General features: G+C 43.6%; 1 protein-coding gene, 1 long non-coding RNA gene and 1 pseudogene across 3 annotated transcripts in view; 1 reads left to right on the top strand and 2 right to left on the bottom strand.

Annotated features, from left to right (window-relative positions):
• LOC123445152 overlaps positions 1-3,843 on the bottom strand; it is a 14,431-nt pseudogene extending 10,588 nt beyond the window's left edge. The window contains exons 1-5 of the transcript XR_006631054.1: positions 3,640-3,843; positions 1,923-2,066; positions 1,637-1,799; positions 1,367-1,431; positions 1-316 (exon numbers count right to left, since the gene is read on the bottom strand). The exon at positions 1-316 is cut by the window's left edge and continues 647 nt beyond it. The product of XR_006631054.1 is annotated as an uncharacterized LOC123445152 (transcript). The remainder of the gene's footprint in view (positions 317-1,366; positions 1,432-1,636; positions 1,800-1,922; positions 2,067-3,639) is intronic.
• An 11,544-nt stretch (positions 3,844-15,387) lies between these two features.
• On the top strand, positions 15,388-38,771 carry LOC123442054 (magnesium transporter MRS2-F-like). Its single transcript, XM_045118170.1, is given in 14 exon segments — positions 15,388-15,913; positions 16,763-17,015; positions 17,276-17,313; positions 17,495-17,623; positions 17,973-18,127; positions 18,285-18,426; positions 18,934-19,233; positions 20,027-20,257; positions 20,259-20,365; positions 37,845-37,882; positions 37,885-38,234; positions 38,236-38,412; positions 38,414-38,607; positions 38,738-38,771. Coding segments are annotated over 14 exon segments (2,517 nt in total). The 5' UTR covers positions 15,388-15,544.
• Positions 24,004-24,453, bottom strand: LOC123445151. The gene is made up of 3 exons (XR_006631053.1): positions 24,395-24,453; positions 24,159-24,321; positions 24,004-24,083 (listed from the first exon to the last, which is right to left on the bottom strand). It is a non-coding gene; the product is annotated as an uncharacterized LOC123445151 (long non-coding RNA).
• Positions 38,772-72,089: the final 33,318 nt, after the last annotated feature.

Raw genomic sequence — 72,089 nt, 5'->3', positions numbered from 1 at the left:
CTCTAATTGTAAGATCATCCAAACAGACCTCTCCTCTTAAAATGGAGAAGTCGGGAACTGAACTAGTAACTCCAGAGACAGATGGTCCTGTAGATGAGTTATTTACAGATCTTGAACAGGCATCGGCCTTTTCTTTTTCAGCACTGCAAGAGTCATTTAATACTGTTGATTTTGGAGTCTCGGTGGAAGCATTATCCTGGTGAACAATGTTGTTAGCCTCTTGTTCTGTGTTCAGTTTATCTGGTTCGTGATCATGAACAACTGTACACTCTGAGGGAAGATCAAGCGAGTCATCAGACGGTTTTAACCTGTCTACCTGCGCAATTTATATGCATCAGTTAAATTCACTGATAAGTAGAACACAGACAATGTGTACAAGAAGGATTTGTAGATGGTTTATATGTTTAAAGCAAATGATCCAATAACAATAAACTGTCAAACCCTGAGCTCAAGCATTAATCGATACCATGCAGATAATATCATAATAGGCCCACAATTTGTTAATAAGTTTAGTCCACCGCTCATAAGCTGTTAGTCTAGAGAGATTTGGTTAAAACTAACAGCAGCATACTCACTTATTAGCCACATGAAGAGAGACTTATTTGCACCACAACAAAGAAACCATGGTAAAGTAGAAATGGCAATTATTGAAAGTTTAGGCATGGAAACTTGATTATATTTCATTTCTACTATGCACTAGCTCAGTTCTGATACATGGTTCCATTTCTCCGTGTTAATTATTAATCATGTTCTAAAATATCTTCCACACATATATGAGAATTCCATATATGAAAGAAAGCTTAAGCATGAATGACAATGGCTGTGCTTGAGTAGGAAAGGCAGAGCTGACTACTCCCTCCGTTCCTAAATATAAGTCTTTCCAGAGATTTCACTACGGAGTACATACAGAGCAAAATGAATGAATCTACACTCTAAAGTATGTCTATGTACATCCGTATGTAATACATAGTGGAACCTCTAAAAAGACATATTTAGGAACGGAGGGAGTAGATGACAATACTTGGTGCTAATTCCAGAGGTGGTTCAAACTAGATCTAATATGTACTCATATATGCATATAATGTAATATTACTGAAGTCACGGACAAGGCCTGTTTGCAACGCAGGAATCATATAGGAAACAGAATCATGCTTCGAAACATGGCAAACTCTAATTTGAGAATTTTATAGAAATTGGGCAGCTCATATGAAAACCATGTCAGATTTAGTTTCAAACATGAACCAAAAGAATCTTGTGTACACACCAAACCTATTTTCTAGTAGAATAAACCTGTAGTAAAATAGCAAATCTGACAGGCTTAAAATCATGGCAGATAATGATACCCTTACAAAAGCAATATGCATACCTCTAGGTCAGCATCAAACTGATGTGTATGTATTTCACCATTAGTCTCTAATTCGGAATACCCATCTGCACAAGTTTAATAAGCAGTAAGCATCTTAAGTAGTCAAAGGGGTTGATTAAATATGTGATGCATGAAACATGAACTTTGTATGGCTAAACTGCATTCCAACATCACAGCTTAAATACTGTACTGTCCAATGAAGTAGGATCACTCAAAAAGAAATGATATAGCACTGTAACAATTCGAACTGAATAAAGATATTGACACCACCTTCAAAGTCAGGCTCCTTCAGAAGCATGCAGTCATTAGTAAAAAAATCCTCCACATTTCCTACATCATCAATAGAAGGCAGATCAACCTTGTCATCAAGAAACTGTTCAATCTGCAGGACTTCGTCCTCTGTAGGAGGAACAAGCGTTCCATCACCTTCAACCTTTTTTATAAGAAAATAAAAGCGTTTACTGAAGGGCTATAAGTAAATGGAAACATCACAATGAGTTATGTACCTTCAAATATAGCCAAAGAGGTATAATATAACTAGAAAGTTAGAATATACCCGAACTAGCTGGTAAACCACGGGATCAGAACTGACATTCTCTTCAAAGTCATTCTCTCCATTCTTAGTCTCCTGAGCATCTTGCAGAGTATCCACTTCCATAGATCAGTACAAACTTCATCCAATGTTCGTACAAATCAAATCCTACCAGGATGGAATTACAAAATCAGAAGGAATCAAATTCAAATCAAACTTCAGTGTTAATCTATCCAGGAAACAATGAAGTAAGTACTTAATAATAACACAGCAGAAGGCATGGTTAATGCTGATCGAACAAAGTCACAAAGAGGAAAACAGATCATAGTGAATAGAACTGTGGCACACAAAAGGATTCAGGTGATAATTGTTCATCGTTTTCGTATACATAAAAAAAGCATGTCATAATTGCAATGCAATCTAGAGCAGAAGTTCCTTGATTGTATTCCTCTTTTGACATGACAAGATTTCATGAAGGAGAGTTTAGCTATCTCAGGTTCTCAACTGACTTAAACATATTTCAGGCTGCAATCTAGAACAGTATGTAAGGCACCATCAATCTAGAACAGTATATAACAGGGCAGTAAGGGCATGTACAACGGTGTCTACTCAGCTGTCTATAACACCTGCCACATCGGATTTTATATTACGTGGAGAAAAAAGAACAAGGAAAGAGAAAGAGGGTATCTGCAAGTTAACAGGTCGTCGATAGCCCCCGAAAATCGCTAGTTACCGACAGGCTTTTCCCGTTGTACGCTCCAGCGTCGTTAATTTACAGTTTTCCTGCTGGATCTGGGAAAGAAACGCACGAGCACGGACGCTCGCATGCAGCAGCCTTCCCACGATCCAACATGTTACAGATAGCAAAAAGACAAGCTGTTGTAGATGATGTTTTTACTGCTATCTATAGGTGACGTGGAAGATTATTATAGACTATAGGTGTCTAAACTAATGTACATGGCCTAACTGATTTCAGCTATACTTCCAAAATTAATATTAGTATCTAATTCTTCGTAAGGTTAACCCAGCCCCCATTAGCCAGCTCCTGAACAATAGAACTTCCTACATACACGAAATCGTCCCCAGAAAAACTAACAAAAGGGATAACCTCAAAAGGAGACATTCAAGAATCTACTAAATTCATCCGAGCGGTGAAGCACCCCGTGCCTGAAAATAGCTCTGCCTGCTGTTCAATCCACACTTCCACCGTCAATTCCACTGTCAATCAGCCTAAGGATACGGTGGCTGAGCATGGATTCCCCACTGTATTTACTACACTGAGAACATAGAGCTACAGTTAAGCAAACACACACACATCCAACTAAAAACGACAGAAATATGCGCTGATACAAAAACGATTGGAACAACCAACATAACCAGGATACATCTAGCAGCGCAAAATGGTGGATTCAAGCTACCAGAGCAGAAATCACAGCCGGTGATTAAGCGGAGCCGAGCTCTCCATCGCCTCGCGCATCACGAGCGAAGTCCCCCGAACCCAAACCAGACGCTAACCCGACACCACAGCGGGGCTCCTACACAATTAACCCCCCCGGCCCTCCCCGCGGCTCTGCTGACGTCACGCCGCGTCGAATCAGGAACCGGGCGCGAAATACGGCGCGATCAGGCGAAATCCCGCGCGCCCGATGACGCGGGGCTGAAATTGGCGCGCTTACCGCGGAATCCAGCGGAAAACAAGCGCGAAAGCGGCGTCGGAACGCGGCGATCGGGCGGATCGTACCTCACCGCGATCAGCAGCGGAGGCTGGATCCCCGCAGCATTGCCCCGATCGGCCGGGCGGGACCGCCGGCGGGCGGATCAGATCGCGCGAGGGCGGAGGCGGGCGGGGGGGGTCCCCTGGTGGTCCGTCCGCTCCTCGTTTGCTTCGTCCCTTCTCGGTTTGGAGGGGAGCTCCGTTTTGGTGCGATAGGGAAGGGTGGATGCGAAAGAGAGAGAGAGAGAGAGAGAGGAGGAGGAGGTGGTGGTGGTGGTTTCGAAAAGGGGGGAGGGGGACTCGAGGGGTGGGAGTGGGAGGGGACGGGCGGCCGGGATCGGCTCCGGATGGGGATCCGACGGCGGGCGGGCGAGTGGCCGGTGGGGGGAGGGGGAGTGGGGGAGTGGCGCGGCACGGGAGAGAGCCTTCTGGAGCACGCAAAGATTGGTGTGAGCGAGCGAGCGCTCACTTCCGCGAAAAAGCAGAGAGCCGAGTAAGCAAAGCGTGCTGAGCAAGATGTTTAGGCCGTGTGTGTGCGCGCGCGCGCGTAAGGTCTGATCTGCGCATGATCACGTCACACTCCATTTGCACATTAATTAGGGCATGTTCAAGACCGACCCTCAAACAGCACGTAACTGTTTGAATCGCATGGTTCAGACATGGTTTGTCATCTAGCACGAGCCTATATCGATCCGTCGAGTGGTTTAGGAGTATTTTTTTGGTCAAACCAAAGACAGACGTGGCGCCTTTGCCGGAGTCCGGACAGCACCGATGTAGGCCTTCGACATTTTCGATCCATACAAAACCCTTCCCGGTCCCCGCATCTTCATCCTCCTCATTTTCTCTCATTCCTTCTTTCTCTTTTGCCTTCGTCGCCGCTCCAACACCCTCGGCCGTCATGTCACACCCCTGACGAAACTCTACTTCTTCGTCACCTCAAGCGTTTCACTCGTACTGTACTCCACCCAGCTTATGCTCCGTCATAGTTCAACCCCTCTCCTCCGACCACTCCACCAGGTACCATACACTACTACTATACTCATCATGCCCAACAAGAGTTCGATGATTTGCCGGAGCTAAAAAACTTGTCCCTTCTTGTTTCAAGCAATGGATTCCAATTTGGAGTGCATATACGAGCAATATGTTGAGTCATTCGATGGCTCACCCGACGAGGAGGACTACATGGACGAGACAGCGATGATGAAGGCAGTCATTGAAGACGTGAAGCATACGGAGGAGCATGTTCTCAATTTCAAGAGATCGATAAAAGGATCAAGAGTGCTCAACCGTAACAGGGCACACAGCCATTTGACACTGATGGACGGCTACATTGCCCCCGATGCACTCTTCGCTGACCATTTTCACCGGCGTTTTCGGATGCGCAAGATTGTCTTCGATTGTTTGTACCATGGTGCCTGGTCCTATGATGACTACTCCGTTTTGAAGAAGGACGTGGTGGGAATGATTGGGTTCTCTGGTTACCAAAAGTGCACGGTCGCACTCCAGATGCTTGCATATGGCACGACCACTAATTCGTGGGACGAGTACCAACGGATGTCTGCCATGGTCAGGTTTGCAAATGTCGTGGTCAAGGTGTTTGGACCTCAGTACCTAAGAGAACCAATTGTGGTAGACACTGAGAGGCTATTGGCAATCTCAGAAGCACGAAGGTGGCCAGGTTTGCTTGAATCTCTTGACTGCATGCATTGGAAATGAAAGAACTAACATAAGGCTTTACAAGGGCAATATCAGGGTCATGTTAGGAAGCCCAACATCATCCTTAAAGCAATTGCATCACATAATCTTTGGATTTGGCATGCCCAAGGTCTCACAATGGTATCGATGTGTTGCAGCGATCATCGTCCTTGCCACTATACTGTCAATGAACATGAGTACAACATGGGTTACTATGTGGTTGACGTTATCTATCCTTCCTGAGCTACCTTTGTTTACTTTACATCTTGCCTGCGTTGGGTGCAAGTATTTGATTTTGTGCGCGGAGGTATTATCAACGGTTGATTGCGTGCTTCTTCTATTGGTTTGATAAACATTGGTTTTCATTGAGGGAAATACTTGTTGCCACTATACTACATCAATCCCTTCCTCTTCAGAGAAAAACCCAACGCATCTACAAAGTAGCACATCCCAAATGCTTTGATCATCGACATCAATGCATGAGCTAGACTTTTGTGGCCCCGGACCCTTCTCATGCATAACAAGCTTGTAGGCGCTTCAAACTATGAAAAGCCCAGACTTTTCATAATGACATGCTACACTATCGTCTACACGCTACTAGGGAAAACTTTACTAGTAGCGTTGGTTTTTGGCCTACCAGTAGCGTGGCTGTCAGTGCTACTGGTAAGGGGCTAGAGCTTATATTTAGCACTAGCGCGTTTTGTAGGCAGTGCTACTACTAATTCTGGTAGCAGTAGTGCTTGTTTCTATCCAGCACCACTAATATGTATTTGTATTACTATTGTTTTGTACATGTTATATAAGTTTTCCCAGCAATGAAGAGGTGAAACACCAATTATAATAAAATGGATGGATCCAATTAACTAAGTTGAATTAGTAGGACGATATGGTGTTGATATGGCACACAAGTGTCGAATGATAGACACACTTTTATGCCATCCCAACATCATATGGTCCTACTAATTCGCATTTGTGTGCCGAATCCCAACATCATATAGCCCGACCAATTCAACTTGACTAATTCGATACGTCAACTATATTCTAATCCATGTTTTTTACACCTGATATAACAACTCATCATTTTCATAACTCATCGTTATATTATCATAACTCATCATCTAGCATATCACAAGTTACCAACACTAATTAATTGTTATCATACTAGTTAAATAACTCATCATCATTCTAGCACATGATGAGTACAAGCTAGAACCTACTGCTCTCTCCTAGGTAAAATAGTATAAAAAAAAGTAAATTTCTGCATCTCCCCTATGAAGAATACAAATCAACCTTGTGTGATGTGCAAATCCTTATAGTCTCCGCCAAGTGTTTGCCTGCATGATTTTATTGTGTTGCTCCATCCTTTGATTTTCAGGGTCTCCTCCCTTCGAGATATTGTGTATCTACCTGGGTAACTCATCAGCGTTGGCCGTAAGCTAACCATATGCAAATCACCTTTGCTAAACATCACGATAGGCACAGTCTCTGACGGGAGTACATGTTGAAGCACATAATTAATAATAACATAGTTAGCAAACTTGCTTTGCTTAAGAAGAATGTATGCAAAAGATGGACTAGTGACACAATAGTAAAAAAATCTTACAAAGATGTCTGAAGTGATATTAAAATGGTTCAACTCGTGCACTAGTGGCACATATCTAGTATAATTGTTGTCAATCATGTAATTGTTCTTAAAATGCTCAAAATCATGAATAAATAAAATCAGATGATTTTTTCTCCAACCAAGTAAGCTCGGAGCCATAACTGTAGTAGGTCATGTTTACTATTTGTCGTGTATATTTTAGAGAAGAGAAATAAGCCGACAATTAAAAATGAACAAGTTTAGTCGGGATGAGTACCAAATATTTTTCAATAAACAATATAAATTATCTAATAAATTTATTGACAAACTCACATGGAGGTAAAACTGAAATCAAGTGATCCACATGCACCCAAATTTCGATAATATTTTCATGATCATTGTCATGACCAAGATCGAAGGTTATTTGCATGTCCTCTTGAAACCCATACACAATGCATAATTCTCTCCAAGTGGAAAAAAAGATGTACAATTAGATACATCCAAGCTGGAGGAGAAAACACCAAAAAATCATGCAATGGCCGCTGAGAGACACGATAGAGATTCTATTGCCAGTTTAAAAGTTTCACATGGTTCTGTAGTGTGTGACCACTCCCAGATGGAAGGAATTACTTGGAACTGTGTTAAAAATAGGATGGGTGTTTCTGGATGGATTACTATGAGTTTTGATCTAGTCTCTTTGTTATCCTCCATTGAGGGACTGGACTTCCTCATAGAACCTCATTGAAGGAATTACTTCGTCACGACGCGCCGCACCGCAGGTTGCGAAAATGAGTCGAACTAAATTTTTGTTACTTCTCTTGCGCCTATAAAAGGAAGGTCACACCTTTCCATAGAGACGCATCAGAACTTCATCTTCCTCTCGCCACCGGTTCCAATCTGTGTGCTTCTGCTAAGTTTTTTCCCATCCCGGCTTGCGGCGTGCACCGTAGGTCGGGACAGTAGGCCTCTGGAACCCTGTCTCTTTGAGTCATGTACGGGAGAAGTGCGGAAAGGTTTTTGAGAAGCGCTCAGTGCGACTACTGACTTTTCATCACGGACGCCATAGACACCGACGACCACTTTCCGGACGACGACTTCTTCCCCGACGTTGACCACCTCTTCGGCAACATGGCCAACGACAACACTAACACCAACCCCACTGTTGCTGCCGCGACTCAGTACGGGCTCGTGTTCTTCTTGTTTGAGTTCCTTCCGCAACTTCTTGGTGTAGTTTCTTTTCTACATAGGTTTCGTTCCTCCTCATCATCTCATATGCTACTTGTATACTCTCTCTATAATCGCATGGCTTATGTTATAATTGCTATGGTAGTCATGATTTTTGCTATGATAGTCGTGATTTATCTATTATTTATGCTAGTAAAATCACTTGGTAAATCGCTCATATATCCACGTTCAGTTTTAGTATTTGGATACATTTTCATGAATTTAATAACTCCAGGAGTGAGTAAAAATACCTAAAACTACGTGTCAATGTTTTGCAAATTTTTGTGTTTGCCGTGCATCCGAACTATTCCAGTTGAGCTAGCACGCTGGAATTTCTTTATTAAAAGGAATTTTAATCTTTTAAAATAGTACCACCTCAACTACTTGCATGTAATAACAGCAATTTAAATACCTTCAAAACCTGCACATATCCAGAAGTTGGCTCATGATTTCTAGGTATATGATAAAAGAATGGATGCAGCAGAGTCTCCATGAGAGATACGGTGTTACGCCGGGACAATGCAAGACTTGGCCGATTAAAAATACCCAGGCAAGAGCCGATTGTCCACACATGTGGAAGCATGTACACGAATGATCAAGGAACCGACCTCGATGTCTACAAGAACAACATGGGAAAATTGTCGGGAGGATCATGTACACGAATGATCAGGAGCCGACCTCGATATCGACAAAAACAACACGGAAAAAGTGGTGGGAGCGGCCAGCTATCGACGGGAACCAGCCAATTTGATCCGCCGGCTGTGGACGAATGTACACAAATGATCAAGGAGTCAACCTTGATGTTAATAGAGGAGGGCCGTGCAAGCCGACGAGCCTGTGGCATGGAGCATCCATAGGTGACGACGGAAAAAAGCGATGTTATCATGTGTGTCCGCGGCTGCGAGAAGACAGCTCAGGTGCGTATAACCGGTGCCTGCTATGTATGTACACATGTGTCACGTCCAAGATGAGACCCTATCCTCAATTTGGCATGAAGGCCTCGTCAGGGATAGAAGCGCATCTCGTCATGTCGCAAGAATGAATATCGTTACAAGTACATATACTGAAAAAAAGCTATATATACAGAGTTGGCTTACACTCGCCACAAGCTACATCAGAGTCACATCAGTACATTACATAATCATCAAGAGTAAGAGCAGGGTCCGAATACGGACGAAAACAAACGAGAAAAATAAGAATGACATCCATCCTTGTTATCCCAGGCTGCCGGCCTGGAACCCATCCTAGATCGATGATGAAGAAGAAGAAGAAGAAGCAACTCCAAATGAACAGTCAACGCGCTCGCGTCAAGTAACCTTTACCTGTACCTGCAACTGGTGTTGTAGTAATCTGTGAGCCACAAGGGACTCAGCAATCTCATTTCCAAAGGTATCAATACTAGCAAAGCTTACTGGGTGAGGTATGGTTAAGTGGTGAGGTTGCAGCAGCGGCTAAGCATATATTTGGTGGCTAAACTTACGAGTACAAGAAATAAGAGGGGGAAGATCTACGCATAACGGACGTGAACTACTATTGATCAAATGAATGATCCTGAACGCCTACCTACTTCAGACATAACCCCACCGTGTCCTCGATCGGAGAAAGAACTCACGAAAGAGACAGTCACGGTTACGCACACAGTTGGCATATTTTAATTAAGTTAACTTCGAGTTATCTAGAACCAGTGTTAAACAAAGTTTCCACGTTGCCACATAACCGCGGGCACGACTTTTCGAAAAATTTAACCCTGCAGGGGTGCTCTAACTAGTCCATCACAAATTACCACAAGCCGCATAGAAATCCTCGATCACGACACTCGCGATCTCGTCGGATTCCTTAGTGGAAAACCTCAACTCTGAGATTACCCAAAGCTTCACCGGAATCCCGATGCACAAGATATTTCGTCAAAGGTAAAACTAATCCAGCAAGGCCGCCCGGCGTGTCGACGATCCCGATAGGAGCCGCGTATCTCGTTCTCAGGACACGACGGATAAGCTACGCATACGAGTGCCAAACCTCGAGTTTCCTCGCGTTGGCCCCACACAGTGCTCTGTTTTGGACCAGCACTGGCCCTACCTGTATTATGTAGATTTACTCCTCAGGTAGCGCTAACTCCCTATGCATTTTAGTTTTATCAAATTATTATGTTGGACAAATAGTACCAATGTTGGGCCTTGCCAGACCAGCTTTAATCTAAAACGAATTATCAAGGGGGTCCCCATAACAACCCCGATCGTGTTAGGAGCGCTCAAATATGGAACATAACACCGGTAGCCGAAACTAAGGGGGCAAAGGTGAAACAAAACACCAGCCTGGAAAGGCCGAGCCTTCCACCTTTTACCAAGTATATAGGTGCATTAAATTAAATAGCATTTAATATGGTGATATGACAAAGAACCCATGTTTTCACATGGCAGCAACTGCACCTGCAACTAGCAACGCTGACACAGGGTTAAGCAGGCAGTAACATAGTCAATCAGTGGTTTGCTAGGTTGAACAGGTTGAAGGTTTCATGGCATTGTAGAGAGGTTGATATTTAACATGTGGTAGGCAACGAGACTTAGAAACGGTAATACTAGCATGGCAATGATAGTAATGGTATCTGGGGAAATGGTCATCTTGCCTGAGATCCCGCTTGGAAGAAGAATGCCTCCGTGAAGCAGACGAACCGACGTAGTCGAACGGGTCCTCACATCCGACACGCTTGCGGAACTCTATCAAGACGGGGGAAAACCGGAAACAAGCATCAACACACGAAATTCACCACACGATGCACAACACATATGATGCATGAGCAGCTGAATATATGCAAGTCACGGCATGACAATTCACACAATCAAACACTACACATTAAGTGAAGTTCAATATGCAACGAGTTGCATATTGACGAAACTCCACATATAAATTATTTAGTTCACTCCCGGTTATTTACACGGCAATATTAATGTTGTCAAACATGCAAGAGGTGAAGCGGAAATTAAACTACATATCTAGACATTTTAAATGAGGTCGAAAATGACATATAGCACCTTCGAGACGACCTCACATGTTAATTTGCAATTCTGTCCAGATCTGAACTAACATATTTAATTAGTTGTTAAACAGAAAAACAAATAGGATCACGTGATTCTACGCGTCATTTCAAGCAATCTACACATAGAGAACATCTCCAACGGAGCTACGGATCAAAAGTTACAAGCACCGCAAGATATGATGGCATGAATGCAATATGTGTGCAGCGGCGGTCACGAGCACTTCAAAACATACAACCAGCAAGAGAAAATGAAACTACACGAGATTCTAAGCAAGTTTCATGTAGGAGACGATCAAAACGGAGCTACGGATCAAAAACTACGAGCAAAACAAGAAATGACTACAATCTGCCAAAATCAGCCACATAGCATTTTCTACACCCCACAACTACGAACTATTCAACTCAAATATAATCAACCAAAGCATGACACGAAAGAGGGTAAGAAGCACTACAACATACAACCAACAACAACTAGCATGGCAGCAAGGAACACTAGGAAAAGAAGACACAACATGGCATCCCACACACTATTTCAGACTTAGTGAAAATTATACCTCATGAAAGTGCAGTTTTCGATCTGAAGCCACATTGACAGCAGCAAAAGCTATATCTACAGGACTCCAAATGGCATGAAAATTTGCAGCATGCTAGAGAAACACAAGGGGTACAACTAACTCCATTGGACCAACCTCAAAAGAGCTACAGATCAAAAGACACAAGCAAGACAAGACAGCAACAAAATATAACAGATTCCAGACTTAGAAATATTTCAGCACCTCCAAAACAGCACTATTTCTAGCAACTTGAGAGCAAGCAAACCACACCTAAACATCCATTTCTATTGCAACTAAAAATACCAGGGGCTAGACAAAACATCCAAGAACAACTCTCTAGTTGACAACTCCTTCAAACGAAGCAAGGAATAAATCCTACGAAAATGACAAGAGGGAAACATAGCAAAATATCGCACGAACAATCTTACTTGAAAGCTAAAACTAATTGCACAGAAAATCCCATGGATTTTTCTACCCCGAAAACATATAAAATATGTGGGATTGCAACACAAAAATAATGCCACACATAAATGTGAGATAATAACCTATTCACAAATAAATAAACTAGCGGCAATCCCTACACGCAAAAATACAAATGACTGCTCTAAAATACATGTAAAATAGGTTCCTAAAACATGGGCATTTCTAATACGGCATTCGGGCTATTCGGTCTTGCGCGAAAAATAAATACGGTGTTTATCCTACCTAGACAGCACGCTAATCTATGCATACGGCACGCTAAACGTCGTCAAACATTTGTGCAAGATTTTAAAACGGATTCTACGCGAGAAACTACACGAAAACCATATATTACTCGCTTCGATCCGACTTATGGATAATAACCTACGGGCGTTTTAATATACATATATCTCTGGAATTTAATTATATCGCAAAAATAAGAAAAAGTCTAACGGGCCGAATCTACACATGGGCCAGTGAGCAACACACTAAATATCGCCCGGGGCGAGGGATAGGTGCTGGAGCTCACCTTGGGGGGAGCCTCTTGGGCCGGTTGGGAGGCTGCAGCTAGATGGGCCGGCGGGGGAGCAGTGGGCCGAGGCGGCGGCGCGGGCGACTGGGCCGGGAGGAGCCGCGGCGCTAGCCAGGGAGGCCACTGGGCCTGGATGACTCGGGCCTAGCTCGCGAGACGGTCAATGAGGCTGTGCCCTCGTCGTGAACCTCCCGCGGGAGCGAGGCACAAGGCACAGCGGCGCGACCTCGTCGGCAGGCGAGGCGGCGGCATGGCGTAAGGCGGAGGCGAGGGAAGAGGCGACCGGATCTGGGCGTCGGCGGTCGGATCCGGCTGTGGGGCTGGCTGCGCAAGGCGGGATCGGCGGCGGGGCTCCGGGATCCGGCGGCGGGGCGGTAGGGAATGAGCACCGGCGGCGGCGCACGGGGAGGCCGGAGTTGCGGGACCCGGCTGCGGCGCACACCGAGGAGGAGCGGGGTGGCGGCCGGCGAGGGGCTCCGGCGAGGGAGGTGCGGCGGCACGGGTAGGTAGGCTCGGGCAGGGAGCTTGGGCAGATTGGGTGGCGGCCGGATGGGCTCGGCGGGCCTCGCGTGGGCTCGCAGGCCCGGCGGCGCTGAGGAGGCTGAGGGGAGGATAGGCTGGCGGCTAGGGTTTTGTGGGTTGCACAGATTTCGAGGGAAAGAGAGGGGGGCTGTCTAAAAATTAGAAGGGGTCTATTTATAGACACATGGGGGGGGTAGGTTAGCCGGAATTTCGTTCCGGATCCAACCGCGTGGTCGGATTCGGACGATTCCGAACGCGGGAACGGTTATGAGGCCGTGTAGAGTGGGTATCCGGAGGCGAGAGGGGGAACGGGCGGCGCGGCAACGAATTTTAAAACACCGACAGACGTCCGACGGTAGACCGAAACGGTGCCGCTACGGTCGACCGTTCGGGTACCAGACGGACTCCGATCGCGACGAAATTCGACAGGCGGCCTAGCTATATAAAATAAGACCGCACATCAAATCTCAACCCGATTAGAGAAAGTTTTGCGCACACTTTTAAAACAGGGTTTCGAACGATGCCGCGGGCGCGTGCGTGTGTGGTCGGGCTCAGAACGGACAACGACGAGAACCGGCAACTACCAACGGATGCAAGTTTTGAAAACGGGCGGCAAAGGAGATGCCGATGTAATGCAGATGATGCGCATGATGCAATCATGATGCAACAAATAAAAATACCCACACGACGGAAACGGAAAGGAAAGGGGAATCTTTTGAAACGCCGGCATCGGGCTGTCACAACATGGCAAGATAATGTTGACACAACGTCAATTCTACCGTGTTTGTATGTTTCTATTGAATAAATAGTTTAATCAAAACTTTGCATATTTCCGTGTGCAGTTACAATGCTGAAGATATGCATTGAAAATATGTATAAGTGTCAGGAGTTGTCTAGATGCTCACATGAATGTCTTTTGTAGGGTTTCCTACATTTAGAGGTACATTTATACTTTTTTATGTTTTCTTACCTTTAACATGATCATACTTGGATAATTTATTAGATAAAGTGCTCAGCATGTCAATCTTATCAGCAAGGAAACATGAAAAATAGGATGATGCCTAGACAGGGACCGCAAACACATCGAGCGAAATAGGAGAGGGAGATGACATTGTAAACCTTGAGGTCCGGTCCATAAGGTTTTCCAACATCGCCGCCATCATGAGCAGTTTCCTCAAACATTCATGATCGGCCTCGGAAAGCTTGACAGTATATCACAACTATTTCATTACCTCTTAGAACAGCTCATCATGTGTTTTAGCTAACGTGTAATTAAATCTACTTTTGATATGATAACGGCTAAGTTGCAATTTAACTGATGTCAACATATGGATTATTTCTAGACCAATATTCTCTTTAACAACCATAATCTCATGCAACCCACCTTAGCAAACTTGATGGATAATTGTAGTGTTATTTGTAAATATCCCTTATGTTGTGTGTACATCTATATATAAATAATAAATGGAATTATGAAAACAAGTGTTTTTTCTTTTTTTATGGTGCCGTAATGAAGGACTCCATGAGACATGAGCTAAGGATGTGAAAAGTTTTTTCTCCCGTTGCAACACACGGGCATGTGTCCTAGTATATCCAACACGTGGTACGTCCGGTAATTCTCGAGCTCCCCGCACTCTATGTGTTCGACACATTGTCCGCCCTTGATTATTTGTGATTTTTTTAGGGAAAACGATGAATTCCGATGATTCGTCAAATGAGGAGTATGAACCGTCGTAGCTTGATCAAATGATTCATGATGAGTTTTCTGATTCATTGGATTTAGACGAATAAGTTGACATGATCATGCTTATGAGCATGCAAGAGGAAATGGACCGGTAAGTGAAGCATATTCTTAACTTCAAGGGCTCAATCAAAGGGAGAAGAATGATCCATCGAGATAGGGTATTCGGAGCACGGCTACCGTAGAAGGACTACTTTGCTCCAAATCCAACTTTTTCGGATGATCCATGTTAGATTTTCTATTTTACTACTTCCTCTGTCCTAAAATAAGTGACTCGACTTTGTAATAACTTTAATACAAAATTGAATTTTGGAAGGGAGGGAGTGTTTTTTTTTTTTTTTTTTTTTTTTTTTTTTTAAGAAAAAACCCACCAAAGCAAGAAGCAATTTTGCCACGGAAGGAAAAAAGAGAGAAATTATCAGCCCGTGCGTGCGCTCCGCGAGACATCCGCCCATGGGTCGGCCGCCCCCCACAATTTTCAGCCGGAACCCGCATCTCCCCGCAGCCGACCACGCATCCCTCCAGCCCCAGCCCCAGCCCCAGCCCCAGCCGACGATCGCAGTCGAAACCCTAGCTCCGGGAAGAGAGGATGAGGCCCACAGCGTCGGGGCCGGGCGGCGGCGTGGTGAGGCGGAAGGCGGGAGCGGCCGCCGCCGCCGCGGCGGCGAGCCGGGAGTGGCTGGTGGTGCCGGCGTCGGGGCGGGCGCGGATCGAGGAGGCCGGGAAGCACGCGGTGATGGCGCGGACGGGGCTGCCGGCGCGCGACCTGAGGGTGCTCGACCCGCTGCTGTCCTACCCGTCCACGATCCTGGGCCGTGAGCGCGCCATCGTCGTCAACCTGGAGCGCGTCAAGGCCGTCATCACCGCCGCCGAGGTGCTGCTCCCCAACTCCAAGGACCCCGACTTCGCGCGCTTCGTCCGCGACCTCCAGGCCCGCGTGCTCACTTCCGCAGACCAGGTCTTGTTTCGATCGATTCATCACTTGCTTGCTTATAGGCTAGTAAAATAAACATTGCACGATATCTGAACTGTAGGTGGATATTACAGTTAAGTGGAAACAGTTGTAGTTGTAAGATTTCGAGTCATATGTAATGCCAATCCTTATATTGTGCTTAATAAGACGGTATAAAGTAAAAAAAAATCACATTATGGATTAGGACCTGAATGTTGCCAGTGGTACTAATCATTGGCAGAACTATATCTCTGTTGTGTCGTGTGGTATCAGATGCTTTTCATGGTTCCTTAATTGGCCAGTTGTGCTGGTGCTGCCCTTGATGCGGAGTAGTACATTTGTTAGAACATCCCAGATGATCCCACCCATGTCTTCAGGCTTGTCTAAACACCATATGGTGCCAAGAATACAAGTTAGTTAGTTTGTTTTCTTGTTTTGACAAATTGGCGGTGAACTGAACTGGACATCTGCCAAAAATAGCATCAGGCTTTCATACAATCGGCACAATATATGTTCTGCTGCCATGCGGAATTTTGCACTTCGGTGATTGGATGCATGTAAGAGGACATGTGTAGTCAAATAGTTTTTTATGAAAAGTAGGAGTACAAGCTAAGGCTGTTCAGAAACAGTTTCAAGTGAAAACCTTGAGTACCGGCAGCAAGCTGTGTAGTCCACATTCCATTGTTAACTCCAAAGGGAGTTGCCGAGCTAGTTACAAAAAGGAACTATGGGTTACACAGCTTGAACACAAAACGTTCTTGAATTCTGTTTTTGTAGGCTGTTCCACCCGAGTCCCCTGCTTTCTCGACTGTGATAAGGGGCTGTATGAATATGTGACATTTCTTATTTTAACAGGCTGCAGAGTTTACTGATATGGAGGGTGAATCATCTGCAATTGCTTCACCATTTCCTGCTCCTAGTTCATCTAAAGGACATGAACTGGAGATGGCTAAGAGGACTCCTAATGCGGTGGGTGGAATGACTCACAGCAGCAGTGTGCCCACATTAACTTCTATGAAAGATGGAAGCACCAAGATTTTACCTTTTGAATTCCGTGCGCTTGAAGTGTGTCTCGAGTCAGCTTGTAGATCTTTGGAAGAGGAGGTATGTGTTTCATCTTATATCTGAAAATTACTAAAGATATTTTAATACAACTAGATTAATCTATTTGCCATCTTAGAATAGTTGTTTCAACAAGCTATGGTTCAAATTACATTATGGCTTGTTTGATATTACGCCGTTGTTATTACATATGATGGGTGATTTCTTCACCTCTGCTTATTGGATAAACTTGGGGCCTGGTTGGAGCAATTTATAGAAGTTGATACTCCTGTCCTACAGTCCTGTTTTTATTTAATTTATAGACAGATGGAATCATGCCTATTGTAGAAGCTGTTCTTAAGCTGGTCTTTCTGGAGTAGTCTTTTGACCGTTCTCTGTTTTATTTTAATGTATACATTTTCATTTTAGTTAGTCAAGTTTGCAAACTAGTTTTGAGATAGCAGTACTTCTTAGTTCTCACAAATAGGCAGAACATGGTCTATACTTGTAGTTGTAGATAGTGACTGAACTTTTTTTTCTTTCCAGACTGTGACTCTGGAGAAAGAGGCATATCCAGCATTGGATGAGCTAACTTCAAAGATCAGTACCTTGAATCTTGAGCGAGTTAGGCAAATTAAGAGCAGGCTGGTGGCAATCTCTGGACGTGTCCAGAAGGTAGGCAATTTAACTTGTTTGTGGATTCAATATAGTATCAATGTCCATCTTCTCTTCAATTTCTGCTGCTGCTATAGCTTAGGTAGGTGTGAAACATAATTTGTTGTTTCATTCTGCTGGCTACTTTTGAATGATCAGGGTTTGTGCGACCTCTATAACTATGTGAACGAATTTTGCCAAACCATCCAAACCTTCACCATACAAGTATACAACACATGCGGCCACCACTTACCTCTATATCTATTATTCCCCACTATAATTTCCTCGCAAAAGTCTATTCATCTGCACTCCTTTTCCTTCTAGACTCCGCACGATAATTCCAACTTGATAAAAACTTACTTTCTGATAGGTGAGGGATGAGCTTGAGCATCTATTGGACGATGAAATGGATATGGCTGAAATGTACTTGACAGAAAAACTTGCTCGAGAAGATATCAGTGAGACTTCATCTAGAGCTGAGGTTGATGATCATGATCATGATCCATCTCAGTTGGAGGAGGATAGGTAAGTCATCAAAGCGAGACATCTCTACTTTCTTCTTATAGATGGATTCCTATCTGCTATTTCTATAGACCATAAAATAGTCCTTACTAGTTCATATGCATCTATATGCATGCATGAATATGTTAAATGTGTGTGGAGTCATTTCATTTGTGTGTAGGGATGAGGATTATAGAAGTGAGCCAGAAGGAACTGCAAGCAATGGTAGCTTTATTGGTTATAAGCCCAACATTGAAGAACTAGAGATGCTTTTAGAGGCTTACTTTGTGCAAATTGACGGTACACTAAATAAGCTTTCACATGTAAGGGATTTTCTCTGTTTTTCTCCTTCGCATGTTACTTGAACCATTCCAAATATTGCTGAGATCCTGCCCACTTATTGTCGTTAAGGAAGTATTTGCTTAGCACCTAAAACAACTTTCAGATCAGGATTATAAATTTTATAATGCTATTTGTGGTATATTGAGAAATAGAATACTGTTATCGTTGGTAAAGAAGCAAGGTTTTGGCAAAAAATATAAAATGTTATGCCTCACTCTCTATAACAGAAGAAATTATCTTGTCCAGTTCACTGAAACGACGCCTTTAAACAAGCTATATAATATCAGAAGGCAATGTTTTGTTTTAGTTGAGCCCATTTTTTCCTTCAGTTGATTTTACTGGAGGTTCTCTAGAATGTTCTTTTCTGATGTGTCATTTGCTGTCAGCAGTATTCTTTCTAACCACGAAACATTAGTGTATAGAATTTTATGTAGAAGGATTGTAAATCAAACTCTTAAGCTTATATTCGTTTTAATCTTTACTTGAAGCTGAGGGAGTATGTTGATGACACCGAGGATTATATCAACATAATGTTGGACGACAAGCAGAATCAGCTCCTACAAATGGGGGTCATGCTCTCGACTGCGACAGTTGTCATTACTGCCGGAGTGGCTGTTGTTGGTCTTTTCGGGATGAACATCGGCATATCGCTTTACAACCCAGTAGGCCCGGAGCAGACGCACGAAGCACATGTGAAGTTTTGGGAAACCACTTTCGGAACCATTGCTGGGTGCACGATTCTCTATGTAGTCGCCATGGGTTGGGGAAAGAGAAGCGGGCTGCTGCAATGAGGGCGCACCCATGCCATGTGTCACAACTGCTCCCGCAGAAGCCTTGCTGGCCAACCAGCCCCTAAAAGAGAGCCGCATGCTTGTTGATTGTACGTGAAGATGCACATCTGTTGTCTATCCCTTGAAAGCATAAGAAGGGAGGGAAGAAAGTTTTCTTGATTTAAAGAGATTGGGTAATTCGCGGCGAAGAAGAAATCGTTGCATAAAGTGTTGGTACAATGCTGTTATACCAACTCAGAGCTTGCTATTACACATGGGGGTTAAGCAGTTGCTTAAACCCTCTTTGCGTGAATTGCTGTTGTAAAAGTTTGTCTTGCCTGTATATGGGAACCTGCTGCAAGTGAAGTAAATCACTGTAGAAATGATGGCACTGGCCTGTCTTGGCCAAGGGAGAATTGTTGTCATGTGTGATATTGCTGACAGTGTGAGTGCATTTTTATGGTTTGTACTCTGATGTTGTCATCGTTGTAGCACAGTTGGTTGCAGTTCGTATAAACGAGTGTTGTTCCATATAAATTTCAGGCTGCAAAGGAGCTTTGCGTAATATTGTACCCCCTCTATAGAGAAATATAAAAGTGTTTAGATCACTACAGTATTACCAAAGGCAGAGAGAGAAGTACCAAAACTTGTGTGAAGCTAAAACAGGGAAGGCAAGGAAACTACCAAAATTTATCAAGCCAAATTTGAGCTTTGAGCTTTGTGCCGATCCAAGCTTCTTGTAGCAAACCAGCAAACAGGCTAAGAATTCTGTAGGCACCTGTCGTGTTTATCTTGTCGTTTCCAAAATCAGAACCCCACAGAACCCATTCCCCCTTCCACGCCGTGCCCAAACCGCACTCCGCCGCGCGCGGGGGTGCCTACAAAAGCTGCCCCCTCGAAACGCACCGGAGAGAGAGGACCTGCTCATGCTCGCCCACCCGCTCCACCTCCGGCTGCTCTCCAAGGACAGCCTCGTCCGGGTGCTCGAGGACTTCAGGTCAGGTACCGGAGCATCGATGGCGACCTGGTCGACGTCGTCGGCAAATGCCTGGGCTCTGAGGACCGACCCGGTGCTCCCCACCTGGCATTCCACCCGGGGCGTCAGCGAGGACGGCGTGCCCGAGATCGTGGACGCGCTGCGCGAATTTTTGTCCAAAAGGACCCTTGCGAACAGAATTGCCAGAAAAGACCACATGCGGATGCTAAAAACGAAAATGACCCTTCCCCGCGTGGCGGCAGGCGTGCCAGGCGACACGTGGCACCTGCCGTCAGCGTCCGAGGCGGCTGGGGCACCTGCCGCCACAACACGAGGCGGCTGGGGCCTGCCGCCACCAGCCCAAGCGGCCGGGTGCGGATCCCGTTCCCGCCACGCCGCGCCGTAACGGACAGAGGCTGGGTGGGCCCTGCCGCCACCACCCCAGGCGGCCGACAAGGCTGCCGCCACGAGGCCAGGCGGCCGACCCCAGATTCCGTTCCCGCCCCGCGGTACCGTAACGGCGACAGATAGGTGGGCCCTGCCGCCTCGGCCCCAGACGGCCGACCGGGAATCTGGGTTGGCCTTGGAGTCAGCGCATTCTCTGAAAAATTTCCGCTCCAAATTTTCCCGTCACATGCATGCGCTATTATGCCCTGCTTGGGATGTACTCTCTCCGTTTCAAAATATAAGACCTTTTTTAGAGATTTCATTAGAAGACTACATACGAAGTAAAATAAGTGAATCTATAATCTAAAATATGTCTATGTACATCCGTATGTAGTTCATAGTGCAATCTCTAAAAGGTCTTATATTTAGGAACGGAGGGAGTATTTTTTACTAGAAGACTACATATGGATGTATATGGACTCATTTTAGAATGTAGATTCTGTCATTTTGCTTTGTATGTAGTCATCTAATAAAATATCTAAAAAGACTTATATTTAGGAACGGAGGGAGTACACTTGTAAAAATAATACACACCTTTGTAAAATATTACACTTGTAAAAATAAAACGGCATTCCAAGCAGGGCCTAAAGGCTGATTGCACTAACTGAGGCTGCCTGCTCTATTTGTTCCCGCCACATGTACGCGATAACGTCGGACGAGCAGTGCAATTTTTCCCCGCCTAAGTTCCCGCGTTATTTTCCCACCTAAGTTTCCCGCTGAAGTTTCTCGTTTTCGCGCCGTTTTTTCCCGCGTAGACATCCGGCAGAGCCTATAAAAGGAGGCAGGGAGTAAAACTCTCTTCACCATCAGCCAGACTTCAAAGCACCTGCACCTCCATAGTCAGTATGAGTTTGCCTTGTTCGGATCAGAGCATTAGGCCTAGGAAAATGCAGAGTGCAAGCTTGCCTCGGGGGGGGGGGGGGGTGGAAGCAGTTCGATGTTGGTGCGGAGATGTCTGCAAGGTGAAGGAGGCGACGAATTTTTCAGATTGGTTGGGCATGAAGTTTTTCATTTGCGCCAATTATGAATCTGATCCACCCGAATCTATTTCTGCGCACATCAGGCCTCCGATATGCTCAAGTCATCCAGATTATTGTTTACTTGATATTATTGTTTACTTGAATCTGATCCATCCTTTAGTCTCCTCCTCCTCTCTGCATGTACTATCGTTGGATTGACACGGAAATGCCGGACTGGGTGGTGACCGAGATTCGTGAAAGAGGTGTGAAAGAGGTCGCCGTGCATGGGCTAGCTTGGACTTAGAAGAGCGTCGCGAGAAGGCTGAAGCAGAGGAGAAAGCAGAACAGAAGAAAGAGTGGGAAGATTACTGTGTGGAGCAGAGGGCTTTTATTGATGAGATGATAAGGAAAAATCAAGAAGAGAAACTTCGGCTGAAGGAGGTTTACAGACATCGGAAACAGGCCCGTGAAGCTGAGAGGAAGAGAAAGAGAGAAATGGCTCATGCCGCCAAGGCAGCAGAAGAAGCTGGTGATGGAAAAGGAAAATATCCACGTTGGACTCAGTAGATTTTTTTATTGTATGTTAATTTGTGTTAGTTGTATCTTAATTTCTGCAAGTTGTATCTTAATTTCGGCAAATTGTATCTAATTTTCAGCGATGTCTATCTTAATTTCGGCAAGTTGTATCTTCATTTCCGCAATGAGTATCTTAATTTCAGCTACGTGTATGTTCATTTTATCCCGCCATTTATTTCCCGCCTCACTTTCCCGTTATTTTTTCCCGCGTATAGCTTTGCCGCCATTTTATTCCCGCCTCGCTTTCCCGCCTCGTTTTCCCGCCATTTCTTTCCCGCCATTAGTTATTCGTCTCGCTCTGCTGCACCTATAAAACCCCCTCCAGACCAAGGTGGGTAAGGAGTGTCCTGAAAATGTCTCATTATCCTTTCGATCGTAGTTTTCACAGTGGTATGTCCGAGTGTCTTCTCCGCTTAGCTAGCAATTTCAAGATAGATAATAGAATAGTTTCATGGGACGAACTCATCAGTAGTGACACGCTACTGAATGAGGTTGCCCACGCATTAGCTAGGAAGGGGTGGCCTGCAAGGACATATGAGGAGATTCGGAAAGAACTTTTGCGGTTGAATGAAAGATGGAAGAAGAAAGGCCAACACATACGCGGTGGAGGTGGAGTAAAACATCCCTTTTTATGGATTGACGATAGTGAGGACGAAGACGATATCTTCATGCCCAGTACCAAGGCCAAGAGCGCATCATCGACGAATGACAAGAGCGCATCATCGACGAAGGCCAAGAGTAGCGCTTCGTCAAAGGGCGAGAGCTCTGCATCGTCGAAGGATGACGACGACTTTATGTAGTTTTTTTATGAACTCTACATCTTAATGTATCTTATTTTATGTATGTTATTTTATGAATCTTATTTTATGGAAGCAACTTTAAATTGGAAAACTACGTCGAAATATATCGAGAACTTTTATTTCAAACTACATAGATGTCTTGTACGTACATCTGAAAGTTTGAAACCGACATAGAGAGATACAATAGTTCGCACACATAGATAGACGAATCATCCTATGCGACGACGACCAGCTGGCCTTGCTCGACGACCGGAGGGTGACAAGCGTTCAGGGGGTCTGTGTTCACGAAGACCACAGCCGTACTGTCCCTCGTGTTCCTGTGTCTGCGACTCATGCATAGGTGGTGGAGTCTGAAATCCATATTGAGATGATGATTCTAAATTGAAGGTGAATGGCTGTGACTCAGAATTGATACAAGATGGACCAATAACGTCCTCCCCGAAAAAATAATTTAGCATTCCTGAGAGCGTGCATTGAGTATCATGGGTTTCTGTGAGTATTTCTTTCTGTACGCCACGTTGGGTATGTTCATCTCCCCATGATGGATCATTAATTTCCTGCGTCGAAAAATTGGGTGTAAAAAAATTATGTGTAAATAGAAGTTATGTAATTGCTTATTATAATTGTACATACCTGGCCGCTGTTGTAGCTTTGTGCTCTCTCGCTTGTCTCAGCCCAACGATTCTCCTCGGGCATCCTAATCCCTCGCGTGGGCAGATATGGCTGAGATCTTTGAGTGTGTGCGCCATATGCTGTATATGCATCATGCTCCACGAAATGAGTCTGTTCGGGCGTCGAACCTAAATCTGGAGCATTTACCTGTGATGTTTGCCCATGTATTGGTAGAGACGAGTCATGTCGTGGAAGTGTCGGCGTAGTATTAGGACCCTCTCCCCACCGCATGGACGACGACGACGCCACACTCGGTCTAGTCGACCTCAGTTCCGGAATGTTGTACGCTCCAGTGACAATGTCGTTCTCTATACCGCATCTCGTAAACCTTGTGCTGACGAATTCGCTAATTCTTTTAAAGGACCTGCCTTTAGGATCAATTCCCTGGGCTCGCATTCCTTCCCTCGCCATCGCTTCTACTTGGGTGCAAATATCAATCTGAAAAAAATCGTTGTTGGTTGGTTGAATTGTTCATGAAATGATGGACCTGAATAGCAAGATGTTGATGATTACCGCGGAGTCACGATAGTAACCTGATGATGTGTCTATCCGTCTCTGCAACTGTTCCATATGCGTTGGATGTGTTGGCATCGTAGGTGGTTCACTCGTCAGTCTAGTACGCGTGCTCATGCGATACCAATTATAGTACGCTTCTGTCGTAGTTGCATCGTACGTTCTGCATAAATAAATAATTACATCACATTCTGTATTTTATAAGTACATAATTAAATTAACATGAGTAAAATTACCGTTGCTGAGGCACTATATTTTGTAGAGCTTCATTATTCCACTGATTTATCCATTCAATGTTTTCTGCATTTCAGTCGACACCAAATCTGCCCATATCGCTCATCCTGAAATTTAGATAACAAAACAAAAATTCAAGAACCGGTGATGGAATATCTATTTAGCTTGGTCACATCTTACTTACTTATGAGTTTCTTCGTCGATACATCTTGGAACCGGTGGTGGAATATCTTGATATAGACCGAACTGTCTCATGACACGGTCAGGATTGTACAGTTCCACAAACCACAGATAGAGTAAATTGCAGCGAGTCATCCAAAAGGCACTATCTCTCACGCATTCCACTGGGATGCGTTGCGAACCAAATACCATATCAATGTGTGCCTCAGTCCACGGGTTCCATGTTATTAGTGAGTCGTTAAGAAGCTCAAACTGATCATGGTATATGGGGTAACAATTTTTTGCAATTTTAGTAGACCATTTTTTTCAACCCAGCATCCACCGGCTGGACATAGTTACAACGCCCTCACCATAGTTGTATGGGGTTGCGGGTTCTACTATCTGCGGTCGTCCTACAGGTAAGTATTCCCAGGACCACAACTGTGGAAACTCGTAGGAGACACAAAGTAATGGAGCTTTAGATGTGAATGAAGTTTTTTGAGTGGCATCACACAACCCTCGGTATGTGTGAGAAAGCATAGCAGAACCAAAGCTATATGGTGGATTTTGGGGTAAAGGTTCGTCCACTATCTTTGCGGCAAAATAGATGAGACCAGGCAAAACTACCTCCCCGTGAGAATTAGGAAACATCACACCAAATAGCCACAACAAATATGCAAACAAGTGTTTCTTCGTTGTCTCAGGATCATCATAGGTAGATAAAATTTCGAAGTTAGTACGAAGCCAGCTGAGTGGGACACCTCGAGGCGGACAAGAACGATCTGATATGGGCATTTCGAGCCTCAGACGGCCAGAGACATCTGCTGGCCAATTAGGAGAAACTCGTGGATATACCACTGGCACACCTCTAATTGGTAAAGCTGTGATCATTGACACATCTTTTAGAGTAGGTGCAAGCTCTCCACAACGAAAGTGAAATGTGTGGGTCTCCGGTCTCCATCTATCAACGAGGGATGTCAAAAGGGATGGGTCGGCAGTAAACTACCTCGACGAGCTGCGAGGTTCGCAAAATGAAGGAGTCCATAAGCCTCAAGGTGTTCAAGGAAACGATTATGTATTGACCAGGGCGTCTTTACGGTTCGAAGCCAGAAGGTCTGAGGAGGATTTTCATGATTTGGATTTAAGAGAAGCTGGCAACGGTGGTGGTTGTCACGATGAAAATTCCGAATATTACATCACGATGAAATGAAATTAAAAATTCTGAATATTACATCACGATGAAATGAAATTAAAAATTCCGAATATTACATCACGATGAAATTCCGAATATTACATCCTCTTGAATAGCTTGAACCAATCTTTGTTTTTGAATTTCGAATAAAAATTAGCTGCCAAATGCCTCATGCACCACCTTGTCTCCAGATCGGGCCACCCCCAATCTGGATCTTGTGAAGCCTTAATTATCTTGAGCGCGCTTAATAGTCCGGTGTTGCGATCAGAGATGATGCAAACCCCTTCCCGATCTTTTATGACCCCCATCTTCAGGCAACACAGGAACCATAGCCAACTATGTTTTTTTTCGCTCTCCACTAGTGCATAGGCAATAGGAAGAAGTTGATTGTTTGCATCAGCTGCCATCGCCACTAAGAGTGTGCCCTTGTACTTTCCAGTGAGAAATGTATCATCAATTGATACAACCGGACGACAATGCTTGAATGCTTGTATAGTGTGGGCGAATGCCCAAAATAAGCGGTCTAGGATTTGCTCGTCCGGGTTCAATGGATTTGGACGTTCTTTCCGGAAAACTTGAGTCCCCCTGTTAGCAACTGAAATCTGATGCAACATTCTAGGGGCAAAAGAGTACGCCTCCTCATAGGTTCCATACAACCTCTGAAATATCTTTTCCTTTGCATGACGAGCCTTGCTGTAGCTGACAGGGAAACCAATCAGATCAGATGCAGTTGCACGCAAAGCCCTAATACTAATATTAAGACTTTGCTGCACAATGGTTTGCATCACCTGTGACACATATTCTGCAGTCACATTGCGGTGCTCTGAAAGAGTGCCGGTTTTCTCACAACCATGTTGCTCTATTTTTGTGACATGCCATGGATGACATACCCCAAGCTTCTGGCGAGCAATAACTCTTCCACGGAAACCCGCTTCGCGATGGATGCATATGAGCTTCAACTCCTTTTTATCAGACTGCTTCACTCTATGTTGCCCGTGTATAGCAATTGCATAGCTATGTATTGCTTGTTTAGCAGATTTCTTATCTTGGAAAATCTGTCCAACAGCCAGACTTCCCGCGTCTAGGCCAGCAACAAAGTGAAATTCATTGGTGATGCTCATAACCTGTAAAAACTCTGGGTTGATTGCTGCAGCGACCGCCTTCTCAAGAGGAACAACTTCATCATCATCTGATTCCCAAGAGGTAGAAGAATGACCATCATCGTCATCATCTAGCTGTTGGGTAACGTAGCATAAATTCAAAATTTTCCTACGCATATTCAGATCTTCCTATGGAGAGACCAGCAACGAGAGAGGGGTAAGAGCATCTTCATACCTTTTAAGATCGCTAAGCGGAAGCGTTGCTAGAACGCGGTTGATGGAGTCGTACTCGTAGCGATTCCGATCTAGTGCCGAACAACGGCACCTCCGCGTTCAACACACGTGCAGCCCGGTGACGTCTCCCGCACCTTGATCCAGCAAGGAGGAGGGAGAGGTTGGGGAAGAACTCCAGCAACACGACGACGTGGTGTCGATGGAGAGACGAGGTCTCCCGGCAGGGCTTCGCCAAGCACCGGCGGAGAGGAGGAGGAAGAAGAGCAGGGCTGCGCCGAGAGAGAGGGAAAAACCGTGCGTCTCAATGGCCAAAAGTGCCCGATATATATAGGGGGAGGGGAGAGGGGGTGACACCCCTAGGGTTCCCACCCTAGGGGGTGTGGCAGCCCCCCCAGATGGGAGGTGCGGCGACCAGAGGGGGGAGGATGGGGTGGAGCACCATCTGGTGGGCCTTAGGCCCACCTGGCCTAGGGTTTGCCCCCCCTTTTTCTCTCCCTTGCGCTATGGGCTGAGTGGGGAGGCGCACCAGCCCACCTAAGGGCTGGTTCCCACCCCCACTTGGCCCACCTTATCTCCCGGGGTCGTTTCCCCCTTCGGTGGTCCCCCGGGGCCACCTCCGGTGGTCCCGGTGGTCCCGGTACGTTACCGGTGATGCCCGAAACACTTCCGGTATCCGAAACCATCCGTCCTATATATCAATCTTTACCTCCGGACCATTCCGGAGCTCCTCGTGACGTCCGGGATCTCATCCGGGACTCCGAACAACTTTCGGTAACCTCGTATAACAATTCCCTATAACCCTAGCGTCATCGAACCTTAAGTGTGTAGACCCTACGGGTTCGGGAGACAGGCAGACATGACCGAGACACCTCTCTGGCCAATAACCATCAGCGGGGTCTGGATACCCATGGTGGCTCCCATTTGCTCCACGATGATCTCATCGGATGAACCACGATGTCAAGGATTCAATCAATCCCGTATACGATTCCCTTTGTCTGTCGGTATAGAACTTGCCCGAGATTCGATCGTCGGTATACCTATACCTTGTTCAATCTCATTACCGGTAAGTCTCTTTACTCGTTTCGTAGCACGTCATCGTGTGACTAACTCCTTAGTCACATTGAGCTCATGATGATGTTCTACCGAGTGGGCCCAGAGATACCTCTCCGTCACACGGAGTGACAAATCCCGATCTTAATTCGTGCCAACCCAACAGACACTCTCGGAGGTACCCGTAGTGCACCTTTATGGTCACCCAGTTACGTTGTGACGTTTGATACACCCAAAGCACTCCTACGGTATCCGGGAGTTGCACAATCTCACGGTCGAAGGAAAAGATACTTGACATTAGAAAAGCATTAGCATACGAACAATACGATCTAGTGCCAGGCTTAGGATTGGGTCTTGTCCATCACATCATTCTCCCAATGTTGTGATCCCGTTATCAATGACATCTAATGTCCATGATCAGGAAACCATGATCATCTATTGACTAACGAGCTAGCCAACTAGAGGCTTGCTAGGGACACATTGCGATCTATTTATTCACACATGTATTACTGTTTCCTGTTAATACAATTATAGCATGAACAATAGACGATTATCATGAACAAGGAAATATGATAATAACCATTTTATTATTGCCTCTAGGGCATATTTCCAACAGTCTCCCACTTGCACTAGAGTCAATAATCTAGTTACATTGTGATGTATCGAACACCCATAGCATTATGGTGTTGATCATGTTTTGCTCGTGGAAGAGGTTTAGTCAACGAGTCTGCAATATTCAGATCCGTGTGTACTTTACAAATATCTATCACTCCACTCTGGACATGGTCCTGGATGGAGTTGTAGCGGCGCTTGATGTGCTTCGTCTTCCGGTGAAACCTGGGCTCCTTGGCTATGGCAATGGCTCCAGTGTTATCACAGAAGAGTGTCATAGGACCCGACGCGCTTGGAACCACTCCAAGGTCGGTGATGAGCTCCTTCATCCAAATTCCTTCATGAGCCGCTTCTGAAGCAGCTATGTACTCCGCTTCACATGTAGATGCTGTCACGACTTCTTGCTTGCTGCTGCACCAGCTCACTGCCCCACCATTCAACACATATACGTATCCGGTCTGTGACTTAGAGTCATCCGAATCTGTGTCGAAGCTAGCGTCGACGTAACCCTTTACGACGAGCTCTTCGTCACCTCCATAAACGAGAAACATTTCCTTAGTCCTTTTCATGTACTTAAGGATATTCTTGACCGCTGTCCAGTGTTCCGTACCGGGATTACTTTGGTACCTCCCTACCAAACTTATGGCAAGGTTTATATCAGGTCTGGTACACAGCATGGCATACATTAGAGAGCCCATGGCTGAAGCGTAGGGGACAGAACTCATCTTCTCTCTATCTGCTGCCGTGGTCGGCGACTGAGTCTTACTCAATCTCATACCTTGCAAAACTGGCAAGAACCCTTTCTTTGAGTTTTCCATATTGGACTTCTTCAATATCTTGTCAAGGTATGTACTTTGCGAAAGACCTATGAGGCGTCTCAATCTATCTCTATAGATCTTGATGCCTAATGTGTATGCAGCTTCTCCAAGGTCCTTCATTGAAAAACTCTTGTTCAAATAGGCCTTTATGCTCTCCAACATCTCTATATTATTCCCCATCAATAATATGTCATCCACATATAGTATGAGGAAAGCTACAGAGCTCCCACTCACTTTCTTGTACAGACATGCTTCTCTGTAAACCTGTATGAACCCAAACGCTTTAATCACCTCATTAAAGCGAATGTTCCAACTCCGAGATGCTTGCACCAGCCCATAGATGGAGCGCTGGAGCTTGCACACTTTGTTAGAACCCTTAGGGTCGACAAAACCTTCTGGTTGCATCATATACAACTCTTCCTTAAGGTTCCGGTTAAGGAACGCTGTTTTGACGTTCAATTGCCAAATTTCATAATCATAAAAGGCGGCAATTGCTAACATGATTCGAACTGATTTCAGCTTCGCTACGGGAGAGAAAGTCTCTTCGTAGTCAACTCCTTGAATTTGTCGAAAACCCTTTGCGACAAGTCGAGCTTTGTAAACGGTTACATTACCGTTTGCATCAGTCTTCTTCTTGAAGATCCATTTATTTTCTATGGCTCGCCGGTCATCGGGCAAGTCCACCAAAGTCCATACTTTGTTCTCATACATGGATCCTATCTCGGATTTCATGGCCTCAAGCCATTTGTTAGAATTCGGGCCCGCCATCGCTTCTTCATAGTTCGAAGGTTCACCGTTGTCTAACAACATGATTTCCATCATAGGGTTGCCGTACCACTCTGGTGCGGAGCGTGCCCTTGTGGACCTTCGCGGTTCAGTAGTAACTTGATCCGAAGCTTCATGATCATCATCATTAACTTCCTCTTCAGTCGGTGTAGGCGCCACAGGAACAACTTCCCGCGTTGCGCTACTTTCCTGTTCGAGAGGGGGTGTAATTACCTCATCAAGTTCTACCTTCCTCCCACTTACTTCTTTCGAGAGAAACTCTTTCTCTAGAAAGGATCCGTTCTTGGCAGCAAAGGTTTTACCTTCGGATCTAAGATAGAAGGTATACCAATAGTTTTCTTAGGGTATCCTATGAATATCATTTCTCCGCTTTGGGTTCGAGCTTTTCTGGTTGAAGTTTCTTCACATAAGCATCGCAGCCCCAAACTTTAAGAAACGACAACTTAGGTTTCTTGCCAAACCATAGTTCATACGGTGTCGTCTCAACGGATTTAGACGGTGCCCTATTTAAAGTGAATGCTGCAGTTTCTAATGCGTATCCCCAAAATGATAGCGGTAAGTCGGTGAGAGACATCATAGATCGTACCATATCTAATAAAGTGCGATTACGACGTTCAGACACTCCGTTGCGCTGCGGTGTGCCAGGCGGCGTCAGTTGTGAAACGATTCCACACTTCCTTAGGTGTGTGCCAAACTCGTGACTCAAATATTCTCCTCCACGATCAGATCGTAGACATTTAATTTTTCTGTCACGTTGATTCTCAACCTCACTCTGAAATTCCTTGAACTTTTCAAATGTCTCAGATTTGTGCTTCATCAAGTAGATATACCCATACCTACTCAAATCATCGGTGAGAGTGAGAACATAACGATAACCACCGCGAGCTTCAACGTTCATTGGACCACACACATCAGTATGTATTATTTCCAATAAGTCGGTTGCTCTCTCCATTATGCCTGAGAATGGAGTCTTAGTCATCTTGCCCATGAGGCACGGTTCGCATGTGTCAAATGATTCAAAGTCAAGAGACTCTAATAGTCCATCAGTATGGAGCTTCTTCATGCGCTTAACGCCGATATGACCAAGGCGACAGTGCCACAAGTATGTGGGACTATCATTATCAACTTTGCATATTTTGGTACTCACACTATGAATATGTGTAACATCACGATCGAGATTCATCAAGAATAAACCATTCACCAGCGGAGCATGACCATAAAACATATCACTCATATAAATAGAACAACCATTATTCTCTGACATGAATGAGTAGCCGTCTCGCATTAAGCAAGACCCTGATACAATGTTCATGCTTAAAGCTGGTACTAAATAACAATTATTAAGGTTTAAAACTAATCCCGACGGTAGATGTAGAGGCAGCGTGCCGACGGCGATCACATCGACCTTTGAACCATTCCCGACGCGCATCGTCACCTCGTCCTTGGCCAGTCTTCGCTTATTCCGCAGTTCCTGCTTTGAGTTGCAAATGTGAGCAACAACACCGGTATCAAATACCCAGGAGCTACTACGAGCGCTGGTAAGGTACACATCAATAACATGTATATCACATATACCTTTAACGTTGCCGGCCTTCTTGTCCGCTAAGTATTTGGGGCAGTTCCGCTTCCAGTGACCTTTTCCCTTGCAATAGAAGCACTCAGTCTCAGGCTTGGGTCCATTCTTTTTCTTCTTTCCAGCATCTGGCTTACCGGGCGCGGCAACAGCTTTGCCGTCTTTCTTGAAGTTTTTCTTACTCTTGCCTTTCTTGAAACTAGTGGTCTTGTTGACCATCAACACTTGATGCTCTTTCTTGATTTCTACTTCTGCAGACTTGAGCATCGAGTACAACTCGGGAATGGTCTTCTCCATCCCTTGCATGTTGTAGTTAAGCACAAAGCCTTTGTAGCTTGGTGGGAGAGACTGGAGGATTCTGTCAATTATAGCATCATCCGGAAGTTCGACTCCAGGTGAACTCAGACGACCGTGTAACCCAGACATTTTGAGTATGTGCTCACTGACAGAACTGTTCTCCTCCATCTTACAGCTAAAGAACTTTTCGGAGACTTCATATCTCTCGACACGGGCATGAGCTTGAAAAACTAGCTTCAGCTTCTGGAACATCTCATATGCCCCGTGTTGCTCAAAACGCCCTTGGAGCCCCGTTTCTAAACTGTATAACATGCCACACCTGACCAGAGAGTAGTCATCACTCCGCGTTTGCCAGACGTTCAGAATGTCCTGGGCTGCTGCGGGAGCGGGAGGGTCACCTAGCGGCGCATTAAGGACATAAGCCTTTTTAGCTGCTTCAAGGATGAGCTTCAAGTTGCGAACCCAGTCCACATAGTTGCTACCATCATCTTTCAGCTTGTTTTTCTCTAGGAATGCGTTGAAGTTGAGGTTGACGTTGGACATCTACAATATTTATAAAGACAAGTTTTAGACTAAGTTCATGACAATTAAGTTCATTTAATCAAATTAAGTATGAACTCCCACTTAAATCGACATCCCTCTAGTCATCTAAGTGATACATGATCCATGTTGACTAACCCGTGTCCGATCATCACGTGAGACGGACTAGTCACCATGGTGAGCAACTTCATGCTGATCGTATTCAACCATACGACTCATGTTCGACCTTTCGGTCTCTTGTATTCGAGGTCATGTCTGTACATGCTAAGCTCGTCGAGTCAACCTAGGTGTTTCGCGTGTGTAAATCTGGCTTACACCCGTTGTATGCGAACGTTAGAATCTATCACACCCGATCATCACGTGGTGCTTCGAGACAACGAACCTTTGCAACGGTGCACACTTAGGGGAATACGTTCTCGAAATTTAAGAGGGATCATCTTATTATGCTACCGTCGTTTTAAGCAATAAGATGTAAAACGTGATAAACATCACAATGCAATCATATAGTGACATGATATGGCCATTATCATCTTTGCTCTTTCGATCTCCATCTTCAGGCATCGCATGATCATCATCGTCACCGGCGTGACACCATGATCTCCATCATCATGATCTCCATCATCGTGTCTCCGTGAAGTCTTCACGCCAACTACTACTATCACTACTACTATAGCTAACCGTTAGCAATGAAGTAAAAGTAGTAAGCACATGGCGTTGCATCTCATACAATAAATTAAGACAACTCCTATGGCTCCTGCCGGTTGTCATACTCATCGACATGCAAGTCGTGAAACCTATTACAATAACATGATCATCTCATACATCATACATGCAACATCACAACTTTGGCCATATCACATCACATGTCAAACCCTGCAAAAACAAGTTAGACGTCCTCTAATTGTTGTTGCAAGTTTTACGTGGCTGATTTGGGTTTCTAGCAAGAACGCCTTCTTACCTACGTGACAGCCACAACGATGATATGCCAAAGCTATTTACCCTTCATAAGGACCCTTTTCATCAAATCCAATCCGACTAGAGTAGGAGAGACAGACACCCGCTAGCCACCTTTATGCACGATGTGCATGTCTGTCGGTGGAACCAGTCTCACGTAAGTGTACGTGTAAAGTCGGTCCGGGCCGCTTCATCCCACAATACCGCCGGAAAAGAATAAGACTAGTAGCGGCAAGCAAATTGACAAATCATCGCCCACAACTTTTGTGTTCTACTCGTGCATAGAATCTACGCATAGAAAACCTGGCTCGGATGCCACTGTTGGGTAACGTAGCATAAATTCAAAATTTTCCTACGCATATTCAGATCTTCCTATGGAGAGACCAGCAACGAGAGAGGGGTAAGAGAATCTTCATACCTTTGAAGATCGCTAAGCGGAAGCGTTGCTAGAACGCGGTTGATGGAGTCGTACTCGTAGCGATTCCGATCTAGTGCCGAACAACGACACCTCTGCGTTCAACACACGTGCAGCCCGGTGACGTCTCCCGCACCTTGATCCAGCAAGGAGGAGGGAGAGGTTGGGGAAGAACTCCAGCAACACGACGGCGTGGTGTCGATGGAGAGACGAGGTCTCCCGGCAGGGCTTCGCCAAGCACCGGCAGAGAGGAGGAGGAAGAAGAGCAGGGCTGCGCCGAGAGAGAGGGAAAAACCGTGCGTCTCAATGGCCAAAAGTGCCCGATATATATAGGGGGAGGGGAGAGGGGGTGACACCCCTAGGGTTCCCACCCTAGGGGGTGCGGCAGCCCCCCCAGATGGGAGGTGCGGCGACCAGAGGGGGGAGGAGGGGGTGGCGCACCATCTCGTGGGCCTTAGGCCCACCTGGCCTAGGGTTTGCCCCCCCCCCTTTTTCTCTCCGTTGCGCTATGGGATGAGTGGGGAGGCGCACCAGCCCACCTAGGGGCTGGTTTCCACCCCACTTGGCCCACCTTATCTCCCGGGGTCGTTGCCCCCCCTTCGGTGGTCCCCCGGGGCCACCTCCGGTGGTCCCGGTGGTCCCGGTACGTTACCGGTGATGCCCGAAACACTTCCGGTATCCGAAACCATCCGTCCTATATATCAATCTTTACCTCCGGACCATTCCGGAGCTCCTCGTGACGTCCAGGATCTCATCCGGGACTCCGAACAACTTTCGGTAACCTTGTATAACAATTCCCTATAACCCTAGCGTCATCGAACCTTAAGTGTGTAGACCCTACGGGTTCGGGAGACAGGCAGACATGACCGAGACACCTCTCTGGCCAATAACCATCAGCGGGGTCTGGATACCCATGGTGGCTCCCATTTGCTCCACGATGATCTCATCGGATGAACCACGATGTCAAGGATTCAATCAATCCCGTATACGATTCCCTTTGTCTGTCGGTATAGAACTTGCCCGAGATTCGATCGTCGGTATATACCTATACCTTGTTCAATCTCGTTACCGGTAAGTCTCTTTACTCGTTTCGTAGCACGTCATCGTGTGACTAAGGAGCTCATGATGATGTTCTACCGAGTGGGCCCAGAGATACCTCTCCGTCACACGGAGTGACAAATCCCGATCTCGATTCGTGCCAACCCAACAGACACTCTCGGAGGTACCCGTAGTGCACCTTTATGGTCACCCAGTTACGTTGTGACGTTTGATACACCCAAAGCACTCCTACGGTATCCGGGAGTTGCACAATCTCACGGTCGAAGGAAAAGATACTTGACATTAGAAAAGCATTAGCATACGAACAATACAATCTAGTGCCAGGCTTAGGATTGGGTCTTGTCCATCACATCATTCTCCCAATGATGTGATCCCGTTATCAATGACATCTAATGTCCATGATCAGGAAACCATGATCATCTATTGACTAACGAGCTAGCCAACTAGAGGCTTGCTAGGGACACATTGCGATCTATTTATTCACACATGTATTACTGTTTCCTGTTAATACAATTATAACATGAACAATAGACGATTATCATGAACAAGGAAATATGATAATAACCATTTTATTATTGCCTCTAGGGCATATTTCTAACACTAGCGCCTCCGGCAATCCCTCGACATGTTCGCTCATGTCAACGACCGCAGACCAATATCCCGTGTCATACCCTTGTTGGCCACCTGTTGGTTCCGATGGGCCGGCGTCGGGGGCTACAGTTATGGCCAACTCGGCCTCACGGACACCGCTACTGCACTCGGCGACATCACTGGCAGAAATGAACTCCACATAAACCATGGGTTGTCCATACATGGAGTTATTGGGATTGCTTGCAAAACCCATGTACGATGCCCATGCTCTTTCACCAGTAACCCGCCGCAGAACCCAACGATTTCCTCCCTCAACCACGAAAGCCTCCATGGTCATTTTTTTTTCCATTCATCGCTGAACCAAACACTGCTCGGATGCACCTTCTAACTGCCGCATACTCTACATTAACCATGTCTTTCACTACAACCGTAGTCATCCCGCACCTAGACACATCCACACCAGAAGGACCCTCAGTACGATGTGCCCATAAAACACTAACAAATTTTCCATAGTACCTAACGAGCAGCCATATTTACATAGTTAGTCCATTAAAAATTATATTCTTATATTTACATTGTAATAACATCCATTACTTATCTTTTTTTACATATAACAATTTGACAAATATTCACAAATGACTATACATCTACGCATAATAATTTATATTGTACCATTTGTGGCGACACTACATATACAAAATAAATACATCGTAAATTAGAATATGTCATTCATACCTCTGGTTTGATAAGGATATCCTTATGAATACAAAAATATCCTTCTGAATATCACAGTTAACTTATCACCAGTATAATATCAGCGAATTCGACCTATTATCATATGAAAAAAAATATTACACACGCGTCTTGCATATATAATTACTACACATATTATCACATGAACAAAAATGCAGTTCCTAAGGTTATCACCAGTTATCACATGAACAAAAATGACATATTATCACATGAACAAAAATGTTACACACATATTTTTTTACCTTTCTAAGGTTTCTAAAATGCAGTTGCATGGATAAACATATCATCAGTAATTTATCAAAGTAATCGACCTATTATCACATGAACAAAAATGCTAGTTGCATGCGTGCGTCTTGCATATATAATTACTACACAAATTGATACATTACAGTGTTAATAAACAGAAAGTACATACTTAAAAAACTAATCAAATAGACTAAAATTTTCGTGCATGCAAACAAAACCTACGAAAATGAATAGATTTTACCTTGATCTATCTTTCTTTCAACTGCAACATATTCAAAATCCAACCCAAAAGACCAGAAATCTTGAATCAAAGTGAAGAAAGGAGTGTGTTCTTCAGCTACAGGGAAATGAGAAGACAGTGAGAATAACCTAAAATAAAAACATCATGCATGCAAACATAATCAACAAAAATGGAAAACTCTTGCCTTGATCTATCTTTTACTCAACTACGACGTCTTCAAAATCCAATTTAAAACCGTCCTAAATCAGTGTATGAAGTAGTTCTTGAGAGAAAGAGGAGCTGCTGTGTGTGCTCAAGCAAGAGAAAGGAAGGAGGCAACGGGAGAGTGAGAGAGGAGGCAGCTGCTGTGTGTGCTGAAGCAAGAGAAAGGAGGCAACGGGAGAGTGAGAGAGGAGGCAGCGTCGGTATATAAAAAAGAAAATGTGCACTGTTTTGTCGGCGAGAGTTAGCGCCGTCAGTGCCGGAGTTAGTGCCGTTTGCATTGCAATGCTCACCAGGAGGAGACGGCAGCCTCGGAGTTAGTGCAATCAGCGTCGCTGTTGTGGGCGCACAGATTCCCGGCCGGCCGCCTGGGGTGGTGGCGGCAGGGCCCACCCAGCCTCTGTCCGTTACGGCGCGGCGTGGCGGGAACGGGATCCGCACCCGGCCGCTTGGGCTGGTGGCGGCAGGTGCCCCAGCCGCCTCGGGCGGTGGCGACAGGTGCCACGTGCCGCCTGGCGCGCCTGCCGCCACGCGGGGAGGGGGTCCTTTTCGTTTTTAGCATCCGGATGTGGTCTTTTGTGGCAATTCGGTTCGCGAGGGGTCCTTTTGGACAAAAATTCGCGCTGCGCAGGGACGTGGATGATCTCGCCTCCAGCCCCATCACGACCACCTCGCGGTCGCCAGGGCGGCGAGGCTGGCGTTGATCGCCGAGGAGGTCGGGTGCCCCGATGTCATCCCGGCGGTGCACCGGTTCCTGAACGCCGGCCACCGTCACGCCCACTCCTGGCTCGACGGCAGCTTCGAGGGCAATGGCTTCCTGTACGATCCCAAGTGGGGCGGCCTCGTCACTCGGCAGGGGATGACGGACACCGGCGCCGACTTCGGCTTCGGGATCTACAACGACCACCACTACCACCTGGGCTACTTCGTGTACGCCATTGCTGTGCTCGCCAAGATCGACCCGGCCTGGGGGCGCGAGTACATGCCGCAGGCCTACTCCATGGTCGCCGATTTCATGAGTCATGACACTGCCGCGAGAGGCCGGCGCGAGCTACACCAGGACGTTCGATCTCTGGAAGCTGCATTCCTGGACCGGAGGCCTGACGGAGCTCGGCGACGGGCTCAACCAGGAGAGAACCAGCGAGGCCGTGAACGCATACTACTTCGTGGCGCTCCTTGGGCTGAGCTACGGGGACACGTACGCCACTCGTCTCCACCGCGGCCACGCTGACCGCGCTCGAGATGCTGGCGGCGCAGACATGGTGGCACATCAGGGAGGGCGACACGATCTACGAGAACGACTTCACCGGCAACAACCGCCTCGTCAGCGTCGTGTGGACGAACAAGAGGGACAGCGGCCTCTGGTTCGCACCGCCGGAGTGGAAGGGTTTACGGTTTGTTGAGAAGATAGCGCGATTCGTTCCATGGTGCTTTGGACATCACAATCTTGACATTTTGTAGTGCTTTTCTGCTTGAGTAGATCGTCAAATACTTGTTGCTAGTTATTAGTCTGTGTTGCCTCAGTATTGAAGTTGAAATGAACGTTAAGGATCAGTAAACTCGTTGCTTTGTACTCCAATCGATTATTGGTCCTCATCGTAGAGCGGTATTTCTTTGGCACATAACAAGACATCCCCGGTATACGTAGCTTGGGACTCATGTGCCAATGAACGAATTCACAAACTCAAATAAACTAGTGTATGCGAATAATATGTTTTATAACCTGTTTCTTGAGCCAACTTGAGATGCGTGCTATTTATTTTCTTCTTCTTTTGCTTGTACACCATCTTGTTATATACTCCCTTCGTTCGTAAATATAAGTCTTTCTAGAGGTTTCACTAATGAACTACATACAAATGTATATAGACATACTTTAGAGCATACATTCACTCATTTTGCTTCGTATGTAGACCGCTAGTGAAATCTCTTAAAAGACTTATATTTAGAAACGGAGGGAGTACTAATAACAGGATTTGAGATGCTGCTGCATTGCATGTTCGCGTGAAGTCTGCATCTAAGGATGACAATTTGTCAAATTCGGCTCGGGTTGAACAATATCAAATCCATTCCATACCCAAATCCATGAAGATATCCTTTCTGCACCCATGTAAAAGAACCATGGGTGAAAAATCATGCCCATGTTGAAACCATACATTAGGTCCTCTTACCCGTAATATCTCGGAAAATAGCAAAAGCGCATACCAATTTTAAGATTAGCACTTCGGATAATACCAAATAAGCAGAATGTAGAACACATCACTTTCGGAAGTTCCTCACAAAATGACATAGAACAACATTAAGATTCCCACAAAATGACAGCACCACTCGAGAAGACGGTGTAGTAAATTACAATGATGATTTTTCCCTTTGTTTTATAAAAACTTATGTTGGGGAAAGGAAAATGGGCCAGGGGTTATAATATGAGTAATGCTAGACTTAGGCCTTGTTTGAAACCACTCAGATTATGATAATCCAGTTTTTATAATATATTGTCACCAAATAGGACATATTATGTTGTAGATTATAAAAATTAGATGGACAAATTATTAAAAACTCATAATCTACTCTACCCCAGATAAAACCAGATTATGAATTGCTAATGGCCCATTATCCTCGTAAAGTTGGAGGTAATTACTAATTTCCGCCACCGCCATCCTCCCCCTTTTTTCTTCTCAGCGTGCGCAGAGGACAGACAACTCATTATGCAATGTAAAAACCTGAATTAGAGTTTATATAATCTGGTCTCCAAACATGCCCACCTAGATTATTTTTATAAACCTAATTACACAATCTATCTTCATAATTCAGATTATCATAATCTATTGTGGTTTCAAACAAGGCCTTACATGAGATTGCTAAACCCTAGGAACATGACTTATATGAGAAAGAATGAACAACTAAACTGCCAAAGGGCATTAGTGAAGAACAAACTAAATGATTAACATTTCATACACATTAGTTATACCAAAGTGAGTTTTCAGTTTTGTGCTCTAGAGGAATCTAAGGAGATAATCGTTAGTACGATATATTTGGATTTGGATATTTTTAAGGATAGTATGGACATGAACGCATATATGCATCTACTATTGATTATTAAGTGGCACAACTCAATTCGTGGAGAAATGTGACTTTGTTCTATTGTGCTTAGATTTAGATGAAACACAACCTAACATAAAATATTCTTGAACACCCCTTTTCTGTTTGGAAGGCATAAATGATTTTGATGAAAAAATGTGGTTCAACTTAGCAGAAAAACATATTTGCAAATGATAAATATCAAACTATGTTAAGTAAACATAGCATAACATGGTACATATTATAGTACACCATTACCTCGACTAGTTGTATTTGAAAACGTATCAAGGGAATAATATTTAAAAAAAGTATATATCAATTAAAATATATAAATTTGGTGTGAGTGAGTTATGATGAAGTCAAAAAGATTATTATAAATTGACGAGTGAACCAATTAGAATCACCGAAAAACCATGGGCAGGCACGCACAAGAACTTAGAGAAATTAATGAGTTAAAATAGTAAATAAATGAAATAACAAGAGATTTATCTCTTATGAGTCCTTTTACGGTGCATCCGTTAAATATGTGTAACACAAAGTCGATCGGTGCCATCTTTCTTCTTGACAAAGAGAAAACCACAACCCCAAGGAGAAAACTTGGTCTGATCAGACCCAGACGTTCTTGTTCATCTAACTATTTCTTCAACTCTTTCAGCTCTTTGGGGCTAAGCTTATAAGGACGCTTGCAAACCGATTCAGCTCCAGGCTCGAGTTCAATCAGAAACTCTACTGGTCGGTGATGGGACATTGTTGGCAATTCTTCTGGAAAGACATCTTCATACTCACAAACAACACGAACTTGAGAAATGGCTAAGATTTCACCCTTCTCATTCAGAGAGAATAGACGAATCATGTCATTGCGAGCAGCGAAAATGATCACGTCTTTAAAAGGATGAGTCAATTTGACTTATTTGCCTGCACAATCAATGAAACTTTTTTTCATTGCCAGGAAATCCATGGCAAGAACAAGATCAATATCAAAATTCTCAAGAACAATTGGAGAGGCCATAAAGGAATAACCGATGTAGGGCAAAGCAAGTTTCGTGGATTAGGTTTTGCGGTTCCGTTCTCCAATCCGTGCTTGACCCGCTAGTTCCAGCATGTAGATGAGAGTGCGATTTATACTTTGATGGGTATCTTGAAATCTCCCCTAGTTCCAACATGAATGAATTCGTCCTCAATTCTCCCCTAGCTTCAGCGTGAACGAATTCGTCCACAATTTTCCCCTGGTTCGAGCGTCAACGAATTGATAACCCACAAGTGTAGGGGATCGTTTGTAGCATTTTTAGATAAATAAGAGTGTTGAACCCAACGAGGAGCTAAAGGTAAAATTAATATTCTATCAAGTTCTATCGACCACCGATACAACTCTACGGACGCTAACACTTACTTTAACTAGAACAAGTATGAAACTACTTTACGGGAAAGAAACTAGAAGTACTTAGTAGGTGTAATAAATAGGTTTGCAAGGAAATAAAGATCAATTAAATAAAAGTTAGGTGGTGTTTTAATGAAAGAAAAATAAAGTAAATATAGCGAGTGTGGAAAAGTGGTGATATGATTTGTGATATTGTCCTAGGCAATTCATAACTAGATCGGTAATCATTATTGCAATTTTATATGAGGGAGAGGCATACGCTAACGCACTTTTCATACTTGGATCATATGCACTTTTGATTGGAACTCTAGAAAGCATTTGCAACTACTAAAGATCATTAAGGTAAAACCCAACCATATCATTAAACATCAAGTCCCCTTTACTCCCATACACAAAGAACTCCCTTATTCGGGTTTGTGTTTCCATCACTCACCAACCCACTATAAGAGAATCATGAACATATTGCAAATCCTCCAGCGTGAATCTTTCACGTGTGCGCATCACGGAAAGCACCTTAGGACAACACCGATATAAACCACGAAAGTCAAATCAATCAAGATCATCAACCAACCCATATGATAAAAAGGAACTACTCAAACATCATAGGATAGCCACACATCATAGGATAATAATATATAGCATTAAGCACCATGTTCAAGTAGGGGGTACAGCGGGATGCGGGAGAGTGAACCTCTATAGATAGATGAGGGAATGTGATGGTGGTGGTGATGATGGCGGCAAAGTTGTTGGTGTAGATCGTCGTCACGATGGTTGCCTCGGCGGCGCTCCGACGCCACCGGGAGAAAGGGGGAGAGAGCCCCTCCTTATTCTTCTTCCTAGTCCTCCTCCCTATGAGGGAGGAGGGTTTCCCCTCTGGTCCATGGCCGCCATGGCTACCGGAGGGCAGCAACCCCTCCGAGATTGGATCTCTCTCTGTTTCTCTCCTATTTTTGCTTCTGTTTTTTGGCCCTTCACCACTTATTAAATATCCAAAGATCCGTAACTCCGATAGGGCTGAAATTTTGAGGGGATTTTTATCGCGAAAATATATTTCTTGCAGCCAAAGGAGAGCTCCGACAATCTTAAGGGCTAGCCACAACCTATCGGGGCACGACCCCCTAGGTCATGTCCTGTTAGCTTGTGGGGCCCTTGGCACCGTCTTGCATTGATTCCGACTCCCAAAATTCACATATATTCCAAAACAAATCTCCGTAAATTTTTATCATATTTGGAGTCCGTTTGTTATGGATTTTCCGCGAAACAAAAAATAGGAACTGGCACTAGGCATTGGGTCAATAGGTTAGTTCTCAAAAATAATATAAAATGGTAAATAATTACTCAAAAAGTATCCTAGAATGATAATATAATAGCATGGAACAATAAAAATTTATAGATACCTCTGAGACGTATCAAGCATCCCCAAACTTAATTCCTTCTCGTCCTCGAGTAGGTAAATGATCAAAACAATATTTTTAATGTGACATGCTACCCAATATGTAATATTTTGCATGTATGCTCATTGAAAAATGATGAATTAACAAACATTTACTTTGTAATGCTTATAATCACAAGCAAAAAAAAAATCATCAATCTTTCAAAGTATACGATCCTCAAAGAATCTTTACCCTCATTCATCCTATTATATTAGCAAGGAATGGCTCCATCTTCACCACATTAATACCAATGTCAAGCACCATGGTGCCCAAGTCAAGCAATTGGATCGTACATTTTCAATATGCATCGACTTTTTATTCTTCACGCAATACATTAGCGTGAACCATGGATAGCAAATAGGTGCAATAGAATGTGGTGGTAGGTTTCAAAGGGGTAAAAGTGGAGAAGAAAGTCTCGCATGAACTCGGCGTATCAGTGGGCTATGAAAAAGCCCATCAATAGATATCAATGCGAGGAGTAGGGATTGCCATGCAATAGATGCACTAGAGCTATAAGTGTATGAAAGCTCGACTGAAACTAAGTGGGTGTGCATCCAACTTGCTTGCTCATGAAGACCTCGGGCATTTGAGGACACCCGTCACCGGATTATACAAGGCAAGTTCTATAATGAAAAATTCCCACTAGCATATGGAAGTGACAAAACAAGATACTCTCTATATGAAGAACACGGTGCCACGTTGAGGCATAAGTGTGGTAAAGGATAGTAGCAAAGTGCTTTCTCTCTTTTTCTCTCATTTTTTTAGGCTTCTTTTTTTTTTCGCCTCTCCCATTTTTTTATGGTGGGATCATTTGGCCTCCCCCATTTTTATTTCCTCAATGGGACAATGCTCTAATAATGATGATCATCACACTTTTATTTACTTACAACTTGATATGAAAAACTGATAGGAAGATATGACTCTATATGTATGCCTCTGGCAGTGTACCAGGATGTGCAATGATCTAGCGTAGAAAAAGATATGAAAAAATGGACAAGCCATGGAAATATCATCTAGTTATCTTACGATCAGGCAAAGCAATATGACAATGGAAGTAAAAGTCATTTGAAGTGACGGTGGAGGCTTCATGGGAATATATCTCGGAATGACTATGGAAATGCCATGATAGGTAGGTATGATGGCTGATTTGAGGAAGATATAATGAGGCTTATGTGCAACAGAGCATATCATGTCACGTGGTTTGGATACACCAGCGAAAGTTGCACCGATCCTCAAAGTGAGAATGGGCAATGCACGATACCGAAGAGGCTAGCAAATATGTGGAGGGTAGATTGCGTATGTCGATGTTGTCACATTAGTCATAAAGAACTCATATACTTATGGAAATTTTTTATTAGTTATCACAAATTAAAGTACTACTCGCATGCCCCGAGGGAGAGGGTTGGGAGGAGTTAACCATCGCGCAACTCCGACTTTAAACAAAACTAGGATTTCAACGAGGAATAGAAATGCTCACACATCATCACCATGCCCTTTTAATTTTTAGATGAACAAGAATTTAACACCTCTTAATACCGACACGTATATGAATCAACAAAGATGCACTCACACCCTTTCACATTACCACATAAATATCATTAACCCATAATTTCTCTTTAATGTGCTACATGAAGGTTTTGATTATCACTCCTTGAATACCTATTAATTTTGGACTAGTCTTTTAACCCATGCAAATTACTGTCACTATTTATTAACTCTCAAACAAATATAAGTGAAGAACGAGAGTTTATTTCTTTCTACAAAATACCAAGTTCTAGTACATATAAGTGAAGCAAACGAGCATTCTACAAATAATGGTTTTCTATATGTATAGAAAGAGGCATCCAACTTCAAATGATATAAGTGAAGCACATAAAGCATTCTATAAATTGAATCAAAAGATATAAGTGAGGTGCAAAGTGCATTCTATAAATAAACCATGGACTTTCCCATACCAGCATGGTGCATTACTAAAATAAAAATAAAAGGCACACTACGCTCCAAGAATTTACGCATATCATGTGCACAAATAAAACCCCGAGACATACCGACAATTGTTGAAGAAGAAAGATGGGGTGCCTTCCGGGGCATCCCCTAGCTTAGACGCTTGGGTCTCCTTTAAAATTTATTTGGGGTGCCTTGGTCATACCCAAGCTTGGACTCTTGTCTCTCCTTATTCTTCTCATATCAATACCTCCTCAATCTTCGAAAACTCCATTCACACAAAACTTAGGAGAATTTTCATTAGATAGGTTAGTTCGTATAACATCAAATGTCATCATGTCCTGCCATACCATTATTGTATAATTTTAATATAACATTATCCCCTCTGTGCTATCACAATTCTATGGCTTCCAAGTCAATGAGGCTCAACAAGAATTCAAAACATAAGCACGCAGAGCGACTATAACAACAGTCTTTGAAAAATAAGACAGTCTCGAAAGATGCAGATTAAACGAATACTTGTGTAACTTATAAAATTTTGAAAAATTAGGGCGTGGTAAATAATGTATATAATAGCCAACCTCATACTTATCTCTTCACCATACACTTATCTAGATAGCATCAATCTAACCTCATGTAGAACCACAAACATGAAACACACTCACTTCTTCCATGCCATGGCTGGCGGGGCGGACGACGCCTGCTCCACGCTCTGACTGGGAGCAGGACGTGGTGGGGCGGGGAGCGCTTGGAGCCGGGCAGCCGTGCATGAAGTGGGTGCCCAGGACGCCATGAGGCTCATCATCGGGCGTAGAAGTGAGCATGAGCACGAAGCGCCCGTCCAACTCGGGGAGCTCTGTCCGACGACACAACTGCTTCAAGAGGTTCTGCTTCCCGGGAGGAAGCGTCATGGAGGCACTCTTCGTGGCCATGTAAGCTAACTTCTCGTGCGTATCTTTCAAAGAATCCATCCACCAGACCGCTATTAGCTAGCTTGTCAGATAGTAATAATCTAATCTTGTTTTTGTATGTCTAAGTATGATATCTTTAGCCATTTAATCTATTCTTATTCTCATCATCCACCGAGATCCCCAAGACATCAAACTAAGCACAAAATAATGTCTTTTGAAGTGCCGAACTTTCTCTTTCAATACTCTTTGAGAAAACAATTATGCATAACTAGTGCAAGAACTAATTACAAGTAGGATACTTGAATATGTAACATGAAAAATTCAAAAAAATAATTATGCAAGTAGAAAATTTAGTGCGTGAGGTAGACTCCAAACTTCAACTCATTTGGACATATGAGTAGCTGTCACCAAAAAAGATAAAGTGCATCAGAAAAATACATGAACAATAAACTTTTTTATAGATCCCAAATTTGTGTTTTTTGTCGAGAGCTACTCAAACGTCTAAATGATTTGAAATTTGGAGCGCTCCTCACACACCAAATTCTTTACCATGCAAAAAATATTTTTTTTTGAATATTTCTAGTATTTGTTTTGATTTTTTATGCATCGAAGGTCAGATGAGCCCGTGCACCGAATCACTGCTCTGTGTAGTGATGTACTTTTGTACCTTGTCACCATTTTCACTTGGTTTTTCAGGATGAGATACAATAAGAAATCCAAGAAGGTTTGTAGTTGATGTCATTGATCAAAAAGGGACTCATGAAGCTTTACGACACAATTAGATGTGATTCCTAATTGTATGTGTTAGCTGTCGTGTGATGTGAGATAATATGTTTGTACTTTTGTGTGTTGTATGACAAAGCTTGAAAATAAATCATATAGTGGATTTTGAATGTGCATGTTTTGCGTTATGTTTGTTTGTGAAAAGGTGATTGATATGTCTCCGCCGTATCTATTATTTTTATTGTTTCATGTCAATATTCTACAACTTTCATATACTTTTGGCAATATTTTATATGATTTTTGGGACTAACTTACATATCCAGTGCCAAGTACCAGTTCCTGCTTTTTGTGTATTTTTTTGCGGCAATTCCATATCAAATGAAGTCAAAATGCGATAGAAATTTACAAAGATTTTTTCTAGAACATATGTGAATTTTGGAAAGAAGAATCAATGCAACATGATGACCGGGGGAGGCACAAGCCAAAAGGGCACGATAAGGGGGTTGGCCACATCATGATGTCTTGTGGCTCCACCTTAAGTCGGTTGGGGCCGTACATTCTCCGCCTGAAATATATTTTCACGATAAAAATCCCTCAAAATTTCAGCCCGGTCAGAGTTACGGATCTCCGGATATTTAAGAAATGGATAAGGGTTCAGAAAATAGTCACATAAAGAGAAGAGAAACATAGAGATAGATCCATTCTCGAAGGTGATTCTGCCCTCTGGGAGCCATGGAGGCTATGGACCAGAGGGGAAACCCTCCTCCCACCTAAGGAGGAGGCCAAGGAAGAATAAGAAGGTGAGGGGATCTCTCCCCCTTCCCCCGGTGGCGCCGGGGCAACCATCATGACGACGATCTACAACAACAATTAGCCGCTGTCACCACCAATCTCTCCCCCTCTATGAAGCGGTGTAAGCCCTCTTATCCCCACTGTAATATCTACTTAAACATGATGCTTAATGATATATATTATTATCCAATGATGTGTGGTTATCCTATGATGTTTGAGTAGATCTATTTTGTCTTACAGGTTAACTGTGGTATGATTTTATTGATATGAGTTGTAAGCTGATATAGTGTTGTCCTAAGGTGTATTCCTTGAGGCACACACTTGAAGGATTCACACTGGAGGATTTGCAATATGTTCATGATTCGCTTATAGTGGGTGCCTAGAGTGACAGAAGCTTAGACCCGAGTAAGGGAGTTGCTTGCGTATGGGAGTAAAGAGGACTTGATGTTTAATGATATTGCTAGATTTACCTTACTGATTTTTAGTAGTTGCGGATGCTTGCTAGAGGTCCAATCATAAGTGCATATGATCCAAGTACGGAAAGTTTGTTAGCGTATGCCTCTCCCTCATTGCATATGACAAGTATCTATCAAGTTATATTCAATTGCCTATGGACAATCTTTCTCTTGTGTTACAAAAAAATTCTACTAAACAACTAACTAAATTAATATTTATCTAAAATAATACCTAAATTTTATTTTTGTGTTCTTTATTATCTTGCAAAACTATCTATTACGCCTACTAAGTACTTCTAGTTCCATTCCCACAAAATAGTTTCATACTTGTTCTAAGTAAAGTAAGCATTAGCGTGCATAGAGTTGTACTGGTGGTCAATAGAAGTTGAGAGAATATTAATTCTACCTTTAGATACTTGTTGGTTTCGACACTCTTACTTATCGAAAAAGGTTACAAACGATCCCCTACACTTGTGGGTTATCAAGACCTTTTTATGATGCCATTACCGAGGAGCAATAGCGTAGCGGTTGATATTATCGTGTGTGCTTGTTTGCTTTATGACTAAGTAATTTTATTTTCTGTTATAAGTTGTTTTATATCTTTAGTTGTGGATATGGAACACGAAACACGAAAGAATTAGTGTACTTGCTACTCATGGAGATGGGGAACCTCGTAAAACCCTCGATGGTGGTTAGTGAAAAACATTAAATACTACTTTAATAATCCTGAGAAATCCCCATTCAACTTGATAATGGGATACACGTTGGATCAACATGATTACTTTAGGGATTATTGCTTGTCTCAAAAAGGGAAACACTTCTAGTATCAAATTGAAATGTTGCCTTAGTATGCTTGGGATTTATGCGTGAGATGGAATTATACTTTGCTCTAAGATTAAGGGTCTACACATTCCCTTTCAATGTGAATTTAATGATAATGAAACCTTGGCTTCTTATGGTAAGGGTAAATATGATTACTATGATGTGGAACAAATAGAAGAATTTGTTGCTTTTAAGGGTGCTTATGAAATTGAATCATTCTTTGAAAAGTATGATAACTATCATGATGCTATTTACAAACATGAAAACTTTGCCATACTTAAATATTGCTATGATAATTATGAATACAATGCCCATATTAATGAATTTATTGAGAGAATGTTTGCTTCCTTGTAAGAGACTAATATTTTGCAGGATCTATGAAAGAAGAAATTGCTGAAATTGTGAGCTCATTAGATGAAAAAGATGAGGAGGAGAGTGAAGAACAAAAGGAGGAAGAGCGGATTAGCTACCCATACCCACCTTCTAATGAGAGTAACTCTTCAATTCATACATTTTTTAAGGTCCCTTCGCACATACCGAAGGATGAATGCTATGATGGTTGCTATGGTCCCTTGGATTCGTTTGAAATACCCCTTTTTTGATGAACTTCATGCTTGCTATGCTTGTGGCCATGATGCCAATATGAACTATTCTTCTGAAGATGAACTTGCTATAGTTCTCTATGTTAAGCATGTAATTGTTGCTATTTCACCCACACATGATAGTCCTATTACATATTTGAATTCTCCCAACTACACCATATCGGAGAATTTTGTACTTATACATGATTATAATGAAGGGTTGCGTTTTACCACTACACATTATGATTTTTATGGATATAATATGCATGTGCTTGCTTCTCTTACTTTCAATTATTATGAGAGAGTAACCAAATATTCACCTCTCTATGTGTCCAATACGATAAAATTGCAAGAAATTAGTTATGCTATGTATTGGCCTTTACTTGATTTGCATGAATTGTTCTTTTATGGCATGCCAATGCATAGAAATAGAGTTAGACTTTATTGCTACATGATATATACCACCTTGTGCTCACTACTAAATTATAAATCATTGTAATTAAAATTGCTTTTGTTATACCTTGGGATCCGGTTGATCAATTATTTGAGCACTATATGCCTAGCTTAATGACTTTAAAGAAAGTGAGACAGCCCGAAAGTTTTAGGGAGTTATTTTATTCTGTTGTGTACTTTTAAAATAATTAAAAACAAAAAATAAAGTGGGGAACCTAATATTGTTTTAAAAGAAAAGTGAAAGTGAGAAGGACGAGCACCGTTGAAGTGGGGGCTAGCCTTGAACTTTGTTCATGCCCATGGAAACTTTGTGAATCATTACATAAACTTTTCAACAAAAACAATTACCCCCTTGTACAAATCCATTGTATTATAGAAATAATGTGCCAAGATTTAGCTTTAGGATGTTTGAATTGCTTGTTTGATATGTGTTGTGCAAAAACAGAAACTTTGGCTGTAGTGTTTAATTTTTAATATTTTAATGGAACTTCAAAAGTTTCTGAATTTTACACAGTACTTTTATACAAATGTTTTACCACTTCCTAAGTTTTAAGAATTGTTTGAGTTACAGAAGTATGGTATCCATCTGCATCTTTGTAGACTATCCTGTTTTTCACAGATTGCTATTATAGTTACTTCGTGTGCTTATCTTTGAGTTCTTATCGAGCCCCATTAACTTGGGAGCCATATAATTGTGATATCATACAGTATGTAATGTTGGATTATAACTATACAATAATGTGATGGTAATACTTGATGGGATTTGATGTTGTATGTACTAACCTTTCTAATGAAAGTTTTGTTAAGTTTTGTGTGGATGAAATGTTCGGAGATCGAGGAGGTATTGATATGAGAAGAATAAAGAGAGGCAATAGCTCAAGCTTGGTGATTCCCAAGGCACTCCAAGTAAGTATTCAAGGATACTCAAGCATCTAAGTTTGGGGATCCCCGGAAGGCATCCCATCTTTCTTCTTCAACAACTATCGGTATGTCTCAGGTTTTGTTTTGTTCACATGATATACGTAAATTCTTGGAGCATCGTGTGACTTTTCTTTTCTTTTTAGAAATGGACCATGCTGGTATGGTAAAGTCCATGATTAATATATAGAATGCTCTTTGCACTTCACTTATATCTTTTGAGTATGACTTTGTAGAATGCTTCATGTGATTCACTTATATCATTTGAAGTTGGATGCGTGTTTCTCTACATATAGAAAACTATTATTTGTATAATGCTCTTTTGCTTCATTTATATTTATTAGAGCATGGTATTTTGTAGAAAGAATTATACTCTCATGCTTCACTTATGCCTATTTAGAGAGTCAACATGAATTGGTCATTAACATGGTTAGTCATAAAATCCTACATAAAACTTGTAGATCACTGAATATGATATGTTTGATTCCCTGCAATAGTTTTGAGACATTAAGATAGTAATATGTGTGTGCACTAGTGGATGATTTTGGATTAGTAAGAAAATTGTTTTTTAAGGTTTGTGATTCTCGAAGCATGCACGTATAGTCTCTAGTTATGCGATGAAGATTGGAGCATATTTTATCCTTGATTGAAATCCTTTGTGATGTTATAATAGGGAGGGAGCGATGGTTAAATCCTACCAACCTCCTCCCTAGGGGCATGCGAGTAGTGCTTTGCTACGAGAGAGCTAATAAAATCTTGCAATAGGTATGTGAGTTCTTTATGACTAATGTGAATCCATGGATATACGCACTCTCACCTCCAAATATTTGCTAGCCTCTTCGATGTTGTGCATTGCTTATTCTCACCTTGAGGGTAGGTGCAACTTTCGTCAGTGCATTCAAACCTCGCGGCATGATATGATATGTTGCACGTAAGCCTCATTATATCTTCCTCAAAACATCCACCATACCTACCTATCATGGCATTTCCATATCCATTCTGAGATATATTGCCATGCAACTTCCACTGTCACGTCATATGATTAGTACACCCATTGTTATATTGCTTAGCATGAACGTAAGATAGCTAGCATGATATTTCCACGGCTTGTCCGTTTTTTGATATCTTTCACTATGCTAGATCATTGCACATCATGTTACACTACCACATGCATTCATATAGAGTCGTATTGTTTAGTAGTTTTTCATATCGAGTTGTAAGTAATAAAAAGTGTGATGATGATCATTATTAGAGCGTTGTCTCACTCAGGAAAAGATGATGGACACTATGACCCCCCTACAAGTCGGGATGATACTCCGGACGAAAAATGGAAAATGGGGGAGGCCAAATGAGCCCACCGCAAAAAAAAAGAGAAATGGGGGAGGCGAAAAAAGAGCCCACCATGAAAAATATATATTTAAAACAAATAAATAATTGAGAGAAAAAGGACTTTGCTGCTATCCTTTACCACACTTGTGCCTCAAAGGGGCACCATGCTCTTTATATAGAGAGTCTCCTGAGTTGTCATTTTCATATGCTAGTGGTAATGTTTCATTATAGAAATGAGCTTGTATGTTCTGATGACGGGCTTCCTCAAATGCCCGAGTTCTTCATGAGCAAGCAAGTTGGATGCACACCTACTTAGCTTCAATCGATCTTTCATACACTTATAACTTTAGTGCATCCGTCGCATGGCAATCCCTACTCCTTGCATTAATATCTATTGACGGGCATCTCCATAGCCCGTTGATACATCTAGTTGATGCGAGACTTTCTTCTCCACTTTCACCCCTTTGAAACCTACCATCATATTCTATTCCACCTTTATGCTTTATCCATTGTTCACCCTCATGTATTGAGTGAGTAATAAAAAGTTGTGGCGCGTTAAAAAGTATGATCCAATTGCTCGGTTTGACATCGGGGTGCTCATGATTTATACTTTATGCTAGGAAGACCAAGCATGACAGGCTATATGATTTTGTAGGGATAGCGTTATTTAGCATTGTTATTTTGAAAGGACATAATTGTTTGATAATAAACCTGAGTACGGATGCCTTTTTGACAAATGATAGAGTATTTCCTTTAATCACTTGCGTCTTAATATCCATGACATGATTAGACATTTGTTCAAGATTATGTTAGCTAGCATTCCACATCAAAAATTATCTTTTTATCATTTACCTACTTGAGTACGAGCAGGAATTAAGATTGGGGATGGTGATACGTGATACGTCTCCAACGTATCTATAATTTATGAAGTATTCATGCCATGTTTACAATAATTCTATATGATTTTGGTATGATTTTATTATAACTAACCCGGACTTTCGCTATTTTCAGCACACCTACCGTGGTGTTGTTTTTGTGCAGAAAAAAAAGTTCTCAGAATGGACTGAAAATTTACGGAGAATACTTTTGGAAAATATGAGAAATAATGGAGCAAAAAGATACCGGAGAGGAGTCTCGAGGCAGCCACAAGCCACCAGGGCACCCCTTGGCTTGTGGGCCCCTCGAGCACTCCCCTCACGTGATTCCAATGCCAAATATTCTTATAAATACGGAAAACCCCGAAAAGAAACATAGATCGGGAGTTCTGCCGCCGCAAGCCTCCAGAGCCACAAAAAACCAATCTTGGCCCTCTCCGGCACCCTGCCGGAGGGGGTCACCATCACCGGAGACCATGGAGGAGGAAGACGCAGGGGCCATCATCACCATGTAGGGCAAGGACCAGAGGGAGAACCTCTCCCCACCTTGAGGGGAGGCCATGGAGGAGGAGGCACAAGGGGGAGACCCTCTCCCCCTCTCTCCCGGTGGTGCCGGAGTGCCACCGGGGAAACCATTGCAGCGGTGATCGTCTTCATCAGCATCACCTTCTTCATCACCATCCTTGTTGGGTAACGTCGCATGGGAAACAAAAAATTTCCTACGCGCACGAAGACCTATCATGGTGATGTCCATCTACGAGAGGGGATGAGTGATCTACGTACCCTTGTAGACCGTACAGCAGAAGCGTTAGAGAACGCGGTTGATGTAGTGGAACGTCCTCACGTCCCTCGATCCGCCCCGCGAACAATCCCGCGATCAGTCCCACGATATAGTACCGAACGGACGGCACCTTCGCGTTCAGCACACATACAGCTCGACGATGATCTCGGCCTTCTTGATCTAGCAAGAGAGACGGAGAGGTAGAAGAGTTCTACGGCAGCGTGACGGCGCTCCGGAGGTTGGTGATGACCTTGTCTCAGCAGGGCTCCGCTCGAGCTCCGCAGAAACGCGATCTAGAGGAAAAACCGTGGAGGTATGTGGTCGGGCTGCCGTGGAAAAATCGTCTCAAATCAGCCCTAAAACCTCCGTATATATAGGTGGGAGGGAGGGGGCCTTGCCTTGGGGTCCAAGGACCCTCAAGGGGGTCGGCCTAGCCAAGGGGGAGGACTCCTCCCCCCCAAACCGAGTTGGACTAGGTTTGGTGGGAGGGAGTCCCCCTCCCTTCCCACCTCCTCCTTTTTTTTTCTTTTCCTCTTGATTTTTCTTCTCTTGGCGCATAGAGCACTTGTGGGCTGTCCCACCAGCCCACTAAGGGCTGGTGTGTCTCCCCAAATGCCTATGGGCTTCCCGGAAGTGGGTTGCCCCCCCCCGGTGAACTCCCGGAACCCATTCGTCATTCCCGGTACATTCCCGGTAACTCCCAAAACCTTCCGGTAATCAAATGAGGTCATCCTATATATCAATATTCGTTTCCGGACCATTCCGGAAACCCTCTGATGTCCGTGATCTCATCCGGGACTCCGAACAACATTCGGTAACCAACCATATAACTCAAATACGCATAAAACAACGTCGAACCTTAAGTGTGCAGACCCTGCGGGTTCGAGAACTATGTAGACATGACCCGAGAGACTCCTCGGTCAATATCCAATAGCTGGACCTGGATGCCCATATTGGATCCTACATATTCTACGAAGATCTTATCGTTTGAACCTCAGTGCCAAGGATTCGTATAATCTCGTATGTCATTCCCTTTGTCCTTCGGTATGTTACTTGCCCGAGATTCGATCGTCAGTATCCGCATACCTATTTCAATCTCGTTTACCGGCAAGTCTCTTTACTCGTTCCGTAATACAAGATCCCGCAACTTACACTAAGTTACATTGCTTGCAAGGCTTGTGTGTGATGTTGTATTACCGAGTGGGCCCCGAGATACCTCTCCGTCACACGGAGTGACAAATCCCAGTCTTGATCCATACTAAATCAACTAACACCTTCGGAGATACCTGTAGAGCATCTTTATAGTCACCCAGTTACGTTGCGACGTTTGATACACACAAAGCATTCCTCCCGTGTCAGTGAGTTATATGATCTCATGGTCATAGGAATAAATACTTGACACGCAGAAAACAGTAGCAACAAAATGACACGATCAACATGCTACGTCTATTAGTTTGGGTCTAGTCCATCACGTGATTCTCCCAATGACGTGATCCAATTATCAAGCAACAACACCTTGTTCATAATCAGAAGAAACTGACTATCATCGATCAACTGGCTAGCCTACTAGAGGCATGCTAGGGACGGTGTTTTGTCTATGTATCCACACATGTAAATGAGTCTTCATTCAATACAATTATAGCATGGATAATAAACTATTATCTTGATACAGGAATTATAATAATAACCATATTTATTATTGCCTCTAGGGCATAATTCCAACAGTCTCCCACTTGCACTAGAGGCAATAATCCAGCCCTCACATCACCATGTGAATTACATTGTAATAAATCTAACACCCATACAGTTCTGGTGTCGATCATGTTTTGGCCGTGGAAGAGGTTTAGTCAGCGGGTCTGCTACATTCAGATCTGTGTGCACTTTGCATATATTTACGTCCTCTTCCTCGACGTAGTCGCGGATGAGGTTGAAGCGTCGTTTGATGTGTCTGGTCTTCTTGTGAAACCGTGGTTCCCTTGCTAAGGCAATGGCACCCGTGTTGTCACAGAACAAGGTTATTGGATCCAGTGCACTTGGCACCACTCCAAGATCCGTCATGAACTGCTTCATCCAGACACCCTCCTTAGCCGCCTCCGAGGCAGCCATGTACTCCGCTTCACATGTAGAATCTGCTACGACGCTTTTCTTGGAACTGCACCAGCTTACTGCACCCCCATTAAGAATAAATACGTATCCGGTTTGCGACTTAGAGTCGTCCGGATCTGTGTCAAAGCTTGCATCGACGTAACCTTTTACGGCGAGCTCTTCGTCACCTCCATACACGAGAAACATCTCCTTAGTCCTTTTCAGGTACTTCAGGATATTCTTGACCGCTGTCCAGTGATCCACTCCTGGATTACTCTGGAACCTACCCGCCATACTTATGGCCAGGCTAACATCCGGTCTAGTGCACAGCACCGCATACATGATAGAACCTATGGCTGAAGCATAGGGGACGGAGCGCATATGCTCTCTATCTTCATCAGTTGCTGGGCACTGAGTCTTACTCAATCTCGTACCTTGTAAAACTGGCAAGAACCCTTTCTTGGACTGCTCCATTTTGAACCTCTTCAAAACTTTATCAAGGTATGTGCTTTGTGAAAGTCCTATCAGGCGTTTTGATCTATCCCTATAGATCTTAATGCCTAGAATGTAAGCAGCTTCTCCTAGGTCCTTCATAGAGAAACTTTTATTCAAGTAACCTTTTATGCTCTCCAAAAGCTCTACGTTATTTCCAATCAGTAATATGTCATCCACATATAATATTAGAAATGCCACAGAGCTCCCACTCACTTTCTTGTAAATACAAGATTCTCCAACCACTTGTATAAACCCAAATGCTTTGATCACCTCATCAAAGCGTTTGTTCCAACTCCGAGATGCTTGCACCAGTCCATAAATGGATCGCTGGAGCTTGCACACCTTGTCAACATTTTTAGGATCGACAAAACCTTCGGGTTGCATCATATACAACTCTTCCTTAAGGAAACCGTTAAGGAACGCCGTTTTGACATCCATCTGCCAGATTTCATAATCGAAAAATGCAGCTATTGCTAACATGATTCTGACGGACTTAAGCATCGCTACGGGTGAGAAAGTCTCATCGTAGTCAACTCCTGGAACTTGTGAAAAACCCTTTGCCACAAGTCGAGCTTTATAAACGGTCACATTACCGTCAGCGTCCGTCTTCTTCTTAAAGATCCATTTGTTCTGAATAGCCTTGCGGCCCTCAGGTAGTATCTCCAAAGTCCACACTTTGTTCTCATACATGGATCCTATCTCGGATTTCATGGCTTCTAGCCATTTGTTGGAATCTGGGCCCACCATTGCTTCTTCATAATTTGCAGGTTCATTGTTGTCTAACAACATGATTGATAAGACGGGATTACCGTACCACTCTGGAGCAGCGCGTGATCTCGTCGACCTGCGTGGTTCAACAGAAACTTGAACTGGAGTTTCATGATCATCATCATTAACTTCCTCCTCAACCGGCGTCGCAACGACAGAGGTTTCCCCTTGCCCTGCGCCACCATCCAGAGGGATGAGAGGTTCGACAACCTCGTCAAGTTCTATCTTCCTCCCACTCAATTCTCTCGAGAGAAACTCCTTCTCGAGAAAAGCTCTGTTTTTAGCAACAAACACTTTGCCCTCGGATTTGAGATAGAAGGTGTACCCAACTGTCTCTTTTGGGTAACCTATGAAGACGCACTTTTCCCCTTTGGGTTCCAGCTTTTCAGGCTGAAGCTTTTTGACATAAGCATCACATCCCCAAACTTTAAGAAACGACAACTTTGGCCTTTTGCCATACCACAGTTCGTATGGTGTCGTCTCAACGGATTTTGATGGTGCCCTATTTAAAGTGAATGCAGCTGTTTCTAATGCATAACCCCAAAATGATAACGGCAAATCAGTAAGAGACATCATAGATCGCACCATCTCTAACAAAGTACGATTACGACGTTCGGACACACCATTACGCTGTGGTGTTCCAGGCGGTGTTAACTGCGAAACAATTCCACATTGTCTTAAGTGAGCACCAAACTCGAAACTCAGATATTCACCCCCATGATCAGACCGTAGGAACTTGATCTTCTTGTTACGATGATTTTCCACTTCACTCTGAAATTGCTTGAACTTTTCAAATGTTTCAGACTTGTGCTTCATCAAGTAGACATAACCATATCTACTTAAATCGTCAGTGAAGGTGAGAAAATAACGATATCCGCTGCGTGCCTCTACGCTCATTGGACCACACACATCGGTATGTATGATTTCCAACAAGTCACTTGCACGCTCCATTGTTCCGGAGAACGGAGTCTTAGTCATCTTGCCCATGAGGCATGGTTCGCACGTGTCAAGTGAATCAAAGTCAAGTGACTCCAAAAGTCCATCAGCATGGAGTTTCTTCATGCGCTTTAAACCAATATGACCCAAGCGGCAGTGCCACAAAAATATGGCGCTATCATTGTTTACTCTAACTCTTTTGGTCTCAATGTTATGTATATGCGTATCTCTATCAAGATTCAATATGAACAATCCTCTCACATTCGGTGCATGACCATAAAAGATGTTACTCATAGAAATAGAACAACCATTATTCTCAGACTTAAAAGAGTAACCGTCTCGCAATAAACAAGATCCAGATATAATGTTCATGCTCAACGCAGGCACTAAATAACAATGATTTAAGTTCATCACTAATCCCGATGGTAGCTGAAGTGACACTGTGCCGACGGCGATTGCATCAACCTTGGAACCATTTCCTACGCGCATCGTCACTTCGTCTTTCGCCAGCCTTCGTCTATTCCGCAGTTCCTGCTTCGAGTTGCAAATGTGAGCAACATAACCGGTATCGAATACCCAGGCACTACTACGAGAGCCGGTTAAATACACATCAATAACATGTATATCAAATATACCTGATTTTTCTTTGCCCGCCTTCTTATCTGCCAGATACTTGGGGCAATTGCGCTTCCAGTGACCCATACCCTTGCAATAGAAGCACTCTGTTTCAGGCTTAGGTCCAGCCTTGGGTTTCTTCGGCGGATTGGCAACAGGCTTGCCGCTCTTCTTCGAATTGCCCTTCTTGCCTTTGCCGTTTCTCTTGAAACTAGTGGTCTTGCTCACCATCAACACTTGATGCTCTTTACGGAGTTCAGACTCTGCGACTTTCAGCATCGCAAACAACTCGCCGGGAGACTTGTTCATCCCTTGCATGTTGTAGTTCAACACAAAGCCTTTATAGCTTGGCGGCAATGATTGAAGGATTCTGTCAGTGATAGCTTCTTGCGGGAGTTCAATCCCCAGCTCAGCCAGACGGTTTGAGTACCCAGACATTTTGAGCACATGTTCACTGACAGACGAGTTTTCCTCCATCTTGCAAGCATAGAATTTATCGGAGGTCTCATACCTCTCGACCCGGGCGTTCTTCTGAAAGATAAACTCCAACTCCTGGAACATCTCAAATGCTCCATGACGCTCAAAGCGACGTTGAAGTCCCGGTTCTAAGCCATACAAGACTGCACATTGAACTATTGAGTAGTCCTCCTTACGTGCTAACCAAGCGTTCTTAACATCCTGATCAGCCGTAGCGGGTGGTTCATCTCCTAGCGCAGCATTAAGGACATAATCCTTCTTCCCAGCTTGTAAGATTAGCTTAAGATTACGAGCCCAGTCTACAAAGTTGCTTCCATCATCTTTCAACTTAGCTTTCTCTAGGAACGTATTAAAATTCAGGATGACTCTCGCGTGAGCCATGATCTACAACACAAATATATTCAAAGTGGACTTAGACTATGTTCAAGATAATTGGAGTTCAACTTAATCAAATTATATGCTCAACTCCCACTCAAAAAGTACATCTCTCTAGTCATTTGAGTGGTTCATGATCCACTTACACTATCCCAAGTCCGATCATCACGTGAGTTGGGTATAGTTTCAGTGGTAAGCATCCCTATGCTAATCATATCAACTATATGATTCACGATCGACCTTTCGGTCTCATGTGTTCCGAGGCCATGTCTGCACATGCTAGGCTCGTCAAGCTTAATCCGAGTGTTCCGCGTGCGCAACTGTTTTGCACCCGTTGTATGTGAACGTTGAGTCTATCACACCCGATCATCACGTGGTGTCTCGAAACGACGAACTGTAGCAACGGTGCACAGTCGGGGAGAACACAATTTCGTCTTGAAATTTTAGTGAGAGATCACCTCATAATGCTACCATCGTTCTAAGCAAAATAAGGTGCATAAAAGGATTAACATCACATGCAATTCATAAGTGACATGATATGGCCATCATCACGTGCTTCTTGATCTCCATCACCAAAGCACCGGCACGATCTTCTTGTCACCGGCGCCACACCATGATCATCCATCAACGTGTTGCCATCGGGGTTGTCGTGCTACTTATGCTATTACTACTAAAGCTACATCCTAGCAAAATAGTAAACGCATCTGCAAGCACAAACGTTAGTATAAAGACAACCCTATGGCTCCTGCCGGTTGTCGTACCATCGACGTGCAAGTCGATATTTCTATTACAACATGATCATCTCATACATCGAATATATCACATCACATCGTTGGCCATATCACATCACAATCATACCCTGCAAAAACAAGTTAGACGTCCTCTAATTTTGTTGTTGCATGTTTTACGTGGTGACCAAGGGTATCTAGTAGGATCGCATCTTACTTACGCAAACACCACAACGGAGATATATGAGTTGCTATTTAACCTCATCCAAGGACCTCCTCGGTCAAATCCGATTCAACTAAAGTTGGAGAAACCGTCACTTGCCAGTCATCTTTGAGCAAAGGGGGTTACTCGTAACGATGAAACCAGTCTCTCGTAAGCGTACGAGTAATGTCGGTCCAAGCCGCTTCAATCCAACAATACCGCGGAATCAATAAAAGACTAAGGAGGGCAGCAAAACGCACATCACCGTCCACAAAAACTTTTGTGTTCTACTCGAGAAGACATCTACGCATGAACCTAGCTCTGATACCACTGTTGGGTAACGGCGCATGGGAAACAAAAATTTTCCTACGCGCACGAAGACCTATCATGGTGATGTCCATCTACGAGAGGGGATGAGTGATCTACGTACCCCTGTAGACCGTACAGCAGAAGCGTTAGAGAACGTGGTTGATGTAGTGGAACGTCCTCACATCCCTCGAACCGCCCCGCGAACAATCCCGCGATCAGTCCCACGATCTAGTACCGAACGGACGGCACCTCCGCGTTCAGCACACGTACAGCTCGACGATGATCTCGGCCTTCTTGATCCAGCAAGAGAGACGGAGAGGTAGAAGAGTTCTCCGGCAGCGTGACGGCACTCCGGAGGTTGGTGATGACCTTGTCTCAGCAGGGCTCCGCCCGAGCTCCGCAGAAACGCGATCTAGAGGAAAAACCGTGGAGGTATGTGGTCGGGCTGCCGTGGAAAAATTGTCTCAAATCAGCCCTAAAACCTCCGTATATATAGGTGGGAGGGAGGGGGCCTTGCCTTGGGGTCCAAGGACCCTCAAGGGGGTCGGCCGAGCCAAGGGGGAGGACTCCTCCCCCCCAAACCGAGTTGGACTAGGTTTGGTGGGAGGGAGTCCCCCTCCCTTCCCACCTCCTCCTTTTTTTTCTTTTCCTCTTGATTTTTCTTCTCTTGGTGCATAGAGCACTTGTGGGCTGTCCCACCAGCCCACTAAGGGCTGGTGTGTCTCCCCAAATGCCTATGGGCTTCCCCGGAGTGGGTTGCCCCCCGGTGAACTCCCGGAACCCATTCGTCATTCCCGGTACATTCCCGGTAACTCCGAAAACCTTCCGGTAATCAAATGAGGTCATCCTATATATCAATCTTCGTTTCCGGACCATTCCGGAAACCCTCGTGACGTCCGTGATCTCATCCGGGACTCCGAACAATATTCGGTAACCAACCATATAACTCAAATACGCATAAAACAACGTCGAACCTTAAGTGTGCAGACCCTGCGGGTTCGAGAACTATGTAGACATGACCCGAGAGACTCCTCGGTCAATATCCAATAGCTGGACCTGGATGCCCATATTGGATCCTACATATTCTACGAAGATCTTATCGTTTGAACCTCAGTGCCAAGGATTCGTATAATCCCGTATGTCATTCCCTTTGTCCTTCGGTATGTTACTTGCCCGAGATTCGATCGTCAGTATCCGCATACCTATTTCAATCTCGTTTACCGGCAAGTCTCTTTACTCGTTCCGTAATACAAGATCCCGCAACTTACACTAAGTTACATTGCTTGCAAGGCTTGTGTGTGATGTTGTATTACCGAGTGGGCCTCGAGATACCTCTCCGTCACACGGAGTGACAAATCCCAGTCTTGATCCATACTAAATCAACTAACACCTTCGGAGATACCTGTAGAGCATCTTTATAGTCACCCAGTTACGTTGCGACGTTTGATACACACAAAGCATTCCTCCCGTTTCAGTGAGTTATATGATCTCATGGTCATAGGAATAAATACTTGACACGCAGAAAACAGTAGCAACAAAATGACACGATCAACATGCTACGTCTATTAGTTTGGGTCTAGTCCATCACGTGATTCTCCCAATGACGTGATCCAGTTATCAAGCAACAACACCTTGTTCATAATCAGAAGACACTGACTATCATCGATCAACTGGCTAGCCTACTAGAGGCATGCTAGGGACGGTGTTTTGTCTATGTATCCACACATGTAAATGAGTCTTCATTCAATACAATTATAGCATGGATAATAAACTATTATCTTGATACAGGAATTATAATAATAACCATATTTATTATTGCCTCTAGGGCATAATTCCAACAATGGGTAGGGCATAATAACCAGATTTTTTTTTCAGACCAGAAGGAGTACCCTGCACGAAAACGGAGTCCGGGAGGCGCACGAGGTGGCCACAAGTCCTCACGGAGCGGCCAGGGGGTGGGCCCGCGCCGTGCAGGCTTGTCGCCTCCTCGCGCACTTTCCGGACTACTTCCAATTTTTGTATTTTTTTCAAATATGCCAAAACGGAGAAAATTTCCTACTAGAAAAGTTTTGGACTCTGTTTTCTTACCGAATCACATACCTCTTCGTTTTCGGTGTCTAAAACAGGTTGATAAATATCCCTTAGGTATTCTTCTGGAGTTATGGTATTGATAATATTGCTTTCAACATTTATGGGAGTACCTGAGATATAATGCTTGATTCTCTACCCATTTACAACTCTCGGACAATTAGCTTCCGTGTTGTTGATCTTGATAGCACCAGAACGATATACTTCCTCAACAACATAGGTACCTTCCCATTTAGAGAGAAGCTTGCCTGCAAAGAATCTTAAATGAGAGTTATATAGCAAGACATAATCACCTACATTGAACTCACGCTTTTGTATTCTCTTATCATGCCACCTCTTAACCTTCTCTTTGAACAGCTTGGCATTCTCATATACCTGAGTTCTCCATTCATCAAGCGAGCTAATGTCAAATAACCTCTTCTCACCGGCAAGTTTGAAATCAAAGTTGAGCTCTTTGATTGCCCAATAAACTTTATGCTCTAGTTCAAGAGGTAAATGACATGCTTTACCGTACACCATTTTGTACGGAGACATGCCCATGGGATTCTTATAGGCAGTTCTATAAGCCCACAGTGCATCATCGAGCTTCTTAGACCAATTCTTTCTAGACCTGTTGATAGTCTTTTGCAGAATTAGTTTAATCTCTCTGTTGCTTAGCTCTACTTGACCACTGGACTGAGGGTGGCAGGGAGACGCAATTCTATGGTTGACATCATACTTAGCAAGCATTTTACGGAAAGCTCCATGAATGAAGTGTGAACCACCGTCGGTCATTAGATATCTAGGGACTCCAAATCTAGGGAAGATAACTTATTTAAGCATCGTGATAGAAGTGTTGTGATCAGCACTACTAGTGGGGATATCTTCTACCCACTTAGTGACGTAATCAACAACAACTAGGATATGAGTATACCCGTTGGATTTTGGAAAAGGTCCCATGTAATCAAAGCCCCAGACATCAAATGGTTCAATGACAAGTGAATAGTTCATAGGCATTTCCTGACGTTTGCTAATATTACCTATTCTTTGACATTCGTCACAATACAAGACAAACTTACGGGCATCCTTTAAGAGAGTGGGCCAATAGAAACCTGATTGCAATACCTTGTGTGCAGTTCTATCTCCCGCATGGTGTCCTCAGTAGGCCTCGGAGTGACACTTCTGTAGGATCTGTCCCTGTTCATGTTCAGGTACACAACGTCTAATAACACCATCTACTCCTTCCTTATAAAGGTGAGGATCATCCCAAAAGTAGTGTCTCAAGTCAAAGAAGAATTTCTTCTTTTGCTGGTACGTGAAACTAGGTGGTATATATTTGGCAACGATATAGTTTGCATAATCAGCATACCACAGTGCACTACGTGAAGCATTGATGACATTCAGTTGCTCATCGGGAAAGCTATCATCAATAGGTTGTGGGCCATCAAGAACGTTCTCCAACCTAGACAAGTTATCTGCTATGGGGTTATCACTGATACATCCATTTTGCATCATGCTTTCATGTTGATATTTATCGCTTTATGGACTGTTATTATACTTTGTGGTACCATACTTATGCCTTTTCTCTCTTAATTTGCAAGGTTTATTTGAAGAGGGAGAATACCGGCAGCTGGAATTCTGGACTGGAAAAGGAGCAAGTCTGAGTCCTCCATTCTGCGCAACTCCAAATGCCCTGAAAATCAACGTGGAATTTTTTGGGATTATATAAAAAATACTGGGCGAAAGAAGTACCAAAGGGGAGCTGCTAGGGGCCCACAAGCCTGGTAGCCGCGGCCTGCCCCCCTGGCCGTGGCTACAGGGCTTGTGGGCACCCTGGTGGCCTACTGCCCCCCCTCTTCTGCTATATGAAGGGTTTCGTCCGGAAAAAAATCAGGGCAGAGCTTTTTCGTGGATTCTCCGCCGCCACGAGGCGGAACTTGAGCATACCAATCTAGAGCTTCGGCAGGACGATCCTGTCGGGGAAACTTCCCTCACGGAGGGGTAAATCGTCGCCATCGTCACCACCAACACTCCTCTCGTCGGAGGGGAGTCATCTCCATCAACATCTTCATCAGCACCATCTCATCTCCAAACCCTAGTTCATCACTTGTAACCAATCTCCGTCTCGCGACTCCGATTGGTACTTGTAAGGTTGCTAGTAGTGTTGATTACTCTTTGTAGTTGATGCTAGTTGGATTACTTGGTGGAAGAGTTTATGTTCAGATCCTTGATGCTACTCATTACCTCTCTGATCATGATTATGATTATGCTTTGTGAGTAGTTACTTTTGTTCCTGATGACATGGGATAAGTCATGCTAATAGTAGTCATGTGAATTTGGTATTCGTTCGGTATTTTGATATGCTGTATATTGTCTTTTCCTCTAGTGGTGTTATGTGAACGTCGACTACATAACACTTCACCATATTTGGGCCTAGAGGAAGGCATTGGGGAGTAGTAAGTAGATGATGGGTCGCTAGAGTGACAGAATCTTAAACCCGAGTCTATGCGTTGCTACGTAAGGGGTTGATTTGGATCCACTAATTTAATGCTATGGTTAGACGTTGTCTTAATTCTTCTTTCGTAGTTGTGGATTCTTGCGAGAGGGGTTAATCATAAGTGGGATGCTTGTCCAAGTAAGGGCAGTACCCAAGCACCGGTCCAGCCACATATCAAACTATCAAAGTAACGAACGTGAATCATATGAACATGATGAAACTTGCATGACAGAAATTCAGGTGTGTCCTCGGGAGCGTTTTTCCTCCTATAAAACTTTGTTCATGCTTGTCCCTTGCTACAAAAGGGATTGGGCCACTTTGCTGCACCGTTGCTATTACTTGTTACTTGTTACTTTTCACCTGCTACGTTTCACCTCACTACACCATCACTTGTTACCGCTACTTTCAGTGCTTGGAGTTATTACCTTGCTGAAAACCGTTTATCAGAGCCTTCTGCTCCTCGTTGGGTTCGACACTCTTACTTATCGAAAGGACTACGATTGATCCCCTATACTTGTGGGTCATCAATCAGCACCCTTTCTATCGACAACGTGCAAATCAAATTCTTGTAGCAAGAGAACCCATCTGATAAGTCTAGGTTTAGCGTCCTTCTTCTCCATGAGGTACTTAATAGCAGCATGATCAGTGTGAATAGTGACTTTGGAATCAACTATGTAAGACCTGAACTTTTCACACGCAAACAGGACTGCTAAAAATTCCTTCTCCGTAGTAGCATAGTTTCTCTGGGCACTTTCTAGAGTTATACTTGTGTAGTGAATAACATTCAACTTCTTATCGACTCTTTGCCATAGAACAACACCAACAACATAATAACTAGCATCACACATGATTTCAAAAGGTAAGTTCCAATCAGGTGGTTGAACAATAGGTGCAGTTATCAAAGCCCTCTTAAGTATTTCGAAGGCTTCCTCACAATCATCGTCAAAAACAAAAGGAATATCCTTTTGCAAGAGATTGTTAAGAGGCCAAGAAATCTTTGAGAAGTCTTTAATGAACCTTCTATAGAAACCAGCATGACCAAGGAAACTTCTTATACCTTTGATATCCGTGGGGTATGGCATTTTCTCGATTGCATCAACCTTAGCCTTATCGACTTCAATACCTCTTTCAGAAATTTTATGTCCTAAGACGATGCCTTCATTAACCATAAAGTGGCACTTCTCCCAATTCAAGACAAGGTTGGTGTCTTTACATCTCTGCAAGACTCGTGGGTCATGAAGACTCTTTTCTGGCGCCGTTGCCGGGGAGGGAAGCGCCTTTGGTAAGTGGAATTTGGTAAGGAAACATTTATATACTGTGCTGAAATTTGTTGTCACTTGTCACTATGGAAACTGTTCCTTTGAGGAATTTGTTTGGGGTATCTTCACCACGAACGGAAGCACGAGGAGTTTCTCCTCAACCTAAGGTACCTACTGGAAATATCTTTTATGAAATTCCTTCGGGTATGCTTGAGAAACTGCTGGCTAATCCTTTTACACGAGATGGATCATCACATCCAGACTTGCATCTAATCTATGTAGATGAAGTTTGTGGTTTATTTAAGCTTGCAGGTTTGCCCGAGGATGAGGTAAAGAAGAAAGTCTTTCCTTTATCTTTGAAGGATAAGGCGTTGACATGGTATAGGCTATGTGATGATACTAGATCATGGGACTACAATCGGTTGAAATTGGAATTTCATCAAAAGTTTTATCCTATGCATTTAGTACATCGTGATCAGAATTATATTTATAACTTTTGGCCTCATGACAGGGAAAGAATAGCTCAAGCTTGGGGGAGGCTTAAATCAATGCTATATTCATGCCCCAATCATGAGCTCTCGAGAGAAATTATCACTCAAAACTTTTATGCTCGGCTTTCTCATGAAGATCGTACCATGCTTGACACTTCTTGTACCGGTTCTTTTATGAAGAAGGATATTGACCACAAGTGCAATTTATTGGAAAGAATCAAACGTAACTCTGAAGATTGGGAGCTTGAAGAAGGTAAGGAGTCAGGTATGAATTTCCAGTTTGATTGCGTTAAATCTTTTGTTGAAACAAACACTTCTAGAGATTTTAGCGCTAAGTATGGACCTGACTGTGAGATAGTAGCTTCTCTATGTGAATCTTTTGCTGCTCATATTGATCTTCCTAAAGAGAAGTGGTTTAAGGATCATCCTCGTGTAGAAGTCAACATAGTTAAACCCGATCTAGTTGAAGAGAAAGTCATTGCCTATAATGATCCTATTGTTCCTTTTGCCTACACTAAGAAACCACCTTACCCTGCTAGGATAAAGGATTATTCTAAAGCTCCAACTGTGATACGTAGGGGTTACATTAGACCACTTGCACCCCCTGAGGAAATTAGAGTTGAACCTAGTGTTGCTATTATCAAAGATCTCTTAGCCGAAGACATAGACGGGCATGTTATCAAATTCTGTGAGGACTCCGCTAGAATTGCTAAACCTCACGCGAAAGACAAATACGGACCTGTAGTTGGCCTGCCCGTTGTTTCTGTCAAGATAGGAGATCACTGTTATCATGGTTTATGTGATATGGGTGCTAGTGTTAGTGCAATACCCCGATCCCTATATGATGAAATCAAAGATGAGATTGCACCTGCTGAGTTAGAACCCATTGATGTCACTATTACGCTAGCTAATAGAGACACTATCTGCCCTGTGGGAATTGCGAGAGACGTAGAAGTCATGTGTGGTAAGACGAAGTATCCTACTGATTTCCTCGTCCTTGCTACTGCACAAGATAGCTTTTGTCCCATCATATTTGGTAGACCCTTTCTCAACACTGTCAATGCTCATATTGATTGTGTTAAACAGACTGTCACTGTTAGTTTCGAGGGTGTGTCTCATGAATTTAACTTCTACAAGTTTGGAAGATAACCCCATGAAAAAGAGTCGTCTGGTAGGGATGAAATCATTGCTCTTGCCTCTATTGTCGTGCCTCCTACGGATCCTTTAGAGTAATATCTTCTTGAGCATGAAAATGATATGCATATGGATGAAAGAGATGAGATAGATAAAATTGTTTTAGAATAATATCCTATTCTTAAGAATAATCTGCCTGTTGAACTGCTTGGGGATCCTCCCTCACCAAAGGGTGATTCTGTGTTCGAGCTAAAACAGTTATCATATACACTTAAGTATGCCTATCTTGATGAGAAGGAGATATATCCTGTTATTATTAGTGCTCACCTCTCGAATCACGAAGAGAAGAAGTTATTAAAAACTTTGAGGAAGCACCGTGCTGCTATTGGATATACTCTTGATGATCTTAAGGGTATTAGTCCCACTCTATGTCAGCACAAGATTAAAACTGATCCTGATTCTAAGCCAGTTGCTGATCATCAACGGAGATTAAATCCTAGGATGAAAGAGGTCGTGAGAAAAGAAATATTAAAGCTTCTGGAGGCAGGAATCATTTATCATGTTGCTCATAGTGATTGGGTAAGTCCAGTACATTGCGTACCCAAGAAGGGAGGTATCATCGTCGTTCCTAATGATAAGAATGAACTAATCCCACAGAGGATTATTACTGGCTATAGGATGGTGATAGACTTCCAGAAACTGAACACGGCAACTAGGAAAGACCATTATCCTTTGTCGTTTATCGACCAAATGCTAGAAAGGCTATCTAAACACACCCACTTCTGGTTTCTAGACGGTTATTCAGGTTTCTCGCAAATACCTGTTGCACAATCTGATCAGGAGAAAACCACTTTCACCTGCCCTTTCGGTACCTTTGCTTATAGACGTATGCCTTTTGGCTTATGCAATGCACCTGCCACCTTTCAAAGGTGTATGATGGCAATATTCTCTGACTTTTGTGAAAAGATTGTTGAGGTTTTCATGGATGATTTCTCCGTTTATGGTTCTTCCTTTGACGATTGCCTCAGCAACCTTGATCGAGTCTTACAGAGATGCAAAGATACAAACCTCGTCTTGAACTGGGAGAAGTGCCACTTCATGGTTAATGAAGGCATCATCTTAGGACACAAAATCTCTGAGAAAGGCATTGAAGTTGATAAGGCTAAGGTTGATGCAATTGAGAAAATGCCTTGCCCCACAGATATTAGAGGTATACGAAGTTTCCTAGGTCATGTTGGTTTCTATAGAAGGTTCATTAAAGACTTCTCTAAGATTTCTAGGCCTCTTACCAACCTCTTGCAGAAGGATGTTCCTTTTGTTTTTGATGAGGATTGTGAGGAAGCTTACGAAATACTTAAGAGGGCCTTGATAACCGCACCTATTGTTCAACCACCTGATTGGAACTTGCCCTTTGAAATCATGTGCGACGCTAGTGATTATGCTGTTGGTGCTGTTCTAGGTCAAAGAGTTGACAAGAAGTTGAATGTTATTCACTACGCTAGTAAAACTCTAGACAGTGCCCAAAGAAACTATGCTACTACGGAGAAGGAATTTTTAGAAGTCGTGTTTGCATGTGAAAAGTTCAGATTTTATATTGTTGACTCCAAAGTCATTATTCACTCTGATCATGCTGCTATTAAGTACCTTATGGAGAAGAAGGACGCTAAACCTAGGCTAATTAGATGGGTTCCCCTGCTACAGGAATTTGATTTGCACGTTGTTGACCGAAAGGGTGTTGATAACCCTGTAGCAGATAACTTATCCAGGCTAGAGAATGTCCTTGATGACCCACGACCTATTGATGATAGCTTTCCTGATGAGCAATTGAATGTCATCCGTACTTCACATAGTGCACCGTGGTATGCTGATTACACAAACTATATCGTAGCCAAATACATACCACCCAGTTTCACCTACCAGCAAAAGAAGAAATTCTTCTTTGATTTGAGACACTACTTTTGGGATGATCCTCACCTTTATATGGAAGGAGTAGATGGTGTTATTAGATGTTGTGTGCCTGAACATGAACAGGGACAGATCCTGCAGAAGTGTCATTCCGAAGCCTATGGAGGACACCATGCTGGAGATAGAACTGCTCATAAGGTATTGGAATCAGGTTTCTATTGGTCCACTCTCTTCAAGGATGCGCGTAAGTTTGTCTTGTCTTGTGACGAATGCCAAAGAATAGGGAACATCAGTAAACGTCAGGAAATGCCTATGAACTATTCAGTTGTCATTGAACCATTTGATGTCTCGGGCTTTGATTATATGGGACCCTTCCCGAGTTCCAATGGGTATACTCACATCTTAGTTGCTGTTGATTACGTAACTAAGTGGGTAGAAGCTATCCCCACTAGAAATGCTGATCACCACACCTCTATTAAGATGCTTAAAGAAGTCATTTTCCCAAGATTTGGAGTCCCTAGATATCTGATGACTAATGGCGGTTCACACTTCATTCATGGTGTTCCCCGCAAGATGCTCGCTAAGTATGATGTCAACCATAGAGTTGCATCTCCTTATCATCCTCAGTCTACTGGTGAAGTGGAGTTGAGTAATAGGGAGATCAAATTGATCTTACAAAAGACTGTCAATAGATCTCGAAAGAATTGGTCTAGCAAACTTGACGATGCACTATGGGCTTATAGGACTGCTTATAAGAATCCCATGGGCATGTCGCCGTATAAAATGGTTTACGGCAAGTCCTGTCATTTACCTCTTGAGCTAGAACACAAAGCTTATTGGGCAATCAAAGAGCTCAACTTCGATTTCAAACTTGCCGGTGAGAAGCGGTTGTTTGATATCAGCTCATTAGATGAATGGAGGGCCCAGGCATATGAGAATGCCAAGTTGTTCAAGGAAAAGGTTAAGAGATGGCACGATAAAAGAATACAAAAACGTGAGTTCAATGTAGGTGATTATGCCCTGCTATACAATTCTCGCTTTTGATTCTTCGCACGCAAGCTTCTCTCTAAATGGGAAGGTCCCTACGTTGTCGAGGAAGTATATCGTTCCGGTGCCATCAAAATCAACAACACGGAAGGTAATTTTCCGAGAGTGGTAAATGGGCAAAGAATCAAGCATTATATCTCTGGTACTCCCATAAATGTTGAAACAAATATCATCAATATCATAACTCCAGAGGAGTACATAAGGGATGTTTATTGATACGTCTCAAATGTATCTATAATTTTTGATGGTTTCATGCTGTTATCTTGTCAACTTTGGATGTTTTATATACCTTTTATATCTTTTTTAGGACTAACTTATTAATTCACTGCCAAGTGCCAGTTCCTGTTTTTTCTGTGTTTTTGACTCTTTTCATATCTGATTTTGGAACGGAGTCCAAACGGAATAAAATCCCCGAAATGAATTTTTCCAGAACAAATGAAGATCGGGGGACTTGAGGGCCAAGGCAGGAGGCCCACAGGGAGCCCACAAGCCCTGTCGCCGCGGCCAGGGGGGCCCGCGGCCACCAGGCTTGTGGCCTCCCTGGCGCTCCCCTGCCATAGCTCTTTGGCCTATATATTCCCTAAAATCCCAACAAAAATTAGGGCTTCCACGAAACCACTTTTCCGCCGCCGCAAGCTTCCGTTTCCGCGAGATCTCATCTGGAGACCCTTCCCGGTGCCCTACCGGAGGGGACTTTGGAGCTAGAGGGCTTCTACATCAACATCATCGCCTCTCCAATGACTCGTGAGTAGTCTACTTCAGACCTACGGGGCCATAGTTAGTAGCTAGATGGCTTCTTCTCTCTCTTGGATCTTCAATACAAAGTTCTCCATGATCTTCATGGAGATCTATCCGATGTAATCCTCTTTGGCGGTGTGTTTGTCGAGATCCGACGAATTGTGGATTTGTGATCGTATTATCTATGAATTATATTTGAGTCTTTGCTGATTTCTTATTTGCATGATTTGATATCCTTGTAAGTCTCTCTGGGTCTTGGGTTTTGTTTGGCCAACTAG

Source organism: Hordeum vulgare, chromosome 3H (genome assembly GCF_904849725.1).
Source record: "Hordeum vulgare subsp. vulgare chromosome 3H, MorexV3_pseudomolecules_assembly, whole genome shotgun sequence".
NCBI lineage: Eukaryota > Viridiplantae > Streptophyta > Magnoliopsida > Poales > Poaceae > Hordeum > Hordeum vulgare.
The sequence above is the reverse complement of the archived record's forward strand: the minus strand, read 5'-3'. Positions and strand labels throughout refer to the sequence as shown.